This window comes from Hyperolius riggenbachi, chromosome 10 (genome assembly GCF_040937935.1).
Source record: "Hyperolius riggenbachi isolate aHypRig1 chromosome 10, aHypRig1.pri, whole genome shotgun sequence".
Classification (NCBI taxonomy): domain Eukaryota; kingdom Metazoa; phylum Chordata; class Amphibia; order Anura; family Hyperoliidae; genus Hyperolius; species Hyperolius riggenbachi.
Genome location: NC_090655.1, coordinates 238032239 through 238103659, shown reverse-complemented (window position 1 = coordinate 238103659; position 71421 = coordinate 238032239). Strand labels below are relative to the sequence as shown.

The 71421-nt window shown below is 46.2% G+C and overlaps 3 protein-coding genes across 5 annotated transcripts; 1 reads left to right on the top strand and 2 right to left on the bottom strand.

Moving 5' to 3' along the window:
- The first annotated feature begins 2526 nt into the window (after window positions 1-2526).
- Window positions 2527-16732, top strand: LOC137536458 (zinc finger protein 502-like). The gene is made up of 7 exons (XM_068258663.1): window positions 2527-2609; window positions 5355-5455; window positions 5582-5713; window positions 7710-7866; window positions 12098-12192; window positions 12904-13255; window positions 14944-16732. The coding sequence occupies exons 2-7, from the start codon at window positions 5360-5362 to the stop codon at window positions 15981-15983; spliced, it is 1872 nt and encodes a 623-aa protein (XP_068114764.1). The 5' UTR covers window positions 2527-2609; window positions 5355-5359; the 3' UTR covers window positions 15984-16732.
- Window positions 16733-21409: 4677 nt separating this feature from the next.
- Window positions 21410-37924, bottom strand: LOC137536967 (uncharacterized). Its single transcript, XM_068259132.1, is given in 6 exon segments — window positions 21410-21485; window positions 28480-28562; window positions 28564-28854; window positions 28857-29011; window positions 29014-29365; window positions 37895-37924. Coding segments are annotated over 6 exon segments (987 nt in total).
- A 2773-nt stretch (window positions 37925-40697) lies between these two features.
- LOC137534968 (zinc finger protein 432-like) lies at window positions 40698-70742 on the bottom strand. 3 transcript variants are annotated; one of them, XM_068256713.1, is made up of 9 exons: window positions 70670-70742; window positions 67227-67345; window positions 61800-61937; window positions 61588-61711; window positions 61369-61466; window positions 61012-61297; window positions 58647-59465; window positions 49732-50769; window positions 40698-42111 (listed from the first exon to the last, which is right to left on the bottom strand). In XM_068256713.1, the coding sequence occupies exons 2-9, from the start codon at window positions 67308-67310 to the stop codon at window positions 42062-42064; spliced, it is 2637 nt and encodes an 878-aa protein (XP_068112814.1). In that variant the 5' UTR covers window positions 67311-67345; window positions 70670-70742; the 3' UTR covers window positions 40698-42061. The 3 variants fall into 3 exon arrangements, with proteins under 3 accessions (XP_068112814.1, XP_068112816.1, XP_068112815.1); XM_068256715.1 differs by having other exon boundaries at window positions 49816-50769; XM_068256714.1 differs by having other exon boundaries at window positions 58647-59462.
- Between the last annotated feature and the right edge of the window lie 679 nt (window positions 70743-71421).

The following is a 71421-nucleotide window of genomic DNA, read 5'->3' as shown; positions in this document are numbered from 1 at the left end:
ATTTTGCGGTAATTCGTTTTAGACCCTGCATATTTTGGCATGCGAAAGCAAATGCAAATTTGCATGAGCATTGCCTCGTGATTAAGCTAAATTTGCAAAGCCAGATAAATCAGGTTTTAAAGACACTCTGAAGTCTCCTAAAAACGAGGTTACTTTAAAAACCTTTTTAACCTAATTGCCCCTCCTAAAACGCCGCATCCCCGCGGCTGAGAACGCCATAAATCACCCCTAATTACCCCCGGCAAAATCCACGACTTTCTTGGTCCTGGATTTTGCTGCTGGAGGAGGCAGAGCTTTCAGCTGTAGCTCTGCCTCCACCCCCTCTCAGTGAAGAAAGACTGAGAGGGGCGGGGAGAGTTGGTGATCCGTGCTGATAGACGCGTGGAGAGGCAGAGCTGCAGCTGAAAGCTCTGCCTCTATGCGGAAGGAGCCCCGCAATGTCCCCCAGGTAATTTGGGATGATTCATAGCATTGTCAGCCGTGGGGATGCAGCGTTTTAGAAGGGACAATTAGGTTAAAGAGGTTTTTAAAGTAAAAACCTAGTTTTTAGGAGATTTCAGAGTCTCTTTAACTTGGTGTTTGATGCACACATTCCTCTGCTGCTGTGTAACTGCATATTATCATTTATTATAGTCATAGCTGCCACTGCATCAGACCCCATGTAGAAGAATATTACCCCATAGCAGCCAAGATACCGAATTTAGCCAGAAACCCACTAGGACCGCTTTTCTGAGCGCTTTGCGATTTGAAAACTCTTGCTAATGTAATGCTATGGGTGTGATCACACTTGAGCGAATTGATTTGATAAAAATCCCCCATAGCATTGCATTAGCAAGAGCTTTTTCAAATCACTGGCGATTAGAAATCGCTCTTAGTGGGTTTCTGGCTTTACACCTACCTGATAATGGTGGAAGATGGTGGGATCTTCCTGTGGACAATCCTGGGAATAAAGAGAATCTGTACATCTCTCTGGTGGGTTTCTGTGACTGGATCCATCTGCAGGAAACACACACACTAGGTGAATATACAGTATTGAGTCTATACAGTATGATTATCAGATGATGGGGGATGTAGGTACACCCTCTGACCCGTTCTATCTTTGAAAGACATGAAAGCCTTCTCTTACCCGGTGATGTGAGGGGTGGCTTTTTCTCCATCACTGCGTCCTCATAGAGGTCTTTGTTTCCTTCTAAATACTGCCAATCCTACTTTAGAGAGATTGTGATTTCTTGACAGGATCCAAAAAAAAAGAACAGATAAATACATTTTAGATGATTGACCCATAGAAAATACCAAGATTGGCTTTGATTGGATCATTACAGCATATAGGCTGTGATAACATGAGCTGGCCTGCCTCCCACTGCTGGGAGCCAGACCTTTGTTTTTCCTCCAGTCCTCTGGATTTGCCTGATCTGTTCATGAACCTGACCCCAGTAATTCATGCTCCTATCTAAACCACCTCCTCTTGGGTTGTGGACCCTCTCCCCCTTTCCCCACTGGCTGGGCTATAAAGGGACTTCCTCCAGTCCCTCGTAGTCCGTGAGGTCCCTCTGTGTCCTCTGGGCTTACTCTGTTTTTTCGCTGGCTGCTCTGTTAGCAACAAGCCTTCGCAAGGAGTCATGCACATGCATGGCCCCTCCCTGCACCCATCTCGCCCTTGTGAGTGAGAGACGGGAACGCCGAGGGCCACACATGCGCAGCTGGGCACAACTCCTTTGCAGAGCCACCAGCGGAAAACCAGAGGGAGCCCAGAGGACGCTGAGGGAACTCACGGACTACGGGGGGCTGGCGGAAGCCCCAGGTAAGTTCATTTTGACATTTTTGGGTCTTGCTCAGGGTCCCTTTAAAAGAAACCCAACGTGAGATACATATGGAGGCTGCCATGTTTTGTTTACTTTTAAACAATGCCAGTTGCCTGGCAGTCCTGCTGATCTTTCTGGTTAGCAGTGTCTGAATTACACAACTGAAACGAGACACAGCTAATGTTGTCAGATTTGTGTCAGAAACATCTGATCTACATGCTTATTCAGGGTCTATAGCTAAAATTAGTAGAGGCAGAGGATCAGCAGGATAGACTGGCAACTGGTATTGTTTAAAAGGTTTACAAGGTTACAAGTGTGGTCATAATAACATTTTACTCACATGGGCAGCTCCTGTATGGAAGAGGGCAGCACTTCACACTGACAGGCCCTGGACCCCTCAGCACACCTGCAGTACCACACACACACACACAACACACAACACACAACACACACAACACACACGCACACAACACACACACACTTTTTCATTGCTTACTTATGAGTACATCTGACGAAGGGATATAAGCTTTACTTATTAAGGAAGATTAGTGGCAAGTTAAATGGCTCTGACTATTCGTTCTCCTCGCACGTCCTTTTATATTCTCTTTATTATGATTGCAACAGTTCTTTCATCTCTCAATAGCTGCGATTGCACGGCAGTATAACTGACAGCTGCAGTTTCTCTAAACTCCACAAGATGGCGATGACGCCTATGCGCTGAATGGAAGGCGCAGACAGGAAGCGAGAGGTGAAGTGGGTGGAGCTATAGAGGATACATACATGATTGCTGGACTGGCAGCAGAGGAGGTATTAAGAAATTGTTTTATTATATTTTTAATATTATTTAGACAAGAGCTCGTCTGTTTTCCACACCCTCCTGCAGCCCCTCTGTGTCCCCATCCCCCCTGCAGACTCCTCTGTGTCCCCATCCCCCCTGCATACATACCCCTCTGTATTCCCCATCTCCCCCTGCGTTCCCCATCCCCCCCCCGCAGCCCCCTGTGTATTCCCCATCCCCCCTCAGCTCCCTCTTTGTTCCCCATCCCCCCTGCAACCCCCTCTGTGTTCCCCATCCCCCTGCAGCCCCTTCTGTATTCTCCATCCCCCTGCAGCCCCCCCACACACACAGTGCTCCCTCTTTGTTCCTCATCCCCCCCTGCACCGCCTCTGTACTTCCCAACCCCCTGCACAGGGGAGGCAGCAGGAGGGGTTGGGTTGTATGCTGGGGAGGCATCTGGGGGGGTTGGGCTGTACACTGGGGAGGCAGCAGGAGGGGTTGGGCTGTACACTGGGGAGGCAGCAGGAGGGGTTGGGCTGTACACTGGGGAGGCAGCAGGAGGGGTTGGGCTGTACACTGGGGAGGCAGCAGGAGGGGTTGGGCTTTTACACTGGGGAGGCAGTAGGAGGGGTTGGGCTGTACACTGGGGAGGCAGCAGGAGGGGTTGGGCTGTACACTGGGGAGGCAGCAGGAGGGGTTGGGCTGTACACTGGGGAGGCAGCAGGAGGGGTTGGGCTTTTACACTGGGGAGGCAGTAGGAGGGGTTGGGCTTTTACACTGGGGAGGCAGTAGGAGGGGTTGGGCTGTACACTGGGGAGGCAGCAGGAGGGGTTGGGCTGTACACTGGGGAGGCAGCAGGAGGGGTTGGGCTTTTACACTGGGGAGGCAGTAGGAGGGGTTGGCCTGTACACTGGGGAGGCAGCAGGAGGGGTTGGGCTGTACACTGGGGAGGCAGCAGGAGGGGTTGGGCTGTACACTGGGGAGGCAGCAGGAGGGGTTGGGCTGTACACTGGGGAGGCAGCAGGAGGGGTTGGGCTGTACACTGGGGAGGCAGCAGGAGGGGTTGGGCTTTTACACTGGGGAGGCAGTAGGAGGGGTTGGGCTGTACGCTGACGAGGCAGTAGGAGCCTATGGGCTGTACACTGGGGTGGCAGCAGGAGGGGTTGGGCTGTGCACTGGAGAGGCAGCAGGAGAGGTCCAGCTATACACTGGGGAGGCAGTAGGGGGGGCTGAGCTGTACACTGGGCAGGCAGCAGGAGAGGTTGGGTTGCACACTGGGGAGGCAGTAGGAGAGGTTGGGCTGTACACTGGGGAGGAAGCAGGAGGGTCTGGGCTGTACACTGAGGAGGTATCAGGAGAGGCTGGGTTGTACACTGGGGAGACAGCGGAAGGGGTTGGGCTGTACACTGGGGAGGCAGCAGTAGGGGTTGTAGGGGTTGGGCTGCAAACTGGGGAGGCAGCAGGAGAGGCTGGGCTGTACATCGGGAAAGCAGAAGAAGGGGTGGGCTGTACATTGGGGAATGCAGCAGGAGGGGCTGGGCTGTATGCTGCGGAGGCAGTAGGAGAGGATGGGCTGTGCATCGGGAAAACAGAAGAAGAGGTGGGCTGTACACTGGGGAGGCAGCAGGAGGGGTTGGGCTGTACACTGGGGAGGCAGCAGGAGGGGTTGGGCTGTACACTGGGGAGGCAGCAGGAGGGGTTGGGCTGTACACTGGGGAGGCAGCAGGAGGGGTTGGGCTTTTACACTGGGGAGGCAGTAGGAGGGGTTGGGCTTTTACACTGGGGAGGCAGTAGGAGGGGTTGGGCTGTACTCTGGGGAGGCAGCAGGAGGGGTTGGCCTGTACACTGGGGAGGCAGCAGGAGGGGTTGGGCTGTACACTGGGGAGGCAGCAGGAGGGGTTGGGCTGTACACTGGGGAGGCAGCAGGAGGGGTTGGGCTGTACACTGGGGAGGCAGCAGGAGGGGTTGGGCTGTACACTGGGGAGGCAGCAGGAGGGGTTGGGCTTTTACACTGGGGAGGCAGTAGGAGGGGTTGGGCTGTACGCTGACGAGGCAGTAGGAGCGGATGGGCTGTACGCTGGGGAGGCAGCAGGAGGGGTTGGGCTGCACACTGGGGAGGCAGCAGAAGGGTTTTTGCTGTACACTGGGGTGGCAGCAGGAGGGGTTGGGCTGTGCACTGGAGAGGCAGCAGGAGAGGTCCAGCTATACACTGGGGAGGCAGTAGGGGGGGCTGAGCTGTACACTGGGCAGGCAGCAGGAGAGGTTGGGTTGCACACTGGGGAGGCAGTAGGAGAGGTTGGGCTGTACACTGGGGAGGAAGCAGGAGGGTCTGGGCTGTACACTGAGGAGGTATCAGGAGAGGCTGGGTTGTACACTGGGGAGACAGCGGAAGGGGTTCGGCTGTACACTGGGGAGGCAGCAGTAGGGGTTGTAGGGGTTGGGCTGCAAACTGGGGAGGCAGCAGGAGAGGCTGGGCTGTACATCGGGAAAGCAGAAGAAGGGGTGGGCTGTACATTGGGGAATGCAGCAGGAGGGGCTGGGCTGTATGCTGCGGAGGCAGTAGGAGAGGATGGGCTGTGCATCGGGAAAACAGAAGAAGAGGTGGGCTGTACACTGGGGAGGCAGCAGAAGGGGCTGGGCTGTACACTGGGGAAGCAGCAGTAGGGGCTGTGCTGAACATATGCTGTAAATGCAGCTTGTGTAATGTATTTTGATCTTGGTATAGCCCTGAGTGCTGTAGCCCAAATAATTCTCAGTTCATTATCCCTGTACAGATCACATGACCACATCCCTGAGGATGGATGAGGACTGGAGTCACATGACTGAAAGGATATTAGACCTCACCCTGGAGATCATTTGCCTGCTGACTGGAGAGGTGAGGGGATTCTGGGAGGTCGCATGATGTGTTGCTTACCTTTTTTAACAAAACACACACCTAAATGAAGAGGTGAGGAGGAGTCTGAGAGTGGCACATGACCCGGTTGCTGATCTTTTAATACAGATCTTTCCTCCCGTGAAGCCTGGTGATCACATGACCATTATGATGCCTCCATGTCACTCTCTGATACCCAGGAGAAACAAGGAGAAGATCTTGGAAATCGCCAACAAGATTACTAAGCTTCTGATGGGAGAGGTGAGCAGCACTGGGAATTCTAGGATATTATCCAGTAACAGGAAGGGGGGTGTCTGGTGGTTGGGGTGTGTCACTGAGCTTCTGGTGGGAGAGGTGAGCAGCACTGGGAATTCTGGGATATTATCCAGTAACAGGAGGGGAGTGTCTGGTGGTCGGGTGTGTCACTGAGCTTCTGGTGGGAGAGGTGAGCAGCACTGGGAATTCTGGGATATTATCCAGTAACAGGAGGGGAGTGTCTGATGGTCGGGGTGTGTCACTGAGCTTCTGGTGGGAGAGGTGAGCAGCACTGGGAATTCTGGGATATTATCCAGTAACAGGAAGGGAGTGTCTCCTGGTCGGGGTGTGTCACTGAGCTTCTGGTGGGCGAGGTGAGCAGCACTGGGAATTCTGGGATATTATCCAGTAACAGGAGGGGAGTGCCTGGTGGTCAGGGTGGGTCACTGAGCTTCTGGTGGGAGAGGTGAGCAGCACTGGGAATTCTGGGATATTATCCAGTAACAGGAGGGGAGTGTCTGATGGTCGGGGTGTGTCACTGAGCTTCTGGTGGGAGAGGTGAGCAGCACTGGGAATTCTGGGATATTATCCAGTAACAGGAGGGGAGTGTCTGGTGGTCAGGGTGTGTCACTGAGCTTCTGGTGGGCGAGGTGAGCAGCACTGGGAATTCTGGGATATTATCCAGTAACAGGAGGGGAGTGTCTGGTGGTCAGGGTGTGTCACTGAGCTTCTGGTGGGAGAGGTGAGCAGTGCTGGGAATTCTGGGATATTATCCAGTAACAGGAGGGGAGTGTCTGGTGGTCAGGGTGTGTCACTGAGCTTCTGGTGGGAGAGGTGAGCAGCACTGGGAATTCTGGGATATTATCCAGTAACAGGAAGGGGGGTGTCTGGTGGTCGGGGTGTGTCACTGAGCTTTTGGTGGGAGAGGTGAGCAGCACTGGGAATTCTGGGATATTATCCAGTAACAGGAGGGAGTGTCTGGTGGTCAGGGTGTGTCACTGAGCTTCTGGTGGGGTAGGTGAGCAGTGCTGGGAATTCTGGGATATTATCCAGTAAGAGGAGGGGAGTGTCTGGTGGTCAGGGTGTGTCACTGAGCTTCTGGTGGGAGAGCTTTCTTCTCACATTCCCTGTATACATAGTGTGTTTATACCTCATTACAGACACACTGTGCAGCCACATTACACACATCACACCCCTGTTACTTCTCACATTCCCTGTATACATAGTGTGTTGTGAAGTTTAGAGGGGTTGCAGCCAGCACACAGTACACAGAAGTATAGAACAAAGGCCGTTTATTTGGCAGCAGAACATAAACAGCTTTACTTCAGCAGAAATGAAGAAAACAAACAGTAGCTTACGTCAGCTTTGGTAATGAAAAGTCCAGTTTGTTCAAAGTAAGGATAATTTCCCATAGGCCAAAGCCACACTCGCAACAGTCCACCGTGTGGTTTGGCTTCCAGTAAGTCCAGTATTCCTCCTTCACAGGATATCCAGTAGCCAGCATGCTACCACATCAACACTCTCCTCACAGACTGCCTGTGAAGCTGCTCATATACATCATTAACATAACATTTGCATATTATTCATGAGGCTCTCAGCCCTACTGACAAACCAGGTGTGTGCCTAGGTGGGATGGGAAGGCCCGCCCTTCCTTCCCTCCTATCCCAGGAGTCCGGCCCAAGAGAAAAAAAACCAGACAGGCAGCAATTGCTTGCTGCTTCAAATTCCGGACTCCCTTCCTAGGACCACACAGGGTTTTAAAGGGACCACAACCTAAATATCGGGGAAACATACCTCCCATCCAGCACCCATCCCCGATGACCTCTACAGTGTATATACCTCATTACAGACACACTGTGTAGCCACATTACACACACACACACACCCCTGTTACTTCACACATTTCTTGGTCCAGTCAGTTTCAGTTTCTTCTTTTTTCTATATGTATGGATGATTCCCTTCCATGAATTATATCTCACGTGACAAATTCCCTGCATTGCAGGTGGAGAGAGGTCATCTGGAACAATGGAAGTATCAGGAGACGTTTATAGGAGATATGGAAGGAGAAGCTGCCATGGAGAAGGGGCAGTATTTGGAAGGACACAAGGACCCCTATAGGTACACCATGATGGAGAATCAGCCGCCCCTCACATCACCGGGTAAGAGGAGAGAGCGGTATGGAGATCACCTAGATCCCCATCAGCTGATAATCACATAGAAACCAGGGCTGTGCAGTCAGAGCGTGAGTCGAGGGGTTGGAGCAATTTTGGGTATCTGGAGTAGAGATGGCCTGAACCTCCGATTTTCGATTCGTGAACCGCAAACGTGAACTTCCGCAAAAGTTCGGTTCGCACGAACGTTCGCGAACCGCAATAGACTTCAATGGGGAGGCAAACTTTGGAAACAAGGAACACAAATGCTGGCCAGAAAAGTGATGGAAAAGATGTTTCAAGGGGTCTAACATCTGAGTTTTTGCATGGATGAGTGGGATAGACGCCAAAAGTCCCGGGGAAAAATCTGGATTTGACGCAAAGCAGCATTTTAAGGGCAAAAATCACATTGAATGCTAAATTGGAGGCCTAAAGTGCTTTAAAACATCTTGCATGTGTATACATCAATCAGGGAGTGTAATTAGAGTACTGCTTCACACTGACACACCAAACTCACTGTGTAACACACCGCAAACAGCTGTTTGTGTAGTGACGGCCGTGCTGGTCTAGTGCGCACCATGGCGAGAGTGCAGGCCATGGCGGTTTTCAAGCCCATATTGGGCTTGATTCACGAAGCGGTGCTAACTGTTTAGCATGGGTGTGCTAAACAGTTAGCACGTGAAGTGCCGTTCGCACCGCTTTGTGAAACAAGCCCATGATCTATTCAAATAATTAATCTCCCATACATACCCTGTGTGCTGGATTTTTATACATTTATGCATTTTATGCTGAAAGAAATGTGAGTGCAATCTTTGGTTTTATTTACGTAATTAAAATTTTTACATGCGCTATGGGAGCGTGTTTTTAGTTTTTTATAAGGGCCGATTTATTGCATCTATTAGAGCTGCAAAGGAGTGAAGGAGGACATAGAGAGAGAAGCGCTGATGCTGTTTGTGACTGGACAGCAACATTATCTGGTGAGAGCATATGTGAGCTAATAGTGGCTGGGGTGACCCACGGAGCACTGGGACCTTTTTAAACGGATAAGTGCTAAGGCTGTTTGTGATTAGACAGCACTACTATCTGGTGAGAGTACATCTTATGCGGTGGATGGCTTAGTGATTACCTTTGTTTAGGTGTAATTATATGATAGTTATTTGAAATACTACACTATGATTTGTTGTCCAATCTGATTTCTCTGAGTACAAGTGCCGTACAACGAGATTGAAGAGAGGAGTGAGAGCAGATTTCCATCTGCAGGATTATTACACGCTGGTTTTGCTGTTTGTGATTCAACAGTCATTATATCTGGTGAGTGCATTATATAGACCTTTAGTGTGCTTCACTGGAGGGGTGCTTCACTGGTGAATACGGTGAGGTGGAGGTGCAAGAAATTATAAAGGAATACTGCACTATCACCCCCATATTTGTCATTTTTGTTTCTTTTCTGTCTCATCTGAGGTGCTGACTACGAGATATCGGGACCTAGTGACATTGGCATATCTAAGGATTGTCTGTCATAGAGGAACTGTGAACATTACCTTGGGATACCGTATACAGTGCATTCACCTGTGGTAGCTGAATGATAGAACAACAGTGACTGTCCAGCTGATCAAATTTGGTCTGTCCACAATGAAGCAACAACCTTATTATCTTGGGTGTGCCACCCCCGAGACACTCATATAGCTGTCGGTCATTGCTTCATTGTGATACGCAGGCCCCTTCACCTTATGTAAGGTAATGATCACGAAGGGGAATTGGCACATGTGCATGCCTTTTGTTTTGTTGTTACAGCTGCAGTACAGCCAGAAAAATTAGGCAGGCATGTACACGCACCAGAAAAATTATTATAGCGGCCGCTGCTAGCAGTGGCCTTAAAAAAATCAAGAATCTGCCTGGAGTCCTGGACCCTGTTGGTGGTGTCGGAAAAGGCAGTCAAGCGGCCTGCCGGCAGAGATGCTGTGTGGGGAGCGACTTAGTCTTGGGGCAGGCAGTCACACGGCGTGCAGGCAGAGATGCTGTGTGTGGGGACTGACTTAGTCTTTGGGCAGGCAGTAGCCCTCCGGGATCCATGCCTTCATTTTGATAAAGGTGAGGTACTGAACACTTTTGTGACTTAGGCGACTTCTCAGTGACAATGCCTCCAGCTGCGCTGAAGGTCCTTTCTGATTGGACGCTTGAGGCAGGGCAAGACAGAAGTTGGATGGCAAATTGGGACAGATCTGGCCACAGGTCAAGCCTGCGCACCCAGTAGTCCAAGGGTTTATTGCTGCCCACAGTGTCTACATCCACACTTAAGGCCAGGTAGTCGGCTACCTGCCGGTCCAGGCGTTGGTGGAGGGTGGATCCGGAAGCGCTAAGGCGAGGCGTTGGACTAAAAAATGTCCGCATGTCCGACATCTCCATGAGATCGCTGAAGCGTCCTGTCCTTGCCTGCATGGACATGGGAGAAGGATTACTGGCAGTGGTACCTTTATTGCGTTGTGCTGTGACATTACCCATCACATATTATAAAGTGCACCTGTCACGCACAGACAGGTACCGGACACTCACAGTGACACTGCGTGTGCTCACGTAGGTAGGTGGGTGCACTGAAGTGAACAACAGGTAGGTATATGCAGTGATGTGTATTACAATGTGCACCTGTCACACACAGACAGGTACCGGACAGGCACAGTGACACTGCATGCGCTCACGTAGGTAGGTGGGTGCACTGAACAACAGGTAGGTATATGCAGTGGTGGGTATTACAAATGTGCAGCTGTCACACACACACACAGGTACCGAACAGGTACAGTGACACTGTGTGAGCTCACGTAGATAGGTGGGTGCACTGTGAACAACAGGTAGGTATATGCAGTGATGGGTATTACAATGTGCTGGTTGATAGAAAAAAGTAGGCGGGCACTACACCGCTAGTGTGTCACTATTAGGATACACAAACAACAATAGGAACATACGGAGGGTTGACTAGGCAGGATTGCTGTGGATCATGTGTGCTCAAAACATAACAACAGCATGCTATATAATCAAAAAAGAAGAAAAAAGGAAAGAGCAGTTTGGCACTTGCATTCCACTAACAAAGCTTTATTCTTGTGGCTTTCAAAAAATGACATTAGGTCATGTATCAAAAAATAACATATTAAAAAGTTCTACCAGGTCTTTCAAGTGCTGCTGGGTATGGTGGGAGCAGTGTGGGGCCTGACGACCGTTTCGCTCTCTGAGCGTCCTCAGAGGCTCTCTGCACCAATGTGTATTACAATGTGCACCTGTCACACACAGACAGGTACCGGACAGGCACAGTGACACTGCGTGCGCTCACATAGGTAGGTGGGTGCAGGTAGTTATATGCAGTGATGGGTATTACAAATCTACACCTGGCACGGTAGTAATTATACCACCAAGGGGCCAAAGTCCAGCTGCGACTGACTGACAGCGCTGTATATAATGCAAGTGGGCCACACACACACACACACACACACAAAAAAAAATAGATCACAAAAACAAGATTAGCGCTCAAAAGAGCTGTTGAGGGGTGCTTTTTTAGCAATAAGAATCAGCAAGGAGCAAGCTAACAAGCCTACAAGAGCCTAACTAAGCTTTCCCTATGAGAGTCTGCTTCTTCTCTAATTACTGCAGGCACACAAGTGAGTGATAAGCCTGACGCTGCCTGCCTTTTATAAGGGGGGGGGGGGGGCTCCAGGAGGGAATGTAGCCCGATTGGCTACAATGTGCCTGCTGACTGTGATGTAGAGGGTTAAAGTTGACTCTCATGATGCACTATGGGGGCGAACCGAACTTCCGGAAAAGTTCGCGTTCGCCGGCGAACTGTTCGGGCCATCTCTAATCTGGAATCAGTGGTTTCATAAATTGAGGGATCGGAGTTGGAGTTGGAAGATTTTTGTACCCAGTCCATAGCCCTGCAAGGGCTGTGGAGTCAAAGTTAGAGCAATTTTGGGTACCTGGAGTCGGAGTCTTTTTTTTAAAAATATAAACTGAGGAGTCGGATGATTTTTCTACTGACTCCACAGCCCTGATTAGCAACTATGGGTGTGATGCACTAAAGGCGGGTAGTTTCTATGCATTGCCATAGCAATGCATGTGTTACCACAATAATCTAACAGTTGCTGCTCCTCTGGTGTTAGTACCAGTAAAATTGCTGTTCTCTATCTGCACATGGCACATTTACATGGTGAATCATGCACTATGTATTGAGTCCATGTGTGTCTGTTTCCTACAGGTGGATCCAGTAACAGCAGCCAACCAGAGAGATATACTGGACCTTCATTTGCCTCAGATCATACAGAGGACACCCATATCCCTCACGATGATCAGGTAGGTGCAATTCAGAGTTTAACCACTTCGCGTCCCTGGTCATTTTCACAATTCAGCTCAGTTCTGATTACTTTGGTAATAACTTTATTAATAACTATCACCACTAAATGATCTATATATTGTTTTGTTCAGGACAAATTAGGCTTTTTGTGGCTGATAGTTGTTTTCAGTAGGTACCTTATTTTCTATGCATTTTAAAATGAAAATAGGGAAAAAGTGAAAAAAATAGATAGTTTATTCACTTTCATACATTATAGCTTTAATGTAAACAGTCCTATTGTACATTAAACACTCACATTTTATTTGTCTATATCTCCTGTTTATTAAAACAGTTCTTTTGTTTTGACAATGTATTAGTAACACATTGTATACACTACCTAATAGTTACATTTGTCTGCTCCTAAATGTTTATTTTTCCACTTGTTAATTCATTAGGCTTGCCATTGAATTCCCTAGGGGAAGGAGAGTGCTTTTCTTTCATTCTGTTACAGCTGTATAGCATTTTTATCAGTTCAGAGATAACAAAACAGTGTTATCTAGGATTTTGTAGGGAAGAGAGTGCAGAGACTTATTTTAACGTCCTGGAGCTTCAATGGGTTAAATCTCACAAATGACTCCAAACTACTTGACGTTATATTCTTCTACATGGTCTGAGGAAATAACTGGTCAAAATGTACAAATGTTATCTTTTTCATTATCTTTTGCATACAGAATGAGGAAGTGACACTTGTAAAAGTTGAGGAGGAAGGGTACATGAAGGGTGACCAGCAGTCTACGGAGGAGGTCGAAATAACGTGGTCAATTAAAGAGGAGGAAGAAGAAGAGACGTATGTGAGGGGTGATCAGCAGTCTATGGAGGACAGTGAAATATTGACAATTAAAGAGGAAGAAGCAGAGACATATGCGGGGAAGGATTGGCAGCCCGAGGAGGAGGGTGAAATGATGAGGATAATTAAGGAGGAAGATGAAGATATGTATGTGATGGGTACGGATGATGATGTAACTATGCAGAGGAGTAAAGAAGAACAAGAGCAGGAGGAACATCCTGTAGATATCAGTATAGGTAAATATTTTGATTTAATATGTAAATCATATGAAAGGCCCATCTCCATTCCTCAGTATAGCATCATAGTACCAGCAAATGAGGAGGGGATACTGTACACCATATGAGAGGACCATCTCCATTCCTCAGTATAGCATCATAGTACCAGCAAATGAGGAGGAGATACTGTACACCATATGAAAGGCCAATCTCCATTCCTCAGTATAACATCATAGTACCAGCAAATGAGGAGGGGATACTGTACACCATATGAGAGGTCCATCTCCATTCCTCAGTGTAACATCATAGTACCAACAAATGAGGAGGAGATACTGTACACCATATGAGAGGCCCATCTCCATTCCTCAGTATAACATCATAGCACCAACAAATGAGGAGGAGATACTGTACACCATATGAAAGGTCCATCTCCATTCCTCAGTATAGCATCATAGCACCAACAAATGAGGAGGAGATACTGTACACCATATGAGAGGCCCATCTCCATTCCTCAGTATAACATCATAGCACCAACAAATGAGGAGGAGATACTGTACACCATATGAGAGGTCCATCTCCATTCCTCAGTGTAACATCATAGTACCAACAAATGAGGAGGAGATACTGTACACCATATGAGAGGCCCATCTCCATTCCTCAGTATAACATCATAGCACCAACAAATGAGGAGGAGATACTGTACACCATATGAAAGGTCCATCTCCATTCCTCAGTATAACATTATAGCACCAACAAATGAGGAGGAGATACTGTACACCATATGAGAGGCCCATCTCTATTCCTCAGTATAACATCATAGCACCAACAAATGAGGAGGAGATACTGTACACCATATGGAATGTCCATCTCCATTCCTCAGTATAACATCATAGCACCAACAAATGAGGAGGAGATACTGTACACCATATGAGAGGCCCATCTCCATTCCTCAGTATAACATCATAGTACCAGCAAATGAGGAGGGGATACTGTACACCATATGAAAGGTCCATCTCCATTACTCAGTATAACATCATAGTACCTACAAATGAGGAGGAGATACTGTAAACCATATGAAAGGTCCATCTCCATTCCTCAGCATAACATCATATTACTAACAAATAAGGAGGAGATACTGTACACCATATGAAAGGTCCATCTCCATTCCTCAGTATAACATCATAGTGCCAACAAATGAGGGGGAGATACTGTACACCATATGAAAGGTCCATCTCCATACCTCAGTATAACATCATAGTACCAACAAATGAGGAGGAGATACTGTACACCATATGAGAGGCCCATCTCCATTCCTCAGTATAACATCATAGTACCAACAAATGAGGAGGAGATACTGTACACCATATGCAGGCCCATCTCCATTCCTCAGTATAACATCATAGTACCAGCAAATGAGGAGGGGATACTGTACACCATATGAAAGGTCCATCTCCATTACTCAGTATAACATCATAGTACCTACAAATGAGGAGGAGATACTGTAAACCATATGAAAGGTCCATCTCCATTCCTCAGCATAACATCATATTACTAACAAATAAGGAGGAGATACTGTACACCATATGAAAGGTCCATCTCCATTCCTCAGCATAACATCATAGTACCAACAAATTTCAATAACTTTGGTAAGTATTAGTCCAACATGACTCCGGATTGCAGAGTGTGTAATGGTAACATTTTCCCTCCAGCAGGGGAACACAATATAAGGAACACCTCAGAGGGACATCCAGATGATACTGCAGAAGATAATGGCATCACACAGTGTTCACCAATTCCTAAAAACACCCGTACCAGGATTCCCAGTGCAGATAATGGAAAAGCACCCTCTACTGGTGAAGAGCTTTTCGCGACATCACAAGCTGCCCCATCAGATATCAGTGAGGCCTGTCACAGGGCCAGTACAGGCACAGATCCATCTAATCTGCAGGAATCTTCTCTTGATACATCACACATTTCCTCACACAGAGGCAATCAGAAATTTCCATGTCCAGAATGCAGCAGATGTTGTAAGTCTGAAGCAACTCTTACTGCGCACTTGAAAACGCACTCACATGAGCCGCCGTTGTCGTGTACAGAGTGTGGGAAATGTTTTAGATTTAAATCAGCACTTGTCACACACCAGAGAAGTCACACTGGTGAGAAGCCATATTTGTGCTCCACATGTAACCGATCTTTTTCAGAAAAGGGAAGTCTCAAAAGACATTTTAAGCTCCACACTGGGGAGAAGCCATTTTCCTGTTTAGAGTGTGGAAAATCTTTTATCCATAAAGGAGACCTACTGAGACACCGGCGAGTTCACACAGGAGAGCGGCCTTTTTCATGTTCAGAGTGTGGGAAATGCTTCATTCAGAAAGGTAACCTTCTTGCACACCAGAGCATTCATACAGGGGAACTTCCTTTTTCATGTTCGGAGTGTGGGAAAGTTTTCAGTCAGAAAGGAAACCTTCTTAAGCACCAGAGAAGTCACACAGGGGAGCGGCATTTTGCCTGTTCAGAGTGTGGGAAAGGCTTCATTCAGAAAGGAGACCTTCTTAGACACCAGAGGACTCATACAGGGGAGCGTCCTTTCTCCTGTTCGGCGTGTGGGAAATGTTTCAGCCAGAAAGGAGTTCTCCTGATACACCAGAGGAGTCACACCGGTGAGCGTCCTTATTCCTGTTCAGAGTGTGGGAAATGTTTTACGCGGAAAAAGTATTTAATTGTGCACCAGAAAACACACAGCCACTGATGTTATGACAAAAATCCTGGGACTTTATAGGACAAATAAATTTTTCATGAAGTTGAACGTTTTCTCCACCGTGGGCTCCACCCTACGGACTGATAAAGTGACAACGGACATGTAAGTATGAGGCTTCAATCTTGTGATTCACAGACTGCTGCCTTTTTATAAAGCCACAAGGGGGCTCCATCATTCACATCCTGCACTTCAGACACTTTTTCTTCTTGTGTGATTCCAGCCTGCTCCTTTTGTAAGATTTGGTTGGGGTGAAAATCAGCCACTCCCCTACACTCTCTCCAGGTCCTAAGCACTTGCCTAAAGTGCCCTGTGGATGAACCAAGGCAATGTGAAAGCTACATAGAGAACTATGAAAACTGAACAGGAAAGTTGTACATATTATCGGGGGTTACAGGTATAATATGTGGAGCTTCCACAGCCGAAGAATTAGTAGAACCACAATCTCCCCCTAAAACAACATCCTATAAAAGAACGATATTCAGTAAGAAAACACGAGTCTGTCACCCTCCAAATATCTGCCAGGTAAGGATGAGCGAGGACAGTTTTGTGAAAGGGGCGTGTACGGGGGGCGGAGTCCATGGCAGGAGGGGTTAACTCACTCCGTCACCTTTTGCTGATCTGACTAGTGATGAGCATGAGGTGCACATTTCACTTACGCAAAATTTCACGCAAATTTTATAATTACGATTATAAATCATTATGATTTTGAAATTGAATTGATTTAGCAAAATCCTTTTGTAAAATTTGGTGGATCGCAGGTCTGCTTTAAAATTTACAAAAAGTGTATGCAGTAAAAATTCCTTACATTTTTTTAAATTGATATATTCCTAAGAATCAAATTTCGCATTTTTGTGTAATTACAGAATGTAATTACAGTTTTGCACGAAATTAGTTACAAATTTGACAGAAATTTCACATTACGATTTTGTGTCGTAATTTCAAAGCTCAATTACGATTATACGAGATTTGAGCTCATCATTACTGATAACTCCTATACAATATAGGAATACCAACTTAAGGGGCCCATACACTGGTCGATTTCAGCCATGGATCGATCGATTCTATAGAATTCTGAATTGGAAAATCTATGGCCCATAGAGTTGCATTGGATCTAATGGTGCAATAATACATTTAGATTGATTTTCAATAGATTTCCAATAGATTTAATTCTGAAATCTATTGGAAATCTATTCCTAGTTTGTGGCACACATCAGATAGATTCCTGTCAGATTCTGTCTGACAGAAATCTATCTGATGGTCGAATCTGCTGCAAGTCTATAAGTGAATGGCCACTTTTACTTAGGGAGCTTAAAGGGGTCCATACACTCAGCTGATTTTTGGCCGATCGATCAAAATTGAATGATTTGCGGCCGATTTTGATCGATTTCAATCGATCTGGCAGGCTGGAAAATCTAGGTCGATCTGTTGAGATTGCTTATCATTTTGCATTGGCCCTAATATAAATCTGATGGCAAAAAAATACCATCAGATCGATTTTCAATAGATTTGAAACTGAAATCTATTGGAAATCTGTTCCTAGTGAAAAAATGTTCCTAAACACATCAGATAGATCAGAAATCTATCTGTTGATCTATCTGCTGCTAATCTAACGAGTGTATGGCCACCTGAAATGTATTATTGCACCATTAGATCCAATGCAACTCTATGGGCCATAGATTTTCCAATTCAGAATTCTATAGAATCGATTGATCTATGGCTCAAATCGACCAATGTATGAGCCCCTTAAGTTGGTATTCCTATATTGTATAGGAGTTATCAGTAACTCAATAAAGCGTTACCTCTCCCAGAGTCAGTTATATGGGTTTCTAGACCACCGCTAGCCGCAATATAACAGTTACCAGACCAGAATCCTTTTATGTAAAAATATATTCCCGTAGTGCTACACAAAAAATATGTAATTATATGGGGTTATAATCAGCATTTAAATAAAACAAAATATCAAGAAACATAAGAATAAGTCTTGGTTGTTAAAATTTCAGTAGGAGAAAAATAATATTCAACATTACCAGCCACTCTGTTCCTTGTTAGGCCCCTTGCACACTGCAAATGCGTTTTGCGATTCCTATTTTCCCTGGATGCGATCAAAAGAAAACCGCTGAAAAAACGCAGCATGCAGTACCGATTAAAGCCAGTGTTACCCGACATATAAAAACAAAAGTCAGATACTCACCTACGGAGGGAGGGAAGGCTCTGAGTCCTAATGAGCCTTCCCTCTCCTCTCCCGATGCCCTCAGTATTCTCCGTTCAAATCCGTCACAGCGGGGACTTCGGGAGCCGAGTCCTCCCGAAGACAGACGGCTCCATACTGCGCATGCGCGAGTGCGTCATAGAGGGCGCTCGTGTAGTACGGAGCGGCCCGTCTTCGGTAGCCCGAGTGCTCCCGAAGACTTCCGAAACCTCCCTTCGGCGGCAGAAGTGGCAGTATTTGACCGAACTGGTCGAAAAACTGCCACGGGAGATCCTGAGCGGGACCGGGAGAGGAGAGGGAAGTCTCATTAGGACTCAGAGCCTTCCTTCTCCTTAGGTGAGAATCTGACTTTTGTTTTTATAGGTCGGGTAACATTGACTTAAAAACGATTAAAAATCGGAATCGCATGTAGTGTGCAAGAGGCCTTAATTGATACTGCATGCTGTGTTTTTTCTATGTTTTTCTTTTGATAGCATCCAGGAAAAATCGGAATCGAAAATCGGATTTGCAGTGTGCAGGGAGCCTAAAAACTGGAAATTGGAATCGCATGTGAAAATCGTTTAAAAATCGTAAATCGGAATCACATTTAGTGTGCAAGAGGCCTAACAACAGACTTACTCCTCCCATGATGCACACGTATGCATTTAGTCATGTCCATCACCAGAATACTTTCAGATTCGAGAAACAGACTTGACTACTTTCACATTTCTATTGTTCCGCGATCTTCCTTGGAGTCATACAGGAATTCATCTGCTAACATCCCACACTCTCTGGGAAACATTTTTTTCACACCATCAAATAAATCAATTACACTTTAACTCAACAATGCTATTATGACACCTTGAAAAAAGAAAATTCATAAAGGAAAAAATGTTAACAAATAATGAAAAATAATGCAATATATCTGACAATGTATTGCACACCACTCTCCATCTTCCCAACACTTTCACACCTTCACACCCCATACCACCCTCCGAGATATGTACTGCTGTAGTGGAGGTTAGGAATCTCACATATGAGATCCTACTGAGGAATTTTCAAGCTTTTCCCAAACCGTGACCCAGAAAACATCCCAGGGATGACAAAGGATTCTATACTTATTAAGAGCATTATAACTTCTGTCTGTCAGTTCTTCCATTGGTTTTACCTCCAGATTTATGAGTATGACTTCTTTTGGACAGTGGCCCAGCCTGCTCCTTACAAATGGGCATAATTAGACTGATGATGTTTTCCCTGTGTGCTCTCCTTATGAAAAATCACCTGCCTCTCTCTCCTTCCAGCCCCCAGTGCCTGAAAAATGTCAGACTGTGTGTAATGTACCTCACAGGACGCATTCTCGATCCATTTGTCTTCTTTTATGTATAGCTACATAGATGTGTGCTGGACTGGTTAGTTTAATAGAGGAATTGGAGGATGAGAAGGATGGCTAGAAAGGTAGATTAGATGGACGGAGAGATGTTATTTGATAAGATCTTTTTGTGCATCAATAAAAATGTAAATTCTTTAATATTCATTGAGTGTATGTTTTTTTTTTACTATTGGATGACAGCAAACTAATGCTAGAGACATATTCTGTAACACGTGTGACCCTTTCATGTTCTTGGAGATGCCACCACCAAGTAAACTGGACATATTACCTGTTGGGACGCATGGCACACGCCAGTTATTCTCTTCTAGGAGAGCAGCATCTCCAGAGAGTGGTTTTCAGCAGGCCCAGCTAAAGGGGAGGGAGCAGGAGAGGGTGACAAAAAGGGCCTAAGGCAGGGGCAAGACTGGAGGAGGAGTGACTTCAATGAAAGGGTGCCTCCTGTGGGAAGATGGACACCACAATGGAACATCCAATTCCTTTTCTCCATCGATTGCCTCTATGATGAGAAGTCTGAAAAACCCTGAAATCAGACTTAGACCACACACACAAGGTAACCTGGACAATGTTGTAGGCCATGGTGGGTGTCCAGTAGCCTTCCTGCCATCTTCTCTGAGTTCTGCTGCAACCTTACCTTACCAAACAATGCCAGCTAGCACCAGATAAGTTACCACCATTATGCAGCGTTACCAGACCGTGAATGAGTATGCAAGTGACAGCTTTGGCTAAATTAGTGATTACCATAGCCAAAGATAGGTGTAACTGGAATTATTATTTCGTATTTATATAGCACTTACATCTTCCGCGGTGCTGTTCAGATTATATTGTATTGTCACTTAACTGTCCTACAGAGGGGCTCACAATCTAATCCCTACCATAGTCATATCTATATTTATGTATCGTAGTCCAGGGCCCATTTAGGGGAAGCCAATTAACTTATCTGTACTGTATGTTTTTGGGAAGTGGAAGGAAACCAGAGTGACTGGAGGAAACCCACGCAGACACGGGAATATACAAACTGTGCAGATAGTGATTTGGCTGGGATTCGAACTGGGGGCCCAGCACTGCAAGGCAAGAGTTCTAACCACTACGCCACTGTGCAACTTTACCTAAAGTGTACGTTACATCAATAGTAAAACAAATGTGAGCTAATGGCTATCGGGTTTATTTCTCCCACAATGCATCACTTCAGGGCAACACAGGACCAAAAACTCCACTGCTGATATATCTATGCCGAGTACAAACTTGTCTTCCTAAAACACACCCTTATTTCAAAGTATTGACCTTGCAACAAGTTATCCCTCATAATGCATCACTTCCGGGGCAGTGAACGAATATGCAAAACTGCTATCCCTCTACAGAAATCCGAGTGCTTCTGGTTCTCCATGATATCCCTGAGTACACTAACACCTATAAACAGGTGCACAATACAGGCGGAGTCCCAAGCACTCACAGCGCCTGGGATCACCACCTGCAAACTACACCCAGGCAGCATCCCCAAATGCTCTCATCACTTTGCCCCGTCAAAGGGCTAACTCCAACTACCTAAAGCTGATTAGTCAGCAAACGCTGGATTTATACTTTTTGTGCACCTAGACCAGGTATGTCAAACCGGTCCTACGAGGGCAGAGATCCTCACACATTTTTGATACAGCTCAAATGAATTGATGGGTCTGAATGAGGAAAGGTGTGGTCTAAAAGGTAGAACACATTCCTCTCTTTTTCAGTCCATCCTAAACACTGGCATGGATCTGGCCCTCCAGGCCTGGAGTTCGACACATTGTTGGACTATTATATAAAATAGATGAACCAACTATGGAGAATACTAAACTCAATTAAGCGTCAGTTCTCCTGGACAACCTGATAATAAAGATTAAATATGTTTGACACCCCCGTTTTCAGGGTGTCGTTGGGTAAACTGAAATAGTGTAAGAAATATAATTAGAGGAACATATATATGCATATCTTATGGTATATGGCTAATATAACTGTTTGCATTATTATCTCATGGGCAGTGTGTGTTTAATAATCCTATTATATCTGGTGTGCTGTGAATTATAATAACCTTATGACTTTCAGTTAAACTGAATGGTCACCTTTAACCTACTAAGAAAGAACTGCTTGTGAACTGTGAAATACCCTTTCACCCAAGAAGAATAAACTGTTGGTGAACTCTGTAGAATAAGAACTTTCACCTAGTAAAAGTATGAACTCTGAACGACCTATCAACTGTGTATAAACCCTGGAGTCGTAAATTTCAAGTTGGCTCCATCCAAGGCCAACTCCCCCTCACATGGATGGGACATGTGTAGATATGTCTGGCCTTTTGGTGACCCTGAAGGGACAAATAGTATAAATATGGCCTTGAAAAGCTCAGTTGGGATCATCAGAGAAACCCTATATATCGTATGGCTTAGAATGGGATTTAAATCTCAGGGTCGTGGGTTCGGACACCCAGGAAGGAGAGTTTGGTAAAATATCTTTTTAATTCATGTACTTCAGATGACCAAAGCTGTTAGATATTTATTATGTTACTTCAATATTTCTGATAACATTGTTCTATGTAATTTTGTATATTGCTTGTATATAACAAGAATACATTTTTATACAAAAGGATCTACGTCTAAGACTATTATTTCAATGGAGATATCTGTGATACTACAAATACATTATTGTTGGTATGACAGTGGCTATACAGCCCATCTGACCCACTCCAGGAGAACCGACGCTTAATTGAGTTTAGTATTCTCCATAGTTAGTTCATCTATTTTATATAATAGTCCAACAACATGTGACCTAGACCAAGTATGTTGGTGCTTCCCTTTCTTGTGCTACAGCGCCCCTCCCATTCCATGTGCAGCCCCCTCTTCCATGTGTATTATCCATGTACAGCAGTCCCCTCCCATTCCATTTGCAGCCCCTCTTCCATGAGTATCATCCGTGTGCAGCAGCCCCCTCTCTTTCATGCACAGCTCCCTCCCACCAGTTTCCTTTTTCATGTGTAGCTCTCTATTATCAGCCTCCTCTTTCATGTCCAGCTGCCCCTTGGCCTCCAACCTCCCAAGGCCCTGGGCCTTTGTGGCCTTTCAGTGATAGTATTAGATCCGCCAGTTCAAATTTGCTTTCTGTGCCAAATGATAATGTGCTCATTCAGCGAGAGGGGGAACGGGGTAAGATGGTCTGTATAAAAGTGGGTGTGGCTACTCATAGCAAGCGGCACCCAGGCATGGGCTTTTGAGTAGAAAGCCACTCGAATTCAAAATTGTAATGCAGCTTGATTAAGGCAGGTGTGAGCATGGGAGACGAGGGGTTACTTTCCCAGAAGTCCGTCGGGCTCCTGTGCCGCTATGTGTATTAACTCCATTCGCATGCAACCTATGGGATGCACTTCCTCCTTCAAGCCAAAAGGAGGAAATGCGGTAGTGAGTCATGGAACGTGTCCCATAGTTTACATGCGAGTGGAGTGATACGCATAGTGGCATAGGAGCCCGATGGACTTCTAGGTAAGTAACCCATCGTCTCCCATGCTCACACCTGCCTTAATCAAGCTGCATTATAATTTTGAATTCTAGTGGCTTTCTACTCGAGAGGCCATCTCTGGTGACAGCACCGCCCTCTAGGGCTTTAGTTTGAAATATCCCTCATTGTAATGCCTCTGTTATAGTGTTTCCCCGCTATGATGCCGCCTGTTAGTGCACTCCTCTTTATAGTGCCTACTTATAATCCCTCTTCAGATTTATAGTGTGAGTGCAGTACAGAAAGAGTAGTATATGTGTGGTGTGAGTGCAGTGCAGGGTGTGTACATGTATAGTGTGAGTGCAGTGCAGGGTGTGTACATGTATAGTGTGAGTGCAGTGCAGGGTGTGTACATGTATAGTGTGAGTGTAGTGCAGAGTGAGTAGTATATGTGTGGTGTGAGGGCAGTGCAGGGTGTGTACATGTATAGTGTGACTAGTGCAGAGTGAGTAGTATATGTGTGGTGTGAGTGTAGTGCAGGGTGTATAGATGTATAGTGTGAGGGCAGTACATAGTGAGTAGTGTATGTGTGGTGTGAGGGCAGTGCAGGGTGTGTAGATGTATAGTGTGAGTGCAGTGCAGAGTGAGTAGTATATGTGTGGTGTGAGGGCAGTGCAGGGTGTGTAGATGTATAGTGTGAGTGCAGTGCAGAGTGAGTAGTATATGTGTGCTGTGAGGGCAGTGCAGGGTGTGTAGATGTATAGCGTGAGGGCAGTGCAGGGTGTGTAGATGTATAGTGTGATGGCAGTGCAGGGTGTGTACATGTATAGTGTGAGGGCAGTGCAGAGTGAGCAGTGTATGTGTGGTGTGAGGGCAGTGCAGGGTGTGTACATGTATAGTGTGAGGGCAGTGCAGGGTGTGTACATGTATAGTGTGAGCAGTGAGAGCAGTGCAGAGTGAGTAGATGTATAGTGTGAGAGCAGTGCAGAGTGTGTAGCTGTATAGTGTGAGTGTAGTGCAGAGTGAGCAGTGTATGTGTGAGTGTAGTGCAGGGTGTATAGATGTATAGTGTGAGAGCAGTGCAGAGTGTGTAGATGTATAGTGTGAGTGTAGTACAGAGTGAGTAGTATATGTGTGGTGAGAGGGCAGTGCAGAGTGTGTATATGTATAGTGTGAGTGTAGTGCAGAGTGAGTAGTATATGTGTGGTGTCAGGGCAGTGCAGGGTGTGTACATGTATGGTGTGAGTGTAGTACAAAGTGAGTAGTATATGTATAGTGTGATGGCAGTGCAGGGTGTGTACATGTATAGTGTGAGGGCAGTGCAGAGTGAGCAGTGTATGTGTGGTGTGAGGGCAGTGCAGGGTGTGTACATGTATAGTGTGAGGGCAGTGCAGGGTGTGTACATGTATAGTGTGAGCAGTGAGAGCAGTGCAGAGTGAGTAGATGTATAGTGTGAGAGCAGTGCAGAGTGTGTAGCTGTATAGTGTGAGTGTAGTGCAGAGTGAGCAGTGTATGTGTGAGTGTAGTGCAGGGTGTATAGATGTATAGTGTGAGAGCAGTGCAGAGTGTGTAGATGTATAGTGTGAGTGTAGTACAGAGTGAGTAGTATATGTGTGGTGAGAGGGCAGTGCAGAGTGTGTATATGTATAGTGTGAGTGTAGTGCAGAGTGAGTAGTATATGTGTGGTGTCAGGGCAGTGCAGGGTGTGTACATGTATGGTGTGAGTGTAGTACAAAGTGAGTAGTATATGTGTGGTGTGAGGGCAGTGCAGGGTGTGTACATGTATAGTGTAAGTGTAGTGCAGAGTGCGTAGTATATGTGTGGTAAGAGGGCAGTGCAGGGTGTATAGATGTATAGTGTGGGGGCAGTGCAGAATGAGTAGTGTATGTGTGGTGTGAGGGCAGTGCAGGGTGTGTACATGTATAGTGTGAGTGCAGAGTAAGTAGTATATGTGTGGTGAGAGGGCAGTGCAGGGTGTGTACATGTATAGTGTGAGGGCAGTGCAGGGTGTGTACATGTATAGTGTGAGGGCAGTGCAGGGTGTGTACATGTATAGTGTGAGGGCAGTGCAGGGTGTGTACATGTATAGTGTGAGGGCAGTGCAGAGTGAGTAGTATACAGTGGGTTGCAAAAGTATTCGGCCCCCTTGAAGTTTTCCACATTTTGTCACATTACTGCCACAAACATGAATCAATTTTATTGGAATTCCACATGAAAGACCAACACAAAGTGGTGCACACATGAGAAGTGGAACAAAAATCATACATGATTCCAAACATTTTTTACAAATAAATAACTGCAAAGTGGTGTGTGCATAATTATTCGGCCCCCTTTGATCTGCGTGCAGTCAGTTGCCTATAGACATTGCCTGATGAGTGCTAATGACTAAATAGGTGAACAGAGGCGCCAGAAGGATAAAAGTACATAAAATTTTTAAAAAATTGCTGGGAGGAAGTGGTGGACTCGCCTCCGTTAAAGCAGACACCAAGGACTGTAAATGTATAGATATACACATTTATTGAAAATACCCCAAAGATGCAACGCGTTTCTAATCTCCTCACCTGCCTAATGAGTGGTTACCTAGGTGGTAACCCGTGTTTGTGAGTATTACCATCTAACTGTTTCATTTATCCAATCAATTTTGACATACTACACCATATTGGGCTCTCGATTTCTCTTCAACTTTAATGACTAAATAGAGTGCACATGTGTGTAATCTAATGTAAGTACAAATACAGCTGCTCTGTGAGGGCCTCAGAGGTTGTCTAAGAGAATATTGGGAGCAACAACATCGTGAAGTCCAAAGAACACACAAGACAGCTCAGGGATCAAGTTATTGAGAAATTTAAAGCAGGCTTAGGCTACAAAAAGATTTCCAAAGCCTTAAACATCCCACGGAGCACTGTTCAAGCGATCATTCAGAAATGGAAGGAGTATGGAACAACTGTAAACCTACCAAGACAAGGCCATCCACCTAAACTCCCAGGCCAAACAAGGAGAGCGCTGATCAGAAATGCAGTCAAGAGGCCCATGGTGACTCTGGACGAGCTGCAGAGATCTACAGCTCAGGTGGGAGACTCTGTCCATAGGACAACTATTAGTCATGCACTGTACAAAGTTGGCCTTTATGGAAGAGTGGCAAGAAGAAAGGCATTGTTAACAGAAAGCATAAGAAGTCCCGTTTGCAGTTTGCCACAAGCCATGTGGGGGACACAGCAACCATGTGGAAGAAGGTGCTCTGGTCAGATGAGACCAAAATGGAACTTTTTGGCCAAAATGCAAAACGCTATGTGTGGCAGAAAACTAACGCTGCTCATCACTCTGAACACACCATCCCCATTGTCAAATATGGTGGTGGCAACATGCTCGGGGGGTGCTTCTCTTCAGCAGGGACAGGTAAGCTGGTCAGAGTTGATGGGAAGATGGATGGAGCCAAATACAGGGCAAACTTGGAAGAAAACCTCTTGGAGACTGCAAAAGACTTGTAACTGGGGCGGAGGTTCACCTTCCAGCAGGACAATGACCATAAACATAAATCCAGGGCAACAATGGAATGGTTTAAAACAAAACATATCTATGTGTTAGAATGGCCCAGTCAAAGTCCAGATCTAAATCCAATCGAGAATCTGTGGCAAGATCTGAAAACTGCTGTTCACAAACGCAGTCCATCTAAACTGACTGAGCTGGAGCTGTTTTGCAAAGAAGAATGGGCAAGGATTTCAGTCTCTAGATATGCAAAGCTGGTAGAGACATACCCTAAAAGACTGGCAGCTGTAATTGCAGCAAAAGGTGGTTCTACAAAGTATTGATTCAGGGGGCCGAATAATTACGCACACCCCACTTTGCAGTTATTTATTTGTAAAAAATGTTTGGAATGATTTATGATTTTCGATCCACTTCTAGTTCTCACATGTACACCACTTTGTATTGGTCTTTCACGTGGAATTCCAATAAAATTGATGCATGTTTGTGGCAGTAATGTGACAAAATTTGGAAAACTTCAAAGGGGCCGAATACTTTTGCAACCCACTGTATGTGTGGTGTGAGGGCAGTGCAGGGTGTGTAGATGTATAGTGTGAGTGCAGTGCAGAGTGAGTAGTGTATGTGTGGTGAGAGGGCAGTGCAGGGAGTGTAGATGTATAGTGTGAGTGCAGTGCAGAGTGAGTAGTATATGTGTGGTGTGTGGGCAGTGCAGAGAGTGTACATGTATAGTGTGAGTGCAGTGCAGAGTGAGCAGTGTATGTGTGGTGTGAGGGCAGTGCAGGGTGTGTAGATGTATAGTGTGAGTGTAGTGCAGAGTGAGCAGTATATGTGTGGTGAGAGGGCAATGCAGGGTGTGTACATGTATAGTGTGAGTGCAGTGCAGAGTGAGCAGTATATGTGTGGTGTGAGGGCAGTGCAGGGTGTGTACATGTATAGTGTGAGTGTAGTACAGAGTAAATAGTATATGTGTGGTGTGAGGGCAGTGTAGAATGTGTGTAGCTGTATAGTGTGAATGCAGTGCAGAGTGAGTAGATGTATAAATTGAGTGCAGTAGTGCAGAGTGAGTAGTATATGTGTGGTGTAAGGGCAGTGTAGGGTGTGTACATGTATAGAGTGAGTGCAGTGCAGGGTGTGTACATGTATAGTGTGAGTGTAGTACAGAGTGAGTAGTATTTGGGTGGTGTGAGGGCAGTGCAGAGTGTGTAGCTGTATAGTGTGAGTGCAGTGCAGAGTGAGTAGTATATGTGTGGTGAAAGGGCAGTGCAGAATGTGTAGATGTATAGTGTGAGTGTAGTACAGAGTGAGTATAGTATATGTGTGGTGTGAGGGCAGTGCAGGGTGTGTACATGTATAGTGTGAGAGCGTTGCAGTGCAAGGTGAGATGTATGAGATGTATAGTGTGAGTGCAGTGCAAGGTGAGATGTATAGTGTGAGTGCAGTGCAAGGTGAGATGTATAGTGTGAGTGCATAGCAAGGTGAGATGTATAGTGTGATGCAGAGCAGTGCAAGGTGAGATGTATAGTGTGAGTGCGGTGCAGTGCAGTGCAAGGTGAGATGTATAGTGTAAGTGCAGTGCTAGGTGAGATGTATAGTGTGAGTGCATAGCAAGGTGAGATGTATAGTGTGATGCAGAGCAGTGCAAGGTGAGATGTATAGTGTGAGTGCGGTGCAGTGCAAGTTGAGATGTATAGTGTGAGTGCAGAGCAGTGCAAGGTGAGATGTATAGTGTGATGCAGAGCAGTGCAAGGTGAGATGTATAGTGTGAGTGCGGAGCAGTGCAAGGCGAGATGTATAGTGTGAGTGCAGAGCAGTGCAAGGTGAGATGTATAGTGCGGTGCAGTGCAAGGTGAGACGTATAGTGTGAATGCGGTGCAGTGCAAGGTGAGATGTATAGTGTGAGTGCAGTGCAAGGTGAGATGTATAGTGTGAGTGCAGAGCAGTGCAAGGTGAGATGTATAGTGTGAGTGCAGTGCAAGGTGAGATGTATAGTGTGAGTGCAGTGCAAGGTGAGATGTATAGTGTGAGTGCAGTGCAAGGTGAGATGTATAGTGTGAGTGCAGAGCAGTGCAAGGTGAGATGTATAGTGTGAGTGCAGTGCAAGGTGAGATGTATAGTGTGAGTGCAGTGCAAGGTGAGATGTATAGTGTGAGTGCAGAGCAGTGCAAGGTGAGATGTATAGTGTGAGTGCAGTGCAAGGTGAGATGTATAGTGTGAGTGCAGTGCAAGGTGAGATGTATAGTGTGAGTGCGGTGCAGTGCAAGGTGAGATGTATAGTGAGTGGAGTGCAGTGCAGTGCAAGGTGAGATGTATAGTGTGAGTGCAGAGCAGTGCAAGGTGAGATGTATAGTGTGAGTGCAGTGCAAGGTGAGATGTATAGTGTGAGTGCAGAGCAGTGCAAGGTGAGATGTATAGTGTGAGTGCAGTGCAAGGTGAGATGTATAGTGTGAGTGCAGTGCAAGGTGAGATGTATAGTGTGAGTGCAGTGCAAGGTGAGATGTATAGTGTGAGTGCAGAGCAGTGCAAGGTGAGATGTATAGTGTGAGTGCAGTGCAAGGTGAGATGTATAGTGTGAGTGCAGTGCAAGGTGAGATGTATAGTGTGAGTGCGGTGCAGTGCAAGGTGAGATGTATAGTGAGTGGAGTGCAGTGCAGTGCAAGGTGAGATGTATAGTGTGAGTGCAGAGCAGTGCAAGGTGAGATGTATAGTGAGTGCAGTGCAGTGCAAGGTGAGATGTATAGTGTGAGTGCAGAGCAGTGCAGGGTAAGATGTATAGTGAGTGCAGTGCAGTTCAAGGTGAGATGTATAGTGTGAGTGCGGTGCAGTGCAAGGTGAGATGTATAGTGTGAGTGCAGAGCAGTGCTGGGTAAGATGTATAGTGTGAGTGCAGAGCAGTGCTGGGTAAGATGTATAGTGTGAGTGCAGAGCAGTGCAGGGTAAGATGTATAGTGTGAGCGCGGTGCAGTGCAAGGTGAGATGTATAGTGTGAGTGCAGAGCAGTGCAAGGTGAGATGTATAGTGTGAGTGCGGTGCAGTGCAAGGTGAAATGTATAGTGTGAGTGCGGTGCAGTGCAAGGTGAGATGTATAGTGTGAGCGCGGTGCAGTGCAAGGTGAGATGTATAGTGTGAGTGCAGAGCAGTGCTGGGTAAGATGTATAGTGTGAGTGCAGAGCAGTGCTGGGTAAGATGTATAGTGTGAGTGCAGAGCAGTGCAGGGTAAGATGTATAGTGTGAGCGCGGTGCAGTGCAAGGTGAGATGTATAGTGTGAGTGCAGAGCAGTGCTGGGTAAGATGTATAGTGTGAGTGCAGATCAGTGCTGGGTAAGATGTATAGTGTGAATGCAGAGCAGTGCTGGGTAAGATGTATAGTGTGAGTGCAGAGCAGTGCAAGGTGAGATGTATAGTGTGAGTGCGGTGCAGTGCAGGGTAAGATGTATAGTGTGAGCGCGGTGCAGTGCAAGGTGAGATGTATAGTGTGAGTGCAGAGCAGTGCAGGGTAAGATGTATAGTGTGAGCGCGGTGCAGTGCAAGGTGAGATGTATAGTGTGAGTGCAGAGCAGTGTTGGGTAAGATGTATAGTGTGAGTGCGGTGCAGTGCAAGGTGAGATGTATAGTGTGAGTGCGGTGCAGTGCAAGGTGAGATGTATAGTGTGAGTGCAGAGCAGTGCAGGGTGAGATGTATAGTGTGAGTGCAATGCAAGGTGAAATGTATAATGTGAGTGCGGTGCAGTGCAAGGTGAAACGTATAGTGTGAGTGCAATACAAGGTGACTTATAGTGTGAGCGCAATGCAAGGCGAGATGTATTGTGTGAGTGCAGTGCAAATTGAGACCAGGTTTGTCATACTAGGCTATGTCTTTGCAGACTTCAGTGGTCCAGCTTTGGTGATCTGTGCCCCCTGCAGTCTCAGATTTCTGCTCTTAGCTACCAGGAGAGGAACTATGGATGGAGAATTAACTCTCAATTCGACCCTAGATGTGTTCATAGGTGAATTGAGAGTTAATTGTCCATCCATAGTATTGACAGCACATGTGGCGGTGGATGAGGTGCCTTTTTTGGACACCATGGTGTATAGGTCTGGCGATAGGTTGTCTACAGACCTGTACACCAAACCAACTGATCGTAATTCTGTGTTGGAATATAAGAGTTTTCATCCACAGCACATTAACCACTTAAGGACCACAGTCTTTTCGCCCCTTAAGGACCAGAGCCTTTTTCTCCATTAAGACCACTGCAGCTTTCACGGTTTATTGCTCGGTCATACAACCTACCACCTAAAGGAATTTTACCTCCTTTTCTTGTCACTAATACAGCTTTCTTTTGCTGCTATTTGATTGCTGCTGCGAGTTTTAGTTTTTATTATATTCATCAAAAAAGACATGAATTTTGGCAAAAAAATGACTTTTTTACCTTGCTGTGCTGACATTTTTCAAATAAAGTAAAATTTCCTATACATTTGAGCGCGAAAGTTATTCTGCTACATGTCTTTGATAAAAAAAAAAACATTGAGTGTATATTTATTGGATTGGGTAAAAGTTATAGTGTTTACAAACTATGGTGCCAAAAGTGAATTTTCCCATTTTCAAGCATCTCTGACTTTTCTGCGCACCTGTCAGGATTCATGAGGGGCTAAAATTCCAGGATAGTACAAATACCCCCCAAATGACCCCATTTTGGAAAGAAGACATCCCAAAGTATTCAGTGAGAGGCATGGTGAGTTCATAGAAGATTTTATTTTTTGTCACAAGTTAGCGGAAAATGACACTGTGAAAAAAAAAAAAAAAAGTTTCCATTTCTTCTAACTTACGACAAAAAAAAAATTAAATCTGCCACGGACTCACTATGCTCCTCTCTGAATACCTTGAAGTGTCTACTTTCCAAAATGGGGTCATTTGTGGGGTGTGTTCACTGTCCTGGCATTTTGGGGGGTGCCTAATTGTAAGCACCCCTGTAAAGCCTAAAGATGCTCATTGGACTTTGGGCCCCTTAGCGCAGTTAGGCTGCAAAAAAGTGCCACACATGTGGAATTGCCGTACTCAGGAGAAGTAGTATAATGTGTTTTGGGGTGTATTTTTACACATACCCATGCTGGGTGGGAGAAATATCTCCGTAAATGACAATTGTTTTATTTTTTTTGCACACAATTGTCTATTTATAGAGATATTTCTCCCACTCAGCATGGGTATGTGGAAAAATACACCCCAAAACACATTATACTACTTCTCCTGAGTACGGCAATACCACATGTGTGGCACTTTTTTGCACCCCAACTGCGCTAAGGGGCCCAAAGTTCAATGAGTACCTTTAGGATTTCACAGGTCATTTTGAGAAATTTCGTTTCAAGACTACTCCTCACGGTTTAGGGCCCCTAAAATGCCAGGACAGTATAGGAACCCCACAAATTACCCCATTTTAGAAAGAAGACACCCCAAGGTATTCCGTTAGGAGGATGGTGAGTTCATAGAAGATTTTTTTTTTGTCACAAGTTAGCGGAAATTGATTTTAATTGTTTTTTTTTCACAAAGTGTCATTTTCCGCTAACTTGGGACAAAAAATAAAATCTTCTATGAACTCACCATACTCCTAACGGAATACCTTGGGGTGTCTTCTTTCTAAAATGGGGTCATTTGTGGGGTTCCTATACTGCCCTGGCATTTTAGGGGCCCTAAACCGTGAGGAGTAGTCTTGAAACCAAATGTCGCAAAATGACCTGTGAAATCCTAAAGGTACTCATTGGACTTTGGGCCCCTTAGCGCACTTAGGGTGCAAAAAAGTGCCACACATGTGGTACCGCCGTACTCAGAAGTAGTATGTGTTTTGGGGTGTATTTTTACACATACCCATGCTGGGTGGGAGAAATATCTCTGTAAAGGACAATTGTTTGATTTTTTTTACACACAATTGTCCATTTACAGAGAGATTTCTCCCACCCAGCATGGGTATGTGTAAAAATACACCCCAAAACACAATATACTACTTCTTCTGAGTACGGCGATACCACATGTGACACTTTTTTGCAACCTAGGTGCGCTAAGGGGCCTAACGTCCTATTCACAGGTCATTTTGAGGCATTTGGATTCTAGACTACTGCTCACGGTTTAGGGCCCCTAAAATGCCAGGGCAGTATAGGAACCCCACAAGTGACCCCATTTTAGAAAGAAGACACCCCAAGGTATTCTGTTAGGAGTATGGTGAGTTCATAGAAGATTTTTTTTTTGTCACAAGTTAGCGGAAAATGACACTTTGTGAAAAAAAAAAACAATACATATCAATTTCCGCTAACTTGTGACAAAAAATAAAATCTTCTATGAACTCATCATACACCTAACAGAATACCTTGGGGTGTCTTCTTTCTAAAATGGGGTCACTTGTGGGGTTCCTATACTGCCCTGGCATTTTAGGGGCCCTAAACCGTTAGGAGTAGTCTTGAACCCAAATGTCTCAAAATGACCTGTGAAATCCTAAAGGTACTCACTGGACTTTGGGCCCCTTAGCACAGTTAGGCTGCAAAAAAGTGTCACACATGTGGTATCGCCGTACTCAGAAGAAGTAGTATAATGTGTTTTGTGGTGTATTTTTACATATAACCATGCTGGGTGGGAGAAATATCTCTGTAAATGACACATTTTTGATTTTTTTTACACACAATTGTCCATTTACAGAGAGATTTCTCCCACCCAGCATGGGTATGTGTAAAAATACACCACAAAACACATTATACTACTTCTCCTGAGTATGGCGATACCACATGTGTGACACTTTTTTGCAGCCTAGGTGCGCTAAGGGGCCCAACGTCCTATTCACAGGTCATTTTGAGGCATTTGTTTTCTAGACTACTCCTCACGGTTTAGGGCCCCTAAAATGCCAGGGCAGTATAGGAACCCCACAAGTGACCCCATTTTAGAAAGAAGACACCCCAAGGTATTCCGTTAGGGGTATGGTGAGTTCATAGAAGATTTTATTTTTTGTCACAAGTTAGTGAAAAATGACACTTTGTGAAAAAAACAATAAAAATCCAATTTCCGCTAACTTTTGACAAAAAATAAAATCTTCTATGAACTCATCATACACCTAACAGAATACCTTGGGGTGTCTTCTTTCTAAAATGGGGTCACTTGTGGGGTTCCTATACTGCCCTGGCATTTTACGGGCCCAAAACTGTGAGTAGTCTGGAAACCAAATTTCTCAAAATGACTGTTCAGGGGTATAAGCATCTGCAAATTTTGATGACAGGTGGTCTATGAGGGGGCAAATTTTGTGGAACCGGTCATAAGCAGGGTGGCCTCTTAGATGACAGGATGTTTGGGGCCTGATCTGATGGATAGGAGTGCTAGGGGGGTGACAGGAGGTGATTAATGGGTGTCTCAGGGGGCGGTTAGAGGGGAAAATAGATGCAATCAATGCACTGGGGAGGTGATCGGAAGGGGGTCTGAGGGGGATCTGAGGGTTTGGCCGAGTGATCAGGAGCCCACACGGGGCAAATTAGGGCCTGATCTGATGGGTAGGTGTGCTAGGGGGTGACAGGAGGTGATTGATGGGTGTCTCAAGGTGTGATTAGAGGGGGGAAATAGATGCAAGCAATGCACTAGCGAGGTGATCAGGGCTGGGGTCTGAGGGCGTTCTGAGGTGTGGGCGGGTGATTGGGTGCCCGCAAGGGGCAGATTAGGGTCTAATCTGATGGGTAACAGTGACAGGTGGTGATAGGGGGTGATTGATGGGTAATTAGTGGGTGTTTAGAGGAGAGAAGAGATGTAAACACTGTACTTGGGAGGTGATCTGATGTCGGATCTGCGGGCGATCTATTGGTGTGGGTGGGTGATCAGATTGCCCACAAGGGGCAGGTTAGGGGCTGATTGATGGGTGGCAGTGACAGGGGGTGATTGATGGGTGGCAGTGACAGGGGGTGATTGATAGGTGATTGACAGGTGATCAGTGGGTTATTACAGGGAATAACAGATGTAAATATTGCACTGGCGAATTGATAAGGGGGGGTCTGAGGGCAATCTGAGCGTGTGGGCGGGTGATTGGGTGCCCGCAAGGGGCAGATTAGGGTCTAATCTGATGGGTAACAGTGACAGGTGGTGATAGGGGGTGATTGATGGGTAATTAGTGGGTGTTTAGAGGAGAGAAGAGATGTAAACACTGCACTTGGGAGGTGATCGGATGTCGGATCTGCGGGCGATCTATTGGTGTGGGTGGGTGATCAGATTGCCCGCAAGGGGCAGGTTAGGGGCTGATTGATGGGTAGCAGTGACAGGGGGTGATTGACGGGTGATTGACAGGTGATCAGGGGGGATAGATGCATACAGTACACAGGGAATCTGAGGGGTGGGGGGGTGATCAGGAGGGAGTAGGGGGCAGATTAGGGACTAAAAAAAAAAAAATAGCGTTGACAGATAGTGATAGGGAGTGATTGATGGGTGATTAGGGGGGTGACTGGGTGCAAAAAGTGGTCTGGGAGGTGGGCAGGGGGGGGGGGGGGGTCTGAGGGGTGCTGTGGGCGATCAGGGGGCAGGGGGGGGGAAAATCAGTGTGCTTGGGTGCAGACTAGGGTGGCTGCAGCCTGCCCTGGTGGTCCCTCGGACACTGGGACCACCAGGGCAGGAGGCAGCCAGTATAATAGGCTTTGTATACATTACAAAGCCTATTATACATACGTGCAGCGGCGATCCGGGTGCTAGTAACCCGCCGGCGCTTCCGAACGGCCGGCGGGTTACAGCGAACGGTGGGCGAAGCCAGTCCCCGGCGGCTGATCGCGTCACGAATGACGCGATCGCCGCATAGCCACTCCCGCAGCCGCCCCCGCCGATGGGCGTATTGCGGTCGTTTGGGCCCAGCCCTTGCCGCCGCCCATCGGCTTAAGGCGGTCGGCAAGTGGTTAAGGATAATATCCCTAGTGGTCAATTGACCAGAGTAGAGAGGCTAGTGACAGATCCAGAGAAGAGAGCCATTAGGGTTCAACAGATTCAGGATAAGTTTAAGAAAAGAGGATACCCTGAAGAGGTTTTACATAGAAAAAAATAGAGTAAAAAGGAAACGGGCTATTGGCCCTAGAATACCATTTGTTACTACATATAACAGCTGGAGCAACCAAATTGGCTCAGTGATTAAAAAGCACTGGAAAATTATTCAGGATGCCTTTCCTCATATTGAGGAATTTAGGCATCCTCCTCTAATGTCATTTAAGCGGCCACCTACTATTAGGGACAAAGTAGTGAATACCTTTGAACAATCGAGAGAGTGGTGTTAGGAAGGGCACCTACCTGTGTCTCCACTGCCACATGTGTAGTCTGATCAATAAAGGAAACTGCTTTACTCACCCCTCTAGTGGCCGTAAATTCTACACGAACGGGTATTTTGATTGTAATTCGACATTTGTAGTATATCTACTAAAATGCCTATGTGGGCTAGGATATGTGGGCAAAACGACCCAACTGTTAAAAGATAGGATCACATAAAAGTGCCATTAGGAAAGGGGATGAGGATCAGGCAGTTTCCTTGCATTTTAAACAAAATGGACATTCAGTGTCACAATTGAGGGTGCAAGTAATAGACTATGCGCCCCAACATCCGAGAAGAGGTAACAGACATAAGATGCTGCTATTGAAAGAAGCTAGTTGGATCCGCAAACTAGGGACGATGGGTAGGGGAGGTCTTAATAAGGAGTACGAGTTATTACCATGCATTTAGTATACTATTTCGCGCTGTGTGTTCTTATTGTGAATGAGGTGGGTTAGTATTTAATGTTGCATTTACATTTTTGTATTTACAGGGCATCTTAGTATCCAATTGTCAGCGGAAGTTGTTTTTCCCCCTTTCCTTCCTCCCCCCGTGATTAAAGTACTGATGCTGCTGCGAGGAAGCCGGTGGTGAGTCCTTGATTTCTGGATGCAGTGTTTACGGCGCGCTGAGCTGGCTTAATAGCCGACTGTACGCATTGTTTATGTCACCATGGTGATGAGGAGCGTGTGATTCACGCCCCCTGGTGACGTCTATATCATGTAATGTAGTCACATGATGCATACAGTCACGTGACGCTAAGACGTCATTGTGACTTTCAGGAAGCGGCAGATATCGGGGAAGAATCAGCGGTGACCAGCGCAGCAGCAGGTGGTAAGGTGTGCGCATATGCGCATAAATTAGCATACATTAGCATAGTTGATTTGCGGTTTTCACTGTGGTCCGCCTGGGAACATGTAGGAGGGAGGTAGGAGGATGTGGGCTGGTCTTGGGGTATTATGGGATTTTCCCATTTACATGTTAAGACTGCAGTTTCCTATGTGGTCTGCCCCACCATTGCTGCTTTTCAATTGGTCTAAGATGCTTGCACCTGATTGGTGCTGGGGCTCATGGACACCTATTTAAAGAGTGATTGTGTGATTTATCAGTGTGACATAATCCTATTCAGCTTGAGAAAGGTCTGAGGATCGAAACAGCGGAGCTGTCGCTGAGGGGATGATGATCCTACTATTTGAATAATAAAGAGCTATTTTTACCATTGATGGTGCTGACTTGATTGGAGGAGAAACTGGTTTAAGTGTCTATCTGTGCAGAGGCACTGCAAGTCAAAGCACATCGAGTCTCCACTTTGTGGGTGCTCGCTTGACACCGAATTACTGCTCTACTACGTAGGCGCAGGCTTGCGCCTGCACAGTAGAGCGGCCCGACATCGATCGGCTATTTCCGCTTATCTCAGAGCAGAGAGCCGATACTGCACCTCTTTCTGGAGCCGGGAAGGTAAATACAGTATTTACATCCCCGCCTTTCGGAGGGCCAGAGCGAGACCGCCGTGGGACACAGGACGACGGGGGAAACCTCGATAGGATCCGGAGGCTTCCCCCACCCGAGGCGAGTACCCCCCAGGCGAACTTTTTGTCTTTACAGGTTTTCTTTAAGGCGCGCTGATTAAATAGCGCGAGTAACAGGAGGTTACTAACGCCATTTTTGTTAGTAAATCAACCCCAAGGTGAGAAAGCCTGTATGCAAGGAGAGACGGGGCCTGTGTGTGAAAGGAGTGTCAGATTAAGAATAGGCAAAAGAATTTGAACTCATTATTTTATTTGGATTAAAACACAGATCACTCGCACTAAATAAGTATGGTTGGAACTCAGACATGTTAAAGCAAAACAAGTTATAAACAGAACACACTTCATGTAACCCCACATTTCCGAAGCTTCCAGGATGAGGGACTTTGGGCCTGACGCTTGAAACCACAGTAATATTGCCGTGTGCAAGTAATTAAAGAGAACCTGTAAGAAAAAAAAAGAGCCGCTGGGGGATACTTACCTCAGGTGGGGGAAGCCTCTGGATCCTAATGAGGCTTCCCCCTTCCTCCTATGCAGGACCAGTCCAGCGCTGGCTTCCCTGAATAGCTGCAGACAGCAATATTTACCTTTGTGATCCAGCGCCGGTGCAGAACCATCTTCCCCCCTCAGGCTCCGGTGGAAATAGCCAATCCCGATCGGGTCTGCTCTCATGCGCAGGCGTCTCGCCACTGTGCAGTACAGCGCACCAGATTGTGCTTGGCTATTTCCGCAGGAGCCCGAAGGGAAGGGTGGTACAGCGCCTGCACTGAGTCCCAAAAGTAAATGTCACCACCTGCTGTGTGCGCTGGATATTGGGGGAGCCAACTCTAGATCGGGGTTACACAGGAGGACGGGGGAGCCTCATTAGGATCCAGGTAAGTACTATTATTTTCCATACAGATTCTCTAGAACGTTACCATAGTACTACATAATGCATACAAATGCATGACCTCGGAATATTTGCATCTCATTGAACTTGCCTATCAAACAACACGCAGCAAGGTTTAGGAGTTTCAGCTTCTTTTTCAAGTTGATCTGCACCCCAACTAAAGGTGTCCACACGCCATACAATTGTTTACATTTCTTTTCAATTCAAGAATGACAATCAATTTTTCTGATTGACTAACATTTTTTTTTAAAAATCTGACCAATGTACCACACACATTTTACTCCAATTGTGAAAAAAAAAAATGACTGAAAGCTCTAAAAAAAAATTGCTTGGGTTTATACATTAAAGCCAATGGGTACCAGTTTAAAAATAAAAAAGTCAGATACTCACCTATGGAGAGGGAAGGCTCGGTCCTAATGAGCCTTCTCTCTCCTCTCCCGGTGCCCTCGGTGCTGCGCTGGCTCCCCCGTTCGCGTCCGCCGCCGCAGGGACTTCGGAGGTCTTCGGGAGCACTTGGGCTCCAGAAGACGGGCCACTCCATACTACACACGCGTGTATGCGTCATAGAGGGCGCTCGCGCATGTGTACTATGGAGCGGCCCGTCCTCGGGAGCCCGAGTGCTCCCGAAACCTCCCTTCGGTGGCGGAAGTAGCAGTATTTGACCGAACTGGTCGAATACTGCTACTCGGGATCCTGTGCGGGACCGGGCACCGGGAGAGGAGAGGGAAGGCTCATTAGGGCCGAGCCTTCCCTCTCCTTAGGTGAGTATCTGACTTTTATTTTTAAACTGGTACACATTCACTTTAAGAAATTGACAATCTTCCCTACATCATACAATTTTCATACAGAAAAATCCACCACTCCCGATCCTTCAGCAAAAAGGAGACAAAAGAACCAAGAATCTGCTCTCTGGCTGAAGCTTTGAAAAGGCTACTATCCTGGAATTAATGCTATCCTAACACCCCCCCCCCACCCCATCTCTTCCAATATGTGTGTTAGGTACTTATATGCTCCCTTACCAGCTAACCTGTCCCTGAAACCCCTGCACTCACCTGTCTTCTATCCCCACCAGCACTACTGTACATAAAGCAGAACATGTGGCTTTACACATATGTATTTTCCAGGGCTGTGGAGTCGGTACAAAAATCATCCGACTCCAACTCCTCAGTTTGTGATTTCACCGACTCCTCTCATTTGCATATAACAATCTTGCTGCTTGGAAGTATGCAGCATAAAAGGCATTTCATCAAACTGCCAGCGCTTAAGAATTTTAAAGCTATATTAACCTCCTTAGCAGTAATCCCGAGTCAGGCCCGGGCTGGAAATCTGCAGCTCAGAGCAGCAACCCCGAGCTAAATCCATGGCTAGTGTGGAATGTGCAGGGCTGCCGCAGATCTATCTAGCGGTATGATTTTTAGGGTCTAAAAGTGTGTAAAATAACTGCACCACTTTCAGATACCAAAATCCAGAAATAATCATAACGCCAGGGAGGTTAAGATAGCATCTGCATTTGGGAACAATAAGCTCCCAGCCAGTCCACCCAGTCAGCCCTCTCGGCCTGTCATTGCCAACGTGAATGCTCCAGTAAGTCTTCATCTATATAAGATTCACCAGATCCCCATATCAGCCGGGTTCCAGCGTGTAGCCATGCCACCTTGCAGAAAAAGGCCTCTACCTTTCCTATATCTGCTATAGAGGAGGCCAACTTTCTGCAAGGGAGCAGATCTATGCAGCTGATACAGGGTTCCAGTAAATCTCATAAGCAGACAATGTGTTGAGACATTCTAATTGTAAAGCATTAGCGTACCTCTGTGTTTTTTTTATATACACTAGAGATGCATTTTAACTAAACTTAGCATATAGCTGCAGAGTAGCTGTTAAATAAAAATAAAACTAGTCCTTGGTAAGAGTACTTGTAGAGGGTGTAGACAGGAACAAAGAGCATCCATCAGGACCTAGGCAATCTAACAGGAGGTACATCTAAAAGTGATGCACAGGTACTCTCTGTAAGGGAATGAGGGGATTCTTCCTCTATTACACATTCTTCATGCACAAACTAGGTTTATGGGCGACAGACAACACCTCTGCGATTAATGTGCACAACATTCTCAGTGGATTCACAACAGCTCTGCGGGGAGTGCATATGTGGCGTTTAGTACTACTGTGTAACTTAATTTGTAGTCACCAGCCCCAAAAAACAAATCAAATTAATTGCTTTCATGAGCAAAAAAGAGTGCATACATTTGCATACAAAATTTGCATAAACTTCCATCAACGCAGAATTATTTGCATCTTACTGACCATCCCTACTAGTGACAACTACACACTGGGCTTTATTCTTACAGCAGAGATGATATTATATATAAAAGATTATTGTGTATACATCAGATATAAGTCACAACCAGATATTTATATCCGATTTAAAAAAAACAAAACAAAAAAATAAAACCGGTGACTGCTTTATTGTGGCAGCGCAAGTAATTTGTCAAACTTAGTACTGCTTTTACTGTAAATATGTTATTTATCATGACCTTTATCTTAGAAATAAAACATTTGAACTTATTTTCTCTTTTAATTACAGATTAAATATGTTAGTAGTTGGAGTCTGTTTATTTTTTACCAACTCCAGATACCAAGAAATTGCTCCAACTCCTGACTCCACAGCCCTGGTATTTTCATTCAGAATGCACCATCTACATAATGTTCCACTATGGTATGTTCCTTAGACGCGAAACACGTGTTAGACAAAACTCCAACATGAGCGGGGCAGAACTAGGGAAGGGGTGTGGCTGGGGGATTGAATCTCTGAAGAAACTTGGGGAGACATAAAAAAACTCACAAGGATACCTTATCATCTGTATAACAAAGTCTCTAGTCTTCTAAGTTAACACCTGTACAAGCCGAGAAATGTCACGGTAAGTTTATTGCCAACATCAGTGGGTACGTGTTCTTGCGGCAGCCAGTTGGAGGAGCAGTTGGGTTTTCTTTCTGAGGAAAACATTTCCCACCCTCTGATGCAAAAAAAAAGCAAGCACCTGTATGTGAGCTGTTCCTAGCACCTCAAAACAGCAGAAAGGACGTCCACCCATGTGGGTTCTCCAGTATGGAACGAGGTATCCCTTCTTCCTGAAACATTTCCCACACTCAGAACATGAAAATGGGTGGTCACCCCTGTGAATTCAATGATGCACAACAAGCTGGTCTCTCTGAGTGAAGCCCTTCCTTCTCACCCGTGTGGTTCATCATAAGGTTTCCTTTCTGCGTGAGGCATTTCCCAAAAGTCTGAACACGTAAAATGACACTTTAATGTGAACTTTCTGGTGCTGAACGAGCTGATTTCTCACACTCTGAACATGCAAAGGGTTAATCATTAGTGTCAAATATCTAGAGGGTAATAAGGTCTGATTTACAAGGGTAATCTTTCCCACACTGAAATAGAGGTTTGTGTGAATCCATGTTGTGTTGTACAGTGAGACATGAATCTGATGCAAAACATTTATCAGAGACAGAATAGGAAGGGATAGTTCAGTCTCTAAGTTTGGCTGTAGCTGACATAGAGGACTGTGTCATCCAAGCTGGATCTGATGGTTTCTCCCCACAGCGACTCAAAAAATCCATATGTGAGCTATGAGGTCCATGGGAACATTCCTTGGGAATAAAGGAATCCACCGATCGATCTGCTCTGCATCCACGTGACGAAGATTTCAAGTAACCGTTTCCTCCTGGAGAACATTGTGTGACCTCATTATGTTCTTTTATGTCAAATGAAGATTGAATATAATGTTTCTGCAAATCTCTACAAACATGGACATGACCTATGGGAAAGACATTGTAACACTAAACGTGTGATCGGTTCTCATGTTTGTCAATCGAGCATCTCATACGTTCCTTCATCAGTCAACAGTAACTCAGAGCCTGCAAGAGAAATGTGGGCAATTATAACATCAGAACAAGAAGAGCAATAAGTTGACAAAATACAACTATACTAACTGGGGCACCCTGGTGGATGCTGAAGACTGAAGGCCTGATTCACTAAGGATAGTGTCTCCCTGCTCGCTACATGCGCTAGTGGCAGCGTAGAGTGCATAATCAGGCTAAGTCAGGGGAGCTAACACTAAGCGCACACTATGTTGCTGTATTGCAGCATAGAGAACACTAGTAATTTAACGTCCACTCCACTCCTCCCACACTGAGCCCCTTCGGGTCCAGTCACATTAACCTCCCTAGCGGTATGATTATTTCCAGATTGTAGGGTATTTTCTGAGCATTTCAGACCCTAAAATCAGGAAACAATCATGCTGCCAGAAAACCAGCAGCAGCCCCTGCTCTCACTCACCTCCCTGGGCTCCAGCGCTGCAATTTTACCTCCGTCCTCCGGGTGGCGCTGTAACACTTTGGTGAGATTCATGACGGTTATCTCACCAGAGTGATTCAGAGCCTCCGAGGACAGGAAGAGGAATAGCTACCAACGTCTGGATCCCCCGGGAGGTGAGTAAAAGCTCCCTATGCCCTCCATTCACTTGCATTGAGCCTCCGGCGGCTGGCCTGAGCTCAGCTGAGGATGACCGCCAGGGAGGTTAAAGAGGAGCTGTTAGGTATAGGGTCTCAGAGAAAATAAACACATATATCAGTAGCTAAACATTGGCTGTACTTACATTACATATGCATTTCACTGTCCACGTTTGGATTTCACAGAATCTTTATATAGTATTTGCAGAGAATGATGCTCCTGACAGCTCATGGCAGGTTCCATGTTTGTCTGTCTCCTATGAAGCCAAATGTGTTGTCATGTCCTGCCTGCTTCCTGATGATTCACTCACACAAAATGTAAAACACTACCGTGCAGTGAATATTAATTAGCCATGTGGCTAGGAAAAATAGCGGACTCCTGCAGTGTACTCTGCCCGGAGTTTTTTCAGTGCTGTGGGCTGCTGCTTTTGTAACACGAGCCCTGAAACTTATCACTAGCAGCCGAGGGGAGGGCCCCAGAATGCTTTGCTGTATGGTATGCGGCTCTCGGCTTCTTAAGAGCTTGGGTCTAACAGCTTTGCTGATAAGCACACATCAAAACTAAGAAAGATTTTTAACTTCAGTAGTGCCTTTTTGGCTTCCTTCTAAACTGTTTAACACAGGCAGGAGAATAGAGGTTTAAATTAGCTTTTGCAGCCTGACAGTTACTCTTTAAAGGATGTGATCCCCGGACTCCGATTGGTCCAATAGGCTGCATATTACTTGAATCATGCCTGTTGTTATAAAGACAAAGTTAACATTAATTGTTGGCAACTTGGTACATGTGAGTAACATGCCTTGATGCAGGAAAAAGCAACTGCGGACACACAGCATGGGTTTCTATATAAGCGCACGGTCCTGTCAGCTAGTGTGCACTCCTAAGTGCTGCATGATGCGCTTGTAGCGCGACCGCAGTACTCCACTAGTTTGGCCACTACTACAAGAGCAATGAGGGCACACTAGCGGACAGATCCGCGCCCTGTGTGTGCATGCGCTAATGTAGTAACCCACGCTGTATTTCCACAGTAGACCTACCACTTTTTCCAGCATCAACTCCATAAATAGATATTTTATATGATATAGATTATTTCCTTTTTTGTCAGTAGTATGATGTTATACTGAGGAATAGAGGTGGGCCTTTCATACGGTGTACAGCATCTCCTCCACATTTGTTGGTACTATGATGTTATACTGAGGAATGGAGATGGGCCTTTCATATGGTGTACAATATCTCCTCCTCATTTGTTGGTACTATGATGTTATACTGAGGAATGGAGATGGGCCTTTCATATGGTGTACAGTATCTCCTCCTCATTTGTTGGTACTATGATGTTATACTGAGGAATGGAGATGGGCCTTTTATATGGTGTACAGTATCTCTTCCTCATTTGTTGGTGCTATGATGTTATACTGAGGAATGGAGATGGGCCTTTCATATGGTGTACAGTATCCCCTCCTCATTTGTTGGTGCTATAATGTTATACTGAGGAATGGAGATGGGCCTTTCATATGCTGTACAGTATCTCTTCCTCATTTGTTGGTGCTATAATGTTATACTGAAGAATGGAGAAGGGCCTTTTATATGGTGTACAGTATCTCCTCCTCATTTGTTGGTACTATGATGTTATACTGAAGAATGGAGATAGGCCTTTCATATGGTGTACAGTATCTCCTCCTCATTTGTTGGTACTATGATGTTATACTGAGGAATGGAGATGGACCTTTCTTATGGTGTACAGTATCTCCTCATTTGTTGGTACTATGATGTTATACTGAGGAATGGAGTTGGACCTTTCATAGGGTGTACAGTATCTCCTCATTTGTTGGTACTAGGATGTTATACTGAGGAATGGAGATGGGCCTTTCATATGGTGTACAGTATCTCCTCATTTGTTGGTACTATGAGCACTAATTATATTACATTGCTGTTTGTATATTGTTTTTTGCTGCTGCGATATCTGGTGGATTGTCTATTGTGGTTCATCTGATATTAAGCAAGCAAGTGTCAGTTTTTAAAAGTACAATTTTTTTTTCTTTTCCCTCTAGTTTGCTTTGCAGCAGGCAATTAGCTAGGGGGAGGGACTAGCTGTAACAGGAGGTATTTGGTCAGCTTCAGGACTCAGCACTGAGCTTGCTCAGTCTGTGGCTTGCTCACTAAGTGGCTGCGACACAAGTGGCATAGGCGTTAAAAACAGGCGTTACAACACAGGCACAAAGAGAGTGGTGAGAGGAAGTAGGTAAGGACTAAAAAAAAAAAAAAATAAAACCTTTAACCAATATTGCGTTTTTTTGCATTGGTTAGAATGTGCTAGGCACGTTGTGGTGTAGTCTTTAAATTTTGAGGACTCCACCCCAACTTCACTCACTCCACCTCCACTCCTCCAGCCCTCCTCCTCCCCTCCCCCCCACCCCCTCCTTTCCCTCCCCCTCCTCCCCCCACCCCCTCCTCCCCCTCCCTCCCCTCACTCCCCAACTTCACTTACTCTCCCTTTCCTCCTCCCGAGCTACACTCACTCTCCCGTTTAATCTTTTACCGCCATAGTTTACTTTAAATAATTTTTCCCCACACAAAAGTCATCATGTTGGACAATGCAGTACAGTGTACATCCTGCAACATGTATGCATGCCTTGATCAGCGGATTGAGGGTGTTTACTGTTGCCCTGGGTGTGTGCGTGTTGCTCAGTTAGAGGCGGAAGTCGCAGAGCTAAATAAGCATTTTGCAACACTGAGACACATACACAACATGAAGAGCTTGGATCTCACGATCCAGACACTGGATGGAACCGTTGAAGATGAGGAGGGTGGAGTACAGCCGGACCAAGAAGCAGAGGCAGCCGCTAGTTGGGTCACAGTTAGAAGGGGTAGGGGAAAAAGTGGCAGGGAGGCTAGTCCCGAGTTGTCCCTCACTAATAAGTATGCTTGTTTGCGTAATATTGGGGAGGATGATTCAGGAGTAGCAATGCTGCAGCAGGATGTGCTCCTTAGCAACCAAAGGGCAGACTGCTGTAACGAGAAAGGGAATAGGAGTGCAGCTAAGGCTAGACAGGTACTGGTGGTAGGGGATTCAATTATTAGGCGCACAGATAGGGTAATCTGTCGAAGAAACCGTGAATGCCGTACAGTCTGTTGCCTCCCGGGTGCTCGGGTTCGGCATGTAGCGGAAAGAATTGACAGATTATTGGGTGGGGCTGGGGAAGACCCGGCTGTAATGGTACACATTGGCACCAATGACAAAGTTAGTGGGAGATGGAAGGTCCTCAAAAATGTTTTTCAGGTACTTGGAGATAAACTTAAAGCAAGGACCTCCAAGGTGGTGTTTTCTGAAATACTGCCAGTGCCACGTGCTACATCTGAGAGACAGAGGGAGCTTAGGGAGTTAAGTGGCTGAGAAATTGGTGTAGGAAGGAAGGGTTTTGGTTCCTGGAGAACTGGGCAGACTTTGCAGTCGGCTACAGGTTCTACAGCAGGGATGGGCTGCACCTTAATGGGGAGGGTGCAGCTGCATTGGGGGAGAAGATGGCTAAACGGTTGGAGGAGATTTTAAACTAGGATCTGGGGGGAGGCAGGAGGATAAAGTCTCAATACGTAGACAAGATGAGGTAAAAAGACAGTGGGAACCTATCATTATGGAGAGTGGAGAGGGGGGTGGGGACAGGGTAAAGATTAAGGAGGTTGGTAAAAATTCAAGTAGCCCATTTCATGTAAACAAAATTGGTAAATGTGGTGGTAAAAATATAAAGTGCATGGTAACCAATGCTCAGAGCCTTGCAAATAAAATAGACGAACTAGAGTTCATTCTGAATGACAAAGGCTATGACATTGTGGGAATAACCGAGACATGGATAGATGAAAGCCATGACTGGATAGCTAATTTAAAAGGATACAATGTGTTTAGGAGGGATAGAACAGGGAAAAAAGGTGGAGGGGTTTGTCTCTTTGTTAAGAATTTTCTTACAGCTGTCCTCAACGATGAGATGAAGGAAGATTGCGAAGATGTGGAGTCCGTTTGGGTAAATATTCATGGTGGAAATAAAAGTTGCCAATTGCTTATTGGGGTATGCTACAGGCCACCTCTTATTAATGAAGCTGCAGAACTGTGATTACTACAGCAGATTGAAAAAGCTGCAAGTAAAAATGAGGTCATAATTATGGGCGACTTCAACTTTCCAGACATTGACTGGGGTATTGAGGCTACCCATTCTGGTAAAAGCAGCAGATTTCTGGCAGCACTACAGGACAATTACTTGGCTCAAATGGTAACTGAACCAACTAGGGGGAATGCGTTACTGGATCTGATCATTTCTAATAGACCAGATAATGTATCAAATGTGCAGGTTCAAGAACATTTGGGAAATAGTGATCACAACATGATAACGTTTGATCTGGTGACTGATAGGCCACGGGGCAGCAAGACCACTAAAACTATGAATTTTAGAAAAGCAAAGTTCAATCAAATTAGGCAGGCACTAAGTTTGGTGAACTGGGATAATGTACTACAAGGGGAAGACACTGAAGGGAAATGGCAAGCTTTTAAACTTATACTTAATCAATATTGTAGTATGTATATCCCATATGGAAACAAAATGTCTAGGAATAAAAAAAAAAGGCCTCTATGGATGAATAGAAAGGTTAAAGATAAAATGAAGAGGAAAAAGAATGCCTATAAGGTCTTAAAACAGGAGGGGACCGAGGCTGCACTAAGCAATTATAAGGAGTGCAATAAAAATTGTAAAAAAGAAATTAGGCAGGCAAAGATTGAAGCTGAAAAACAAATCGCTAAGGATATCAAATCTAACCCAAAAAAGTTTTACAAGTACATTAACTCTAAAAAAAAAAAGGTTGACTGTATAGGACTCCTAAAGGATGAGGGGGGGGAACTCAATGGTGGATGACCAAGGTAAGGCAGAGTTATTAAATGCTTTCTTTGCTTCTGTCTTCACAAAAGAAACAGCACTGTTGCAAACTACAGAGGCGGAAGAGTCTCAATCTTCTAACTGTAATATTAAATACTTAACGCAGGAAGAAGTGAAGGCAAGACTAAATAAATTAAAAATAGACAAGGCACCTGGCCCGGATGGCATGCATCCTCGGGTCCTAAGGGAATTAAGTTCAGTTATAGCTAAACCCCTTTATCTTATCTTTTGTGACTCTCTTGCAACTGGCAGAGTCCCAGTGGATTGGCGTACAGCCCACATTTTCCCATTATTTAAGAAGGGCAAAAAATCAGATCCAGGAAATTATAGACCTGTAAGCTTAACATCAGTTGTATGCAAACTATTTGAGGGGTTACTAAGAGATACTATACATGACTTCATAGAAAATAATCTTATTTCTCAGCATCAACATGGGTTTACTAAAGACAGGTCCTGTTTGACTAACATGCTCAGCTTTTATGAGGTAGTGAATGCTAATATGGATATTGGGAATGCTGTAGATGTGATATACTTGGACTTTGCAAAGGCCTTCGACACTGTTCCCTACAAAAGTCTGGTGCAAAAGTTGAGGATGCAAGGACTGGGGAAGAGTCTGTGTTCATGGATAGGGAACTGGCTAATGGACAGAAAACAAAGAGTTGTGGTCAATGGATCGTACTCAAAATGGGAGACTGTTAGCAGTGGGGTCCCACAGGGGTCTGTTCTGGGTCCAGTGCTCTTCAATTTATTTATTAATGACCTAGTAGATGCAGTAGTGAGCAATGTTGCTATTTTTGCAGATGATACAAAATTGTGCAGAATCATCAACTCTCAGGAAGATAGTGTCATATTGCAACAGGATCTGGATAGGATGGCTATATGGGCACATACATGGCAGATGAAATTCAACATTGACAAATGTAAAGTCATGCATTTTGGACGTACTAATGGACTAGCACCATACAAAATAAATGGGATACAGTTGGGGACATCAAACTTGGAGAAGGACTTAGGAGTACTCATTGACAACAAGTTAAATAATCGTACTCAATGCCAAGCAGCTGCAGCTAAAGCTAACAAAATTTTGGGATGCATTAAAAGGGAAATAAAAACTCGAGATGCGAGCATAATATTGCCCCTGTTTAACTCTCTAGTAAGGCCACATCTGGAATATGGAATTCAGTTCTGGGCACCACATTACAAAAAAGTTATTGCAGTTTTAGAGCAGGTGCAGAGACGAGCAACAAAATTGATACGTGGGATGGAAGGTCTCACTTATCAAGAAAGGTTAGATAAACTGGGTTTATTTAGTCTAGAAAAAAGACGCCTTAGAGGGGATCTAATTAACATGTATAAATACATCAGAGGGCAATATAATAGCTTGGCGGATGAGCTTTTTGTCCCTAGGCCTTCTCAAAGGACTAGAGGACATGATCTGCGCATGGAGGAAAAACGTTTTAGCCATTTATTTAGGAAAGGGTTCTTTACAGTAAGAGTGATTAAGATGTGGAATGCATTGCCACAGGAAGTCGTTATGGCAAACTCTATACCTGCATTTAAAGGGGGCTTAGATGCTTTCCTTGCGAAAGACATCCATGGCTACAATTACTAGGTAATGCCTAATGATGTTGATCCAGGGATTTTATCTGATTGCCATCTGGAGTCGGGAAGGAATTTTTCCCTTTAGGGGCTAATTGGACCATGCCTTGTAAGGGTTTTTTCGCCTTCCTCAGGATCAACAGGGATATGTGAGGGAGCAGGCTGGTGTTGTACTTTATACTGGTTGAACTCGATGGACGTATGTCTTTTTTCAACCAAAATAACTATGTAACTATGTTGTACTGAGGAATGGAGATGGGCCTTTCATATGCTGTACAGTATCTTCTCCTCATTTGTTGGTGCTATGATGTTATACTGAGGAATGGAGATGGGCCTTCCATATGGTGTACATTATCTCCTGCAAATCCATGTAGCTTGAAAATAGGCCAATGAAACTTCACCTTTACAGGATTCAATTGGTCTATTTTTAAGTTGCATACATTTGCATTTAAACAATGGCCATCCCTACTGATCAACGGTTACATTTCCCACCTTCTTAACATGAAAACTCACCTGCGTGCCTTCTTTGGTGTCTGAGAAGCTCTCCTTTCTGAATGAAGAGTTTCCCACACTCTGAACAGGAGAAAGGACGCTCACCTGTGTGACGTCTCTTGTGTAAAAGGAGGCTTGAGTTCTGGGTGAAGCCTTTCCCACACTCTGAACAGAAGTAACGATGCTCGCCCTCGTGATTCAACTTATGTCTGTTGAGGCTTGATTTTCGTGTGAAACATTTTCCGCACTCTGAACATGAAAAGGGGCGTTCGCCTGTGTGTGTCACCTGGTGGATCAGGAGGTGTGGCTTCTGGACAAAGGATTTCCCACACTGTGGACAAGAGAAGGGACGCTCGCCAGTGTGAATTCTCTGATGTATAAGGAGATCTCTTTTCTGAAGAAAGCACTTCTCGCAAGCTGGACATGAATAAGGCTTTTTCCCCGTGTGACTCTTCTTGTGGACACGAAGGTGCCTTTTCTGAACAAAGCTTTTCCCACAGACTAAACATGCAAAAGGACGCTCCCTTGTGTGGATCTTCATATGTACCAAAAGTTCCTCATTTCGTCTAAAACCTCTTCCACACTGCTGACAGGCAAACACGTTTTCACCTTTGTGGACTCTCTGGTGTCGATTAAGTTTCGTCTTTAGTTCAAATACTTTCCCACACTCTGAGCAAGGAAAGCCTTTCACCCGCCTGTGAACTGTTCTGTGTATAATAAGTTCTGATTTACTTCGGAAACATTTCCCACACTCTGCACACGAAAACGTAACCTTGTGTGGATGCGCGCTCTGGTCCTCTCCAGTTGCGGAGGTTTGTAAAATATCAAAAGGTTTTCCAGAATTAGATGAACCTGGTGATCCACTGTGATATTGTGCATCACTTCCTGGGCCAACAGTAAGTAAATTATTAGTAGACGTCTCACCACTAGAGGGCGCTGTTCCTCTATCAGCACTGTAATCTCCGTGGATGGACGTGGTGATGCCATTATCTTCTGCTTCAACATCTGGATGGTATGCATGGTGTCCCTCTGAGGTGTTCCCAGCAATAGATCCCCCTGCTGGATGAAAAATGTTACCGTTACATGCATGTTATTTTTTTCATCCTCTGCAGTCAGGAGTTATGTATGTAGGCCTAGTATTCACCAGTGTGACAGATCGGGCCCGGAAGAGGTTCTCTAGCACTAGAGGTGGAGATTCCAAGGCACAGCCTCTCGAATTGTGCCCGCCCCAGAATGGGTACCAAATGTGCCCCCAGTATTAGGAAGAACCCCTGCCCAGTTTAGAAAGCCAGATGTGCCCCAGAATTAGATAGTTTTCCCCCTTCCCCCTGTATAGGTATTCATATGTTCTTCCAAAATTAGTTATCCCCCTACCCAGGAGAAAGAGCCAGATGTGCCCACAGTATTAGGCAGACCCTTCCCAGGTAGGATAGCCAGATGTACCCCAGTATAAGACAGCCCCTCTCTTCAGGTAACATAGCAAGATAAGTCCTCAGTCTAAGGCTGCCCCCAACTATGATAGATAGCTAGATGTACCTCCAGTATCAGGTAGCACCCCCTCCCCAGTATAGCTAGCCAGAAGTATTAGGTAACCACTCTTCCTAGTAGGGAGAGGACACCAATTAGAGGAAGGGGGTCACAGAGAGTGCAAAAATGAAAGGGAGGGGGAAAAAAGAGAGGGCAGTAATACGGGAGGAAGCACAGAGAGGTCAGTAATAAAGGAGGGGCACAAAGAGGGCAGTAATAAAGGGAGGGGGCACAGAGAGGGCAGTAATAAAGGAGGGAGCACAGAGAGGTCAGTAATAAAGGAGGGGCACAGAGAGGGCAGTAATAAAGGGAGGGGGCACAGAAAGGGCAGTAATAAAAAAGGGGCACAGAGAGGGCAGTAATAAAGGAGGGGCACAGAGAGGGCAGTAATAAAGGGAGGGGGCACAGAGAAGGCAGTAATAAAGGGAGGGGGAAAAGAGAGGGCAGTAATAAGGGAGGAAGCACAGAGAGGTCAGTAATAAAGGGAGGGGGCACATAGAGGGCAGTAATAAAGGGAGGGGGCACAGACAGGGCAGTAATAAAGGGAGGGGGCGCAGAGAGGTCAGTAATAAGGGAGGGTGCACAGAGAGGGCAGTAATAAGGGAGGGGGCACAGACAGGGCAGTAATAAGGGAGGGGGCACAGACAGGGCAGTAATAAGGGAGGGGAACAGAGAGGGTAGTAATAAAGGGAGGGGGAAAAGAGAGGGCAGTAATAAAGGGAGGGGGCACAGACAGGGCAGTAATAAAGGGAGGGGGCGCAGAGAGGTCAGTAATAAGGGAGGGTGCACAGAGAGGGCAGTAATAAGGGAGGGGGCACAGAGAGGGCAGTAATAAGGGAGGGGGCACAGACAGGGCAGTAATAAGGGAGGGGGCACAGACAGGGCAGTAATAAGGGAGGGGGCACAGACAGGGCAGTAATAAAGGGAGGGGGCGCAGAGAGGTCAGTAATAAAAGGAGGGGGCGCAGACAGGGCAGTAATAAAGGGAGGGGGCGCAGAGAGGTCAGTAATAAGGGAGGGGGCACAGAGAGGGCAGTAATAAGGGAGGGTGCACAGAGAGGTCAGTAATAAGGGAGGGGGCACAGAGAGGGCAGTAATAAGGGAGGGTGCACAGAGAGGTCAGTAATAAGGGAGGGTGCACAGAGAGGGCAGTAATAAGGGAGGGGGCACCGAGAGGGCAGTAATAAGGGAGGGGGCACAGACAGGGCAGTAATAAGGGAGGGGGCACAGACAGGGCAGTAATAAGGGAGGGGGCGCAGACAGGGCAGTAATAAAGGGAGGGGGCGCAGAGAGGTCAGTAATAAGGGAGGGGGCACAGAGAGGGCAGTAATAAGGGAGGGGGCACAGAGAGGTCAGTAATAAGGGAGGGGGCACAGAGAGGTCAGTAATAAGGGAGGGTGCACAGAGAGGTCAGTAATAAGGGAGGGTGCACAGAGAGGGCAGTAATAAGGGAGGGTGCACAGAGAGGGCAGTAATAAGGGAGGGGGCACAGAGAGGGCAGTAATAAAGGAGGGGCACAGACTGAGCAGTAATAAAGGAGGGGCACAGAGAGGGTAGTAATAAAGGAGGGGCACAGAAAGGGCAGTAATAAAGGAGGGGGCACAGAAAGGGCAGTAATAAAGGAGGGGGCACAGAGAGGGCAGTAATAAAGGAGGGGGCACAGAGAGGGCAGTAATAAAGGAGGGGCAGAGAGGGCAGTAATAAAGGAGGGGCACAGACAGGGCAGTAATAGAGGAGGGGCACAGACAGGGCAGTAATAAAGGAGGCGGCACAGAGAGGGCAGTAATAAAGGAGGGGGCACAGAAAGGGCAGTAATAAAGGAGGGGGCACAGAGAGGGCAGTAATAAAGGAGGCGGCACAGAGAGGGCAGTAATAAAGGAGGGGGCACAGAGAGGGCAGTAATAAGGGAGGGGGCACAGACAGGGCAGTAATAAGGGAGGGGCACAAACTGAGCAGTAATAAAGGAGGGGCACAGAGAGGGTAGTAATAAAGTAGGGGAACAGAAAGGGCAGTAATAAAGAAGGGGGCACAGAAAGGGCAGTAATAAAGGAGGGGGCACAGAGAGGGCAGTAATAAAGGAGGGGCACAGACAGGGCAGTAATAAAGGAGGCGGCACAGAGAGGGTAGTAATAAGGGAGGGGGCACAGAGAGGGAAGTAATAAGGGAGGGGGCACAGAGAGGGCAGTAATAAAGGAGGGGGCACAGAGAGGGCAGTAATAAGGGAGGGGGCACAGAGAGGGCAGTAATAAGGGAGGGGGCACAGAGAGGGCAGTAATAAAGGAGGGGGCACAGAGAGGGCAGTAATAAGGGAGGGGGCACAGAGAGGGAAGTAATAAGGGAGGGGGCACAGAGAGGGCAGTAATAAAGGAGGGGCACAGTCAGGGCAGTAATAAAGGAGTGGGTCACAGAAAAGTAATAAGGGAGGGGGCACAGAGAGGGCAGTAATAAGGGAGGGTGCACAGAGAGGTCAGTAATAAGGGAGGGTGCACAGAGAGGGCAGTAATAAGGGAGGGTGCACAGAGAGGGCAGTAATAAGGGAGGGGGCACAGAGAGGGCAGTAATAAAGGAGGGGCACAGACTGAGCAGTAATAAAGGAGGGGCACAGAGAGGGTAGTAATAAAGGAGGGGCACAGAAAGGGCAGTAATAAAGGAGGGGGCACAGAAAGGGCAGTAATAAAGGAGGGGGCACAGAGAGGGCAGTAATAAAGGAGGGGGCACAGAGAGGGCAGTAATAAAGGAGGGGCAGAGAGGGCAGTAATAAAGGAGGGGCACAGACAGGGCAGTAATAGAGGAGGGGCACAGACAGGGCAGTAATAAAGGAGGCGGCACAGAGAGGGCAGTAATAAAGGAGGGGGCACAGAAAGGGCAGTAATAAAGGAGGGGGCACAGAGAGGGCAGTAATAAAGGAGGCGGCACAGAGAGGGCAGTAATAAAGGAGGGGGCACAGAGAGGGCAGTAATAAGGGAGGGGGCACAGACAGGGCAGTAATAAGGGAGGGGCACAAACTGAGCAGTAATAAAGGAGGGGCACAGAGAGGGTAGTAATAAAGTAGGGGAACAGAAAGGGCAGTAATAAAGAAGGGGGCACAGAAAGGGCAGTAATAAAGGAGGGGGCACAGAGAGGGCAGTAATAAAGGAGGGGCACAGACAGGGCAGTAATAAAGGAGGCGGCACAGAGAGGGTAGTAATAAGGGAGGGGGCACAGAGAGGGAAGTAATAAAGGAGGGGGCACAGAGAGGGCAGTAATAAAGGAGGGGGCACAGAGAGGGCAGTAATAAAGGAGGGGCAGAGAGGGCAGTAATAAAGGAGGGGCACAGACAGGGCAGTAATAAAGGAGGGGCACAGACTGAGCAGTAATAAAGGAGGGGCACAGAGAGGGTAGTAATAAAGGAGGGGCACAGAAAGGGCAGTAATAAAGGAGGGGGCACAGAAAGGGCAGTAATAAAGGAGGGGGCACAGAGAGGGCAGTAATAAAGGAGGGGGCACAGAGAGGGCAGTAATAAAGGAGGGGCAGAGAGGGCAGTAATAAAGGAGGGGCACAGACAGGGCAGTAATAGAGGAGGGGCACAGACAGGGCAGTAATAAAGGAGGCGGCACAGAGAGGGCAGTAATAAAGGAGGGGGCACAGAAAGGGCAGTAATAAAGGAGGGGGCACAGAGAGGGCAGTAATAAAGGAGGCGGCACAGAGAGGGCAGTAATAAAGGAGGGGGCACAGAGAGGGCAGTAATAAGGGAGGGGGCACAGACAGGGCAGTAATAAGGGAGGGGCACAAACTGAGCAGTAATAAAGGAGGGGCACAGAGAGGGTAGTAATAAAGTAGGGGAACAGAAAGGGCAGTAATAAAGAAGGGGGCACAGAGAGGGCAGTAATAAGGGAGGGGGCACAGACAGGGCAGTAATAAGGGAGGGGGCACAGACAGGGCAGTAATAAGGGAGGGGGCACAGACAGGGCAGTAATAAAGGGAGGGGGCGCAGAGAGGTCAGTAATAAAAGGAGGGGGCGCAGACAGGGCAGTAATAAAGGGAGGGGGCGCAGAGAGGTCAGTAATAAGGGAGGGGGCACAGAGAGGGCAGTAATAAGGGAGGGTGCACAGAGAGGTCAGTAATAAGGGAGGGGGCACAGAGAGGGCAGTAATAAGGGAGGGTGCACAGAGAGGTCAGTAATAAGGGAGGGTGCACAGAGAGGGCAGTAATAAGGGAGGGGGCACCGAGAGGGCAGTAATAAGGGAGGGGGCACAGACAGGGCAGTAATAAGGGAGGGGGCACAGACAGGGCAGTAATAAGGGAGGGGGCGCAGACAGGGCAGTAATAAAGGGAGGGGGCGCAGAGAGGTCAGTAATAAGGGAGGGGGCACAGAGAGGGCAGTAATAAGGGAGGGGGCACAGAGAGGTCAGTAATAAGGGAGGGGGCACAGAGAGGTCAGTAATAAGGGAGGGTGCACAGAGAGGTCAGTAATAAGGGAGGGTGCACAGAGAGGGCAGTAATAAGGGAGGGTGCACAGAGAGGGCAGTAATAAGGGAGGGGGCACAGAGAGGGCAGTAATAAGGGAGGGGGCACAGACAGGGCAGTAATAAAGGAGGGGCACAGACTGAGCAGTAATAAAGGAGGGGCACAGAGAGGGTAGTAATAAAAGAGGGGCACAGAAAGGGCAGTAATAAAGGAGGGGGCACAGAAAGGGCAGTAATAAAGGAGGGGGCACAGAGAGGGCAGTAATAAAGGAGGGGGCACAGAGAGGGCAGTAATAAAGGAGGGGCAGAGAGGGCAGTAATAAAGGAGGGGCACAGACAGGGCAGTAATAAAGGAGGGGCACAGACAGGGCAGTAATAAAGGAGGCGGCACAGAGAGGGCAGTAATAAAGGAGGGGGCACAGAAAGGGCAGTAATAAAGGAGGGGGCACAGAGAGGGCAGTAATAAAGGAGGCGGCACAGAGAGGGCAGTAATAAAGGAGGGGGCACAGAGAGGGCAGTAATAAGGGAGGGGGCACAGACAGGGCAGTAATAAGGGAGGGGCACAAACTGAGCAGTAATAAAGGAGGGGCACAGAGAGGGTAGTAATAAAGTAGGGGAACAGAAAGGGCAGTAATAAAGGAGGGGGCACAGAAAGGGCAGTAATAAAGGAGGGGGCACAGAGAGGGCAGTAATAAAGGAGGGGCACAGACAGGGCAGTAATAAAGGAGGCGGCACAGAGAGGGTAGTAATAAGGGAGGGGGCACAGAGAGGGCAGTAATAAAGGAGGGGGCACAGAGAGGGCAGTAATAAAGGAGTGGGTCACAGAAAGGGCAGTAATAAGGGAGGGGGCACAGAGAGGGCAGTAATAAGGGAGGGGGCACAGACAGGGCAGTAATAAGGGAGGGGGCACAGACAGGGCAGTAATAAGGGAGGGGGCACAGACAGGGCAGTAATAAAGGAGGGGCACAGACTGAGCAGTAATAAAGGGAGGGGGCGCAGAGAGGTCAGTAATAAGGGAGGGGCACAGAGAGGGCAGTAATAAGGGAGGGGGCACAGAGAGGTCAGTAATAAGGGAGGGGGCACAGAGAGAGTAGTAATAAAGGAGGGGGCACAGAAAGGGCAGTAATAAAGGAGGGGGCATAGAAAGGGCAGTAATAAAGGAGGGGGCAAAGAAAGGGCAGTAATAAAGGAGGGGGCACAGAAAGGGCAGTAATAAAGGAGGGGCACAGACAGGGCAGTAATAAAGGAGGCGGCACAGAGAGGGTAGTAATAAAGGAGGCGGCACAGAGAGGGTAGTAATAAAGGAGGGGGCAAAGACTGAGCAGTAATAAAGGAGGGGCTCAGAGAGGGCAGTAAAAGGGAGGGGGCACAGAGAGGGCAGTAATAAGGGAGGGGGCACAGAGAGGGCAGTAATAAGGGAGGGGGCACAGAGAGGGCAGTAATAAGGGAGGGGGCACAGAGAGGGCAGTAATAAGGGAGGGGGCACAGAGAGGGCAGTAATAAAGGAGGGGCACAGACTGAGCAGTAATAAAGGAGGGGCACAGAGAGGGTAGTAATAAAGGAGGGGCACAGAGAGGGTAGTAATAAAGGAGGGGTCACAGAGAAGGCAGTAATAAAGGAGGGGGCACAGAGAGGGTAGTTATAAAGGAGGGGGCACAGAGAGGGCAGTAATAAAGGAGGGGCACAGACAGGGCAGTAATAAAGGAGGCGGCACAGAAAGGGCAGTAATAAGGGAGGGGGCACAGAAAGAGCATAAAGGAGGGGGCACAGACAGATTTAGGCACAGCCTTAGGCTTTGATAGGAATTATGGCTATAGTGGCGCTCAGACAGTAATTTGGACACCGTTAAAAGATGGAGGCCAAATTAAAATGAAACCAGCGTAATTCGTCTGCCAGCAATAGCTGAAAGCCAAATTACGTCTTTTCCCCACTATCGGCCTGGAGGGGGAATAGTAATTAATGCCACAGGAATTTTTGCAGGAGCAGGGTGAGCCATTTGTCCGCTTTACCCGGCCCCCAAATTTCCCGGCGGCTTAATTATAAGTAGGCCACATAGAGGGCACTAATTAAAGGGAGGGGCGCAGAAAGGGCACTAATTAAAGGGAGGGGCGCAGAAAGGGCACTAATTCAATGGAGGGGAATGAGAGGGAATTATTTAAAGGGAGAGTTAAGCTGAGTACACACGTACGATAACGATCGTTCGAAAACTAACGATAACAACAATCGGACCGATAATCGTGCGTTCCAAATTTCCAAACGTTATCGTTCAATCCGACCGATCCCACCCGGCGGATTTTTTCGAAAGATAATCGTTCAATCGTTGCAGTGTGTACAAAGATCGTCCGATAATGATTATCTGTGGAGTAGTACACATGTTCTTATTGCCTGTCATAACGTCACTCCCGTTTGCGCACGCATTTTTTTATCGTTCGTCGTTCAGTACTTTATACTTATATCGTTCACGTGTGTACACAATCGTTCATTACGAACGATCTTTTCGGTCTAATTTGAATATCATGTAAACGTAACGAACGATCTTTATCGTATGTCTATACGAACCCTAACAGAGATGGAACACCCAATTATCAGCACCTTCATACTTGCATGCTGATCACTCATCAGTTATTCATACTTCTCCTAGGTATCCCTGGTGTCAGGGCCAGAAGTTGGGATCAGCAGGTGATCCAGTTTACTATCAGTATAGCCAGAGTAACAGCTTATACTATCCATACTGGGGGTAGAAGAGATCAGCACACGCTGCAGCTGGTTTACTATACATTTATTTTACATACTGGGGGGGGGGGGAATATTCCAGTTTCTTAAAAACAGCCTAAAATAAAAAAATCAATTCCACTGTATTCATTAATACAGCCCCAGATTAAGCACTTTTAGTGCAACAAGTATGGTATCACTTTAAAATCTGGTAATCTGTTAAACTTCCCACCCTCTGAACATGAACACTCACCTCTGTGCTCTGCCTGGTGTCTGAGAAATTCACCTTTCTGAATGAAAACTTTCCCACACTCTGTACAAGAGAAAGGCGGCTCCTCCGAGTGGGCTGGTACTATCAGTACATCTCCATTCTCATTTAATGTATTCTCACACTCTAAAGGGAGGAAAGAACACAGCCCCGGGTGACGTCTCATATGCAAAATCAGATTAGCCTCCTGTGTGAATGTTTTCCCACACTCTGAGCAGAAGAAAGGACGATCGGCTGTGTGGTTTGACTTATGTCTGTTGAGGCTTGATTTCCGTGTAAAAGATTTCCCACACACTGAACAGGAAAAGCGGCGCTCTTCAACGTGGATCTTCTGGTGTATTAGTAGGTGATGTTTGTGAGTGAAGCATTTCCCACACTGGGCACAAGAGAAAGGACGCTCTCCGGGGTGAGTTCTCTCGTGTCTCATGAGTTTTGCCTTCGATGCAAATAATTTCCCACACTCAGAGCAAGGAAAGGGCCTAGTCCACCTAAGAAGTCTTCGGTGTTTAGCAAGCTCTATCCGGTGAGCTTCTGCTGGCGTGCGGCTGGTTGAAGTATCAGATGAATCTGCAGGATTGAATGGATCTGGTGATCTGCCAAGACTGAGAGAAGGAGAAACATTGCGAAACTTATTGGTGGTCTCCACACCACTAGAGCGAGCTCTTCCTCTAGCTGTACTGTAACGTCTGTAATGGGTGTGTCCAGTATTTAGAATAAATTTTGTGATGCCAAGATCTTCTGCCGTATCATTTGGGTGAGGCATAAGATGTCCATCTGAGGGGCTCCCAACACCAGATCCTCCTGCTGGAGGCAAAAGGAAACGGTTACATGGATATTACTGTTTCATGCTCTGTACTCAAAAAATAGACATGTAGGCCTAGTCGTGAGCAGTGCTATCTATTATAGAACTGGCACAACCAAATCAGCTAGAGACATTGGGGTTTACTGTACAGTGACATCATTATTATGTCATGCAATTGGGATGCATCAACCTTCACCTCAGCTAGGTTTTACCAAAAAATGGAGACCTTGTGCAGTGTTCCCCAACCCTGTCCTCAAGGCCCACCAACAGTGCATGTTTTGTAGAAATCCACAGAGGTAGTTAATCAGCTCTGCTGAGACACTAATTACTTCACCTGTGCATGTTTGTGGTTTTCTGCAAAACATGTACTGTTGGTGGGCCTTGAGGACCTCTGTTGTACAGTATCTCTTCCTCAATGGTTGGTGCTATGAGGTTATACTGAGGAATGGAGATGGGCCTTTCATATGGTGTACAGTATCCCCTCCTCATTTGTTGGTACTATGATGTTATACTGAGGAATGGAGATGGGCCTTTCACATGGCGTACAGGGTCTCCTCCTCATTTGTTGGTACTATGATGTTATACTGGGGAATGGAGATGGGCCTTTCATATGGTGTACAGTATCTCCTCCTCATTTGTTGGTACTATGGTGTTATACTGAGGAATGGAGATGGGCCTTTCATATGGAGTACAGTATCTCCTCCTCATTTGTTGGTACTATGGTGTTATACTGAGGAATGGAGATGGGCCTTTCATATGGAGTACAGTATCTCCTCCTCATTTGTTGGTGCTATGATATTATACTGAGGAATGGAGATGGGCCTTTCACATGGCGTACAGGGTCTCCTCCTCATTTGTTGGTAGTACGATGTTATACTGAGGAATGGAGATGGGCCTTTCACATGGCGTACAGGGTCTCCTCCTCATTTGTTGGTACTATGATGTTATACTGAGGAATGGAGATGGATCTTTCATATGGTGTACAGTATCTCCTCCTCATTTGTTTATACTATGATGTTATACTGAGGAATGGAGATGGATCTTTCATATGGTGTACCGTATCTCCTCCTCATTTGTTACTAGAAGAATGTAAAACTTGAGCGCTAGACAGCAATAAATAGTTCCGCAGCCAGAGGTTAATCCAATCCACATGGAGATGGTGGTTTTTGCCCTGGGTGGTGGCCACACTGTTGTTGTGCACTGGGTGACTGCAGGCTGCAACTGGAGGGGTGTCCTAAATATACAGCGCTGAGCATTACAAAAGCTATATCCTCCTCATTTGTTGGTACTATGATGTTATACTCAGGAATGGAGATGGGATTCTCATATGGTCAATGTAATTAGAGACTGAAGTTGCAAGTTGTTTTTCAACTTCATAAAAATCATTAGTTGCAACACCCTGAACGTTTTTTAATGTGGGAGACTGGAATTTTGTGCTGACTACAGGAAAACAACAACAAAATGTACAAAATGGTTTTAGAAACCCTTGGAGGCCTCAACCACCAAGATAAATATCATAGTTAACAGATGATAAAACAGAGGATTTACCCCAGTGTTCTAACTCCTCATGGTTTGTCCCCATCATGTCTCCCTCCTCTGCAGACTGCTGATCTCCACTCACATACACCTCATCTTCTTCCACTTTAATGATTACAATCCTGTCATCCTCCACAGAAGACTTCAAGTCGTCCCCGATGAGCATCTCTTCTTCTTCCACTTTAATTGCCTTCATCATCTTCTGCTCAGTATTGGTCTTCTTGTCATTCCTCATCTTCTTGTCACTCCTCATACACGTCTCTTTTTCCTCAAGTTTCACATATTCTAGGTCTTCTGCCTGACATACAAAATAGTAAAGTTGTAAATAAAACCTTCACTTTAGATCTCTATTCCCTCAGCTCCACCTACCTGATCATGGTGAGGGATGGTGGGATCTTCCTGTGGACAATCCCGGGAATAAAGAGGACCTGTACTTCTCTCTGGTGGGCTACGGTTAATGGAGACATCTGTAGGAAACAAACTCAGTGACTGAATCCATTATTTCTATGTGATTATCAAATGATGGGGGATCTAGGTGGACCCTCCATACTGCTCTCTCCTTTACAAGACATGAAAGTCTCCTCTTACCTGGAAGTGTGAGGGGCGACTGATTCTTCATCACAACGTCCTTGTAGAGGTCCTTGTGTTCCTCTAGAAACTGCAGCTCATCCATGGAGAAATAGATGGCGATATCCTGACACCTTATGGGAACCTGATACACACAATATAAAACAGTCACCATCCAAATTCCCCCCCTTGCCATTGCTAGACAATTCCCCACATTTCCCAGCACTGGTCACCTCTCCGGTCAGCAGCTCCATCATCTTCATGGTGACTTCCACAATCTTCTGCTTGTTGTGTCTCTTGGATGTCAGCGAGTGAGGTGGGGGCAGCTTGATGGTTACATGATCGCCAAACTTCCTCACTGCAGGAAATCTCTGTAAAATTGAAACAATAACAATGTAATGGCCATATCAATTTATCAGGGGGGGCTCTAGCCATTTTGTCACACCAAGCGAGAAAACTTAGAACATATTAGGAATTACGCCTATAGCAGTGCGCTGTGAGTAACTTCGGCGCCGTCAGAAGACGGAGCTGAAGTTACATTTAAAACACTATAATTTAGCCTCCAGCAATAGCTGTAAGTAGAATGATATCATTCCCCACTATCCACGTGGACCTGGAGGGGGAGTAGTAATTAACGCCGCCGGGACTTGTGCAACAGCAGTATAAGCCATACCGGCTGTATCCTGCACACAGGTCTCCCGGCGGCAATTTCATATGTACGGAATGCAGCAATGTTTCACCAGAAAATGATCGTAGTGTGGCAATGTTACAATAGAAAATAATTGTAATGTGGGCAGCATTTCACCAGAAAATAATCATAATGTGGGCAGCATGTCACCAGAAGATAATCGTAATGCAGCAATGTTTCACCAGATAATAATCATAATGTGGGCAGCATGTCACCAAAAGATAATCGTAATGCAGCAATGGTTCACCAGATAATAATTGTAATGTGGGCAGCATGTCACCAGAAAATAATCATAATGTGGGCAGCATGTCACCAGAAGATAATCGTAATGCAGCAATGTTTCACCAGATAATAATCATAATGTGGGCAGCATGTCACCAAAAGATAATCGTAATGCAGCAATGGTTCACCAGATAATAATTGTAATGTGGGCAGCATGTCACCAGAAGATAATCGTAAGGCAGCAATGTTTCACCAGATAATAATTGTAATGTGGGCAGCAGGTCACCAGATAATAATCATAATGTGGGCAGCATGTCACCAAAAGATAATCGTAATGCAGCAATGGTTCACCAGATAATAATTGTAATGTGGGCAGCATGTCACCAGAAGATAATCGTAAGGCAGCAATGTTTCCCCAGATAATAATTGGGTACTTATCCGTTAGCCGGGCGCATCCGGCAGGTGGCGCTAATTACTATTCCCCCTCCAGGCCGACATGGATAGTAGGGAAAGATGTAACTCGGGTGGAGTTTTGTCGCCACCTAGAGGATGCGCCCGGCTAACGGATAAGTACCAATAATTGTAATGTGGGCAGCATGTCACCAGAAGATAATCGTAATGCAGCAATGTTTCACCAGATAATAATTGTAATGTGGGCAGCATGTCACCGAAAGATAATCTTAATCCGTAGCCCTGCTCTGCCTGCCGGAAACTACAGACTACCACAGGCTGAAGTAAGCTGACTACCACAGGCTGAGGTGAATTGGCGCAGTGTCCCCAAACACCCCCCGCCTGGTCAGTCTGGTGCTCCAAGTGTCTCTGCAACTAACTTATGCTGGTTATTCCTATCCATCCATATCCCAGTTTAATTAAAATGTATATAATGTTTAAAACCAAATCAACGATTATCTAATTGTTTTAAGAAAATAAGCCTCCTCACACTCTGGTCATATGTTATTTTATATAAGTGACGTTATGTAACCCTCGCTACCCTCTCTGTTTGTGTCTTTTAACGCTTTATGAGAAAAACAGAGATGATGTATAAATAAAGATGATCTATCCATACACAGGGAGGGTGTCTGAATCAGAACATTTACCACTTGCCAGTCCCCAAGAAAAAGAGTTTTTGGTTGATACGATTTAAATTGAAATTGCATGGAATTATGCCTAAAAACACACGATTGGTTCGCACGATGGCCAGAGGCCCCGGACCTCTCTCACTGGCCGGGGCCCCAAGGCCAATGCGCGATACCTGGAGGGGAGTGCAGGTGGGCCTGGACCTCTCACATCCAGGCTCTGGACCTCTCACATCCAGAAAACCCACCAACACTGCCTCCATACTGAATGCTAAATTCGACACACACAAGCAATAGAACACAGCAATACATGCATGCAGCTACATTTGAGTCGTCAGTAGGTGCTCGTCAGCCAATCAGGATGCACTGTCATACACCCTTTACCTGCCATACCACATCTAGCAGCCATTAGCATTCAGGTGGGAGGCTTCAGTTGGACGCAAATCGCAAGATTGCGTCGCTAGCAGGACCGCCCCGTGCAGGCATCCCTCCCACAGGGGTCCCTCCCTAACCGCTCACGTCGAATTTAGCATTCAGTATGGAGGCAGTGTTGGTGGGTTTTCTGGATGTGAGAGGTCCAGAGCCTGGCTGCTAGATGTGGTATGGCAGGTAAAGGGTGTATGACAGTGCATCCTGATTGGCTGACGAGCACCTGCTGACGACTCAAATGTAGCTGCATGCATGTATTGCTGTGTTCTATTGCTTATGTGTGTCGAATTTAGCATTCAGTATGGAGGCAGTGTTGGTGGGTTTTCTGGATGTGAGAGGTCCAGAGCCTGGGTGTGAGAGGTCCAGGCCCACCTGCACTCCCCTCCAGGTATTGCGCATTGGCCTTGGGGCCCCGGCCAGTGAGAGAGGTCCGGGGCCCCTGGCCATCGTGCGAACCAATCGTGTGTTTTTAAACTTTTTTTTCAGCTCTAGGACATGGCGGACAGGTGAGCGGTTAGGGAGGGACCCCTGTGGGAGGGATGCCTGCACGGGGCGGTCCTGCTAGGGACGCAATCTTGCGATTTGCGTCCAACTGAAGCCTCCCACCTGAATGCTAATGGCTGCTAGATGTGGTATGGCAGGTAAAGGGTGTATGACAGTGCATCCTGATTGGCTGACGAGCACCTGCTGACGACTCAAATGTAGCTGCATGCATGCATTGCTGTGTTCTATTGCTTGTGTGTGTCGAATTTAGCATTCAGTATGGAGGCAGTGTTGGTGGGTTTTCTGGATGTGAGAGGTCCAGAGCCTGGGTGTGAGAGGTCCAGGCCCACCTGCACTCCCCTCCAGGTATCGCGCATTGGCCTTGGGGCCCTGGCCAGTGAGAGAGGTCCGGGGGCCCTGGCCATCGTGCGAACCAATCGTGTGTTTTTAAACGTTTTTTTTCAGCTCTAGGACATGGCGGACAGGTGAGCGGTTAGGGAGGGACCCCTGTGGGAGGGATGCCTGCACGGGGCAGTCCTGCTAGCGACGCAATCTTGCGATTTGCGTCCAACTGAAGCCTCCCACCTGAATGCTAATGGCTGCTAGATGTGGTATGGCAGGTAAAGGGTGTATGACAGTGCATCCTGATTGGCTGACGAGCACCTGCTGACGACTCAAATGTAGCTGCATGCATGTATTGCTGTGTTCTATTGCTTGTGTGTGTCGAATTTAGCATTCAGTATGGAGGCAGTGTTGGTGGGTTTTCTGGATGTGAGAGGTCCAGAGCCTGGGTGTGAGAGGTCCAGGCCCACATGCACTCCCCTCCAGGTATCGCGCATTGGCCTTGGGGCCCCAGCCAGTGAGAGAGGTCCGGGGCCCCTGGCCATCGTGCGAACCAATCGTGTGTTTTTAAACGTTTTTTTTCAGCTCTAGGACATGGCGGACAGGTGAGCGGTTAGGGAGGGACCCCTGTGGGAGGGATGCCTGCACGGGGCGGTCCTGCTAGCGACGCAATCTTGCGATTTGCGTCCAACTGAAGCCTCCCACCTGAATGCTAATGGCTGCTAGATGTGGTATGGCAGGTAAAGGGTGTATGACAATGCATCCTGATTGGCTGACGAGCACCTGCTGACGACTCAAATGTAGCTGCATGCATGTATTGCTGTGTTCTATTGCTTGTGGATGGAATTATGCCTCCCAGATGCTCCACAAATTTGGAAATGGGTAGTCCCTCAAAATGCGTCACAGTGGATTTTTTTCCTGTATTTTTTATGATTATGAGAATAAAAATATGTTTATTTGAAACATAAACAGCTTGTGTCCTACAACCTGGAGGTAAGTCCACCTCTACCTCCCTTTTAAACTGTTTGCAACAAATTGTATCCTACTTTTGGCCTCTCTGTTTTCTATCTGCGTGACATATTAGTAGCCACCATTGGTGGAGGGGTGCGTCCCCATTTTTCCTACTACAGAGAGCGACTGGTGGCGACTACTGAGAGTCTTTCCCCATCTGCTTATACAGTGGTTGTCTTGGTGGTAACCCACATTTGTGAGTATTACTTCTAATTATACATTGCACGTCATTTAATCTACCTCAACATACTACACCATATTGGGCTCTCGATTCTTTCCTCTAATTTTTGTCTCTCCAGGTGTGTGTGTTTAATACCAGAGGTAAGAGTGATGTCATGTGACATGCCAGAATCCTTCTCACCTCTCCAGTCAGGTCTGTATTTTATTAATAGAGATTATTTAGTGTCTTTGTTCAAAATAAAGTATGTTCTAGTCTGCAAGAAGGGTGACAAGACAGTGAGATTGCATAATCAAGCTGGAAACACTAGGGGGGAGGGCCCTGGCAGAGGCTTGCAATATAAATGGTGGGGGTGGAGACAAATGGTCTGTTAAGAGGGTGCCCAGCAGAACATATTATGGTACTGATGTGGGGGGACAGGCGAGCATGAAAAGGTGAATTTTGAGGGCTCGTTTGAAAGTATTGAAGGTGGGGGCAAGTCTGATGGCTGGTGGGAGCGAGTTACAGAGAGTGGGGGCAGCCCTAGTGAAGTCCTGCAATCATGCATAGGAGTGAGCATGAGGGAACATGTGCAAGTCGTTAGAGGATCAGAGGGGGTGGGCTGGTATGTGCCTGTGGACAAGATTGGAGATGTAGATTGGGCAGGTCCTGTGCACAGATTTGTAGGCCAAGCACAGAATTTTGAAAATGATCCTGAAGCAGATGGGGAGACAGTGGAGAGCTTTACAGAGGGGAGTTGTAGAGGCACTGTGATGAGAGGAGTTGATCAGTCAAGCTGCTGCAATTATTACCGTCTAAAGGGGCACAATACAGTTTGAGGGGAGGCCTGATAAAAGGGAGTTGCAATAGTCCAGGTGGGAGATTACAAGGGCATGAATGAGGAGTTTGGTGGTGTCATGACACTTCTCAGAATCCTCCTCACCTCTCTGTTCAGGTGTGTTTTATTAAAGGGAACCTGAAGTGAGAGTTATTTGGAGGCTGACATATTTACTTTCTTTTAAACAATACCAGTTGCCTAGCTGAACTGCTGATCATTCTGACATCAGTAGTGCCTGAATCGCATGCTTGAAACATGCATGCAGCTAATCTTATCATATTTTTGCAAGAAACATCTGACCTGGTATTATTTAAAATGAAACAAATATGACAGCCATCATATTCTTCTCACGTCAATTGTCTTTTAACAGAGATATCAGTCATGTCATGTGACCCTTCCCAGAATCCCGCTCACCTCTCCGGTCAACAGCTGGATGATCTCCAGGGTGAGGTCTAATATCCTCTCAGTCATGTGACTCCAATCCTCCTCCATCTTCATACTTAGACATGCGATTTACAGATGGTGCTTTGCTTCTGTGGAGGGAGAATATTCTGAGAATCATCAAAACTGTGGTGGGATGAGTATTTACTGATACTGTTTATTAGTGATGGTCATGTCTAGGAGAAATCATTGAGAAGCATGTGATTTGTTTGATCAGCTGATAGATTTGCAAAGCTCTGATTTGCTGTGATCTCATCCTGCTTTAGCACATGAACATGACTAGAAAATTAAAGCGGACCCAAACCAAACATTTTTTTTAATTAAAAATATTTAGTTGCACCACTCTGACACATACAAAGATAAATAAACACTCCTTCAAACCTATGAGCATTTCAGTGCATGCTTTTCTCCCTTCTCTTTTCATAACTGGGGTTATACTGGGGGCAGCCATTAGCAATTCCTCCATTGCCAGACATCACTTACTCCATCAGTTTGCCGGATTCTGTCCCGGCAATTTGAAAGGAAGGGAGGGGTTCCTCCAATAAATGTAAAATATTTTATATTTTCATCATGCAGCTGAAAAAAGGCTGCTATTTATTATTATAATTTAGAAAATAGATTTTAGTTCTGAAATCTTGTATTTTTAATTTGGGTCCACTTTAAGAGACTTGCATATCTATCACCTGACCAAACTGATCACATGCTTCTCCGTGAGTTCTCCTAGACATTATCATCACTACTGTTTATCATACTATATTGAATGATTTACATATCACTCAGCTGTTAAATATAAATCTGCAGTTCAGGATGTACAGTTAGATAAATGGCTCTGTACCTTCTTGATAAATCCATATAGGTACAACAAACTATGCTAATTCTGGGACATGCATGAAGCAGAATGAGAGCCGCACCTAGATTAGGCACCAGAATCAACCAAGCAAAGACACTCCCAAGAGGCACTCTGCTGGCTGCAACAATGCCCTTCTCTAATCATCTTTAAAGCGGTATCGTCACCATAAAAATCAAATTTTAACAGCAACTGGTCTAAGTGTATTAAGTGATAAAGATGCTAATGCTGCATTCAAAACTTTTTCTGCTGTTATGATTTGGAGTTATCACATACTTAAGGAGCACTGGCCCTTTAGTAGTCGTGCCAAAGAATTGCATGCTGGGGGTTCTTTTTATCTATAATCTATTCCTCCTCTTCCCTTTATTTCCCTGCCAGCTGCTTATCTGAAACCTAATCCCCTACTCACTTGTGTTTACAAGCAAGGCTGAGGCGACTCAGCGATTGGAGGAGCCAAGAAAAAAGGTAAAGGGCAGAAATGACATCATGAGATAGCCTTAAGGGCCCTTTTCCACCTGCAGTCGCTAGCGTTCACGCTGAACGCTAGCGATTGCTGAATCGCAAAACCGGCGATTCCCCAACGTTTTGCGGCCGCGATTTTGCTACGCGGCAAATATCGCTCCGCCGCGCGTTCGGGTAAAAAACGAATCGCGGTAGTGGAAATGACCTACCGCGATTCCTATGTTAAAAAGCAAACCGTAGCGATTGTAAAATCGCTAGCGGTCTGCGACTTTGCGATTCAGCCAGCGCAAACGCGCTGGTGGAAAAGGGCCCTAATTGTGGGCAAAAGACATGGCCCCCACCAGGAACAGAATTCTCGTCATTTACTATATAACATTCACTGAAATCAAAACATGGACAGTATAATACATGTGTTATGTAAGTAGATCAAGTATTTATCTACTTATATATGTGTTTTTTTTCCCTGGCATAGTATGGCTGATTCTACTGCTTTAAAAGCACAAGTATGTCACATGATCGCAAAGCCTCTTAAAGCCATGGGAGCACCTCTTGTGTATCACCTATAGTCCTAACACTAGTGTCTTTAATAGCAGGAAGTGAACTGTGAAAAACTTGCCAGAAAATAGCTGGGGCTACCCGATCACTCCTAGAACAAAAGCCAGCCCTGCCATGGCTGGTTGCACAATCCACATGGCTGCAACTCTTAAGAGACAGGGATTGGTGCAGCCAGTTGAGGTAGCCCCCACATATACAGGTAGCCATAAGGCCCAAACATCCCTCCCCAGTATTTGAAAACCAAGATGTGACCCAGATGAGAATTCACCTTTCCAGCTCCACAAACAATCTACCTTCTCCAGGCTTCAGTCTCTAATTAGAGTGCCCTCTTTTATTCAGAACCTGACCGCAGGTCACGTAAGAAGAGAGGGTGCTGTAGTCATAGAGACGAGGATTCCTTGAGACAGCAGGTCACTGTTTGAGCCTGGAGAGATGAGTGACTTCTCTCCTATGTTCCACTTGCACTATTCTGCTCATCAGGGGGCCTGCAAAGCGTCTCTATGAGGCCCACTGCAGACCCCTTTACTGCAGCAAGGCACTCACACCAAGCCCACCTTGGCTACAGGCCTTATAACAGCCGCTATACCAGCGCTGGACAAACTATGGCCCACTGATAGACTGCCGGATTCCTCTCTCTCCCTTCTCCCTCCCTGCAGACGATTAGCGGGGGTTAACACTCACCACTTACTGTGTCGCATCTCCATGGCAACAGGGCATCACACATCCCGTGTCACATGATGCCCTGTTGTCACGAAGATGCAATGCATTAAGCGGCAAGTAGGTGAGTTTTAACCCCCGCTAATCGCAACTCTGCAGGAAGGGGGTAAAGAGAGAGGAGGCGGCCAGGAATGATAGTAATGCAGGCTGAAGTATGCGGCCCAGGCCATGCAAAGTTTGCCCAGGCCTGCGCTATATTTATTTTGTCACTAGCCTACCTTAGGGGACCTAGCAGAAAAACACATAGGGAACAGTTCGCCAATCACGGCACCATTTTATAGCACAAAGTATTGTGATTGTCCAAACAGCATGGGCCGTTTACTACAACCTATTGGAAACCTAGCAGTTTGGGAGGGTGCTGTCCACCCAATCACGTTAGTTGAATTTCTCTATGAGTTTTCCTGCTGGGTCCCCTAAAGTGGACTAGTGCCCTGATTTCTACACCACTGCTCTCATGCCTTCAAAATGCCTTGCAACCATGTGACAAATACCTGTGTTTTTAATTGCAATTAGAGAAGGGGATTGTTGCAGCCAGAGGGAGGCCTTCTACACAGTCTGTGTGTTTGATCATACCCATATGATGTTAATGGATGGGGCTGATATACCAAGACAAGTGTCAAAATAAAAGAATACATTAACGGCAAGGAGGAGCCATTGCTTTAAAAAGACACACGTTTCAGCTGATAGATAGAAGGATAATTTGCTGTGTGGGCAACTGCTCCACAATGATTGCCTATAGGTCGATAAATCCTCCTTTCTGTGAGCAGCGGCTGCTGGTGATCACCAGGGAAATGTATATAGAATAAAATATGAATATTAAACTATATTTTATTACCTCCCGTGCTGCCCAGTCCGGTGAGATGACAGCCTATTCTGTCCCAGTATTGTCTCCTCTCTACTTCCTCCAGCTCGTCTCTATGGCCGTCAGCGGTTTCCGCTTCAACAGCCAACATCGCCATCTTGTGGAGAATATGCTAACTGCAGGATATTTGCGTGAACAGCACTAGTGCGAGTGCCAACAGCAACGTTTGTGGACGTTTCCGGGAAAGTAGTACATACTAGCTTGACGTTCTGTGAAATTCTACCATATTTATTCTCTAGTCTCTACAACGGCCAGAATCGGGGAGGCTGAAACTGAACTTTACACAGGGCTACAGAGATGATGGGAGCCAATGACGGGTTAACATTCACTCCCAAAATCCATACATCTAAACTTTTTGAGGAAAGCTAGCGGGATGCCTTCCATACCAAACCTCCAGCCACACCCCTAGTCACACACATAAACATAATATGAATAATTCATCAGCAAAACGTATTTTCACAATGCAAATCACACTGGATAGTTCTGTCATCTCTAGTTTAGATTAATGTATGTTAGCTTTTAAATAAGCAGAACTCAGTTTAAATGATGGGTACAAGAATCACATTAAGCACATTTGTTGCAGGGAAATACATATACGTATCACAGATGTGTATGCATACGCCAAGCTGTCCCGTTTTTGGAGGGACGGTCCCTCTTTTGGAACCAATCCCTCTGTCCCTCTTTCTTCCTAATTTGTCCACCTTCAGGATTCATGTACAGAATGT

Excerpts from the sequence above, each read along its gene's own strand:
- LOC137536458 (XM_068258663.1), top strand. The coding sequence starts at position 5,360 with ATGACCACATCCCTGAGGATGGATGAGGACTGGAGTCACATGACTGAA. Across the intron at positions 5,456-5,581 it reads TTTGCCTGCTGACTGGAGAG|ATCTTTCCTCCCGTGAAGCC; the intron begins GTGAGGGGATTC and ends CTTTTAATACAG. Across the intron at positions 12,193-12,903 it reads ATATCCCTCACGATGATCAG|AATGAGGAAGTGACACTTGT; the intron begins GTAGGTGCAATT and ends TTTTGCATACAG.
- LOC137534968 (XM_068256713.1), bottom strand. The coding sequence starts at position 67,310 with ATGAAGATGGAGGAGGATTGGAGTCACATGACTGAGAGGATATTAGAC. Across the intron at positions 61,298-61,368 it reads CCATCCCTCACCATGATCAG|GCAGAAGACCTAGAATATGT; the intron begins GTAGGTGGAGCT and ends TTTGTATGTCAG. Across the intron at positions 42,112-49,731 it reads ACACCAAAGAAGGCACGCAG|GCTCTGAGTTACTGTTGACT; the intron begins GTGAGTTTTCAT and ends TTTCTCTTGCAG.